Here is a 72,089-nt window from a genome sequence, read left to right as displayed (position 1 = left end):
CAGAAATCATTCTTCAAGTCAAAGAAAAGGGCATCTTACAAATCAAAGTCCAATATCTATTGGCACCTCCACATGGTCCTTAACACTAAGGGGATTCTCCCTGGTGTTTACCTCACTAATGCCTTTATTTGGCACTCTGCATATAGTATTCACTGCATATAGCATTGCATCCTCAAAAGCGTAGCATATCCATTACAGTGGATCATTACGCCATTAAACTCAAAACATGCATACAAAGCATAAGCCAGATAATACAAATCCGCACCCAGTCAAGACAATAATACATCCCCACACAAAGGGTTGTCTTTACAAATTCTGATTGATATCTGCTATTACATTTCAAATCTCTTCCAACCGCGGTGCCGATGCGAGGTATCTTCAATCTCTGATGAGTGTCTGACACAATGTCTCCTTTTGTCCCTCGATGTCGAGTCGATGTTGAGTCATAGGTCGCACGAGATCTTTTCCTTTCAGTTTTGAAGTTCGTACGAGATCTTCTCCCGATGTTGAGTCATAGGTCGCACGAGATCTTTTCCTTTCAGTTTTGAAGTTCGTACGAGATCTTCTCCCGATGTTGAGTCTTAGGTCGCACGAGATCTTCTCCCGATGTTGAGTCATAGGTCGCACGAGATCTTTTCCTTTCAGTTTTGAAGTTCGTACGAGATCTTCTCCCGATGTTGAGTCATAGGTCGCACGAGATCTTTTCCTTCCAGTTTTGAAGTTCGTACGAGATCTTCTCCCGATGTTGAGTCATAGGTCGCACGAGATCTTTTCCTTTCAGTTTTGAAGGTCGTACGAGGTCTTCTCCCGATGTTGAGTCATAGGTCGCACGAGATCTTTTCCTTCCAGTTTTGAAGTTCGTACGAGATCTTCTCCCGATGTTGAGTCATAGGTCGCACGAGATCTTTTCCTTTCAGTTTTGAAGATCGTACGAGGTTTTCTCCCGATGTTGAGTCGTAGATCGCACGAGATCTTTTCCTTTCAGTTTTGAAGATCGTACGAGGTCTTCTCCCGATGTCGAGTCTTAGGTCGCACGAGATCCTTTTCTGTTTTGGTCCTGAAGGTCGCACGAGATATTTTCTTTCCTCTTTTGTTGTCGAGTCGATGTTGAGTCGTGGATCGCACGAGATCTATTTCTTTTCAGTCATTGTTTCATGAAACATTTCTTTTGGGAACCGTGTCGGCACCGCTACCACGTTATAAGCTATCTCCATTCAAACCCATTACCCACTGTAATTTCTTCCACCAGAAAAACAAAAAGAGAATTCTCTTTCCCCAGCAGATATCAAAATAAAAATAAGGATAACACTTACACCATCTTTTCTTCAGGACAAAATTCAGGTCTTGATATTTAATCTTCTTCTACCTTGAATGTTCGAAAGGCTAACGCCAATCTCACCTTCAGGTTTAAGACGATTAAATAGGGGCAGCTGTCATACCCCAAATTTGTCCTACCCCTTTATTTCTAACTGGTTCAAACACTGCATTCATCTGCATACTCCCATTAGGTCATGTACATAACTCATGCATCCATTAATCAATAACTGGGCATTTGGATCAAGTATCATTGAAATTAATGTTTCTAATCCCTCGTGTTTGAGCTTGACAACATTCCAACTAGGGATCTTATGAATTAGGGATTTGCCTCCTGACTAATCCTCCTCAAGAGTTCAATGGTTTGGACTTGGATAAGACATCCATTGAGTGCATTTCTCATCAACTAAGAGCGTGGTTGAAAGCTTAAGTTCGACTCATTGATTCATTCTTTATCAAATTACAATGTATGCATTTACCATGATTTCAATTGAGAATTCGGTAAGTTGAGTTTTGTTGATTCTCGATGTTTCGAGTTCCCTTCATCAATAAGCGCCTCAAAGCTTCATGTCAAGAATATCTTCGCGAATATGGCGTTCTATGCTACAATTCTCATCTTCTACTAGGATTCCGTCGAGGTATTATTGTTGTGGTGGTGTGAAATACCAATACAATGACGCACGAGAGTGACTCATTTGTTTATTCTGACCAATACAATTTTTGGTTTTCACCAAATACTGGTAACTTCAATTGCAAGATAACTCGGATTTTGGGAATTAAAGTTAGGGAATCAAGGTTTGTCTCGAAAATGGAGGTTCACGAAGTCTTCTTAAGATATGAGTGGGTCGGATTTTATTACTTTCAAGTTCATGTGCAAGATCCATTTCAAGATTAGCATCATTCATCTTTTCAAAATACAAAATTCAAATCAAGCCCATTCATGGTTCAAAGTCGATTCCATTATGCGAAAGTTCAAGTCCATTACATCACTAATTCAAAGCATTTCAATATCATCATTCATTACATTGTACATATCCAAAGGTCAAACGTCCATACATTTTAAACCCAAGATGCAATTACATCATTACAATACTCACATGACATACAATTGTTATTGAAAAATACAAAGTTCGGTTACTAATCCTATTGCTATCCTTTGATCAATTCTCGGAAATCATCTTCATCCATTTTGTTCTTCATGACCTCATCTCCTGCTCCAACCATTATAACAATGACCTCCATCAAGTCATGGCTTGGAATCTGCTGTAAACTTTATGCCACCATGGATGTCACCATCATGTAAAAATGACCTCAAGCAAGAGAAATTGCCAATGCCTTAACCAAAAATGCTGACACAAGGACCCTGCATATTCAGAACAACAGATCCACAATCTGCATCAATACAAACCAGTGAACCATAACTAAACAGCAGCTTCAAAAAAACAAACCGAATTGGTTCGGCATCACAATAAAACCAGATGAACCGGTTTACCTCAATATCTCAGCCTAACAGAATCAGAAGAAGAAAATAACAGAAAAGCTCACCGATAACAAAAAATCAGTTACAAACGGATAACAAAAAAAGATCAGAAAAAGAAGGAGGGAATCGGTTCAGAAATTGAAAACTCACCTCTAACCAAAACGTAACAAACTTTTCTCCAAGACTCTCTTCAATCTTGTTCACCATTTTCATCATCTTCGGTTCTCACTCTCCCTCCTTCAACATACTTCATTCTTCAACTCATCCATTCTTCACTCCTCCGTAATTCTTCAATCTTCCCTTCAATCACCAATTCACCGATCTTCAATCACAGAGAAAAACCTCAGAAACTGCATCTTCACATATTCAATCCTTCACACATCTGCATCGCATCTCCAAAAACCTCGTCATCTTCATCTTCCATTCTGCAGAGGAGCGACTCACGATCCTTAAGCAACTCAATTCTTCCATCAACGTTTGATTCAACGCAAGGCAACAACATCATCATCATCTCCATCTCTCTGCATCGCGTAGCGACAACAACAATGCTTCATTGTTGATAGCACACCAGTTCAGAAACAAAAAAGAAACGATACAAATCAAGAAGAGGAAAGGTTCGAATTAGAAGAAAAAGAAGAAATAAGAAGGGGAAGAATTGGCAGAAAGCGATAACACCAGGATCCATTACCTGAAGAACATCCTCTCCGGTTATCGTTGTTCATCTTCAAGATCGCGGTTGCGTGTTAGGTTTCCGATTGAGCTCAGATATAGGAATTTCTAGGCTGAAGCAGTGATAGCAGAGCGCGAAGTGAAAGAGATGAAATCGGAGATGGAAGCTTGAGACGGAGAAGCTCCGATTGGGAGTGAATTTGAGCCACCGCGCCGTCTCTATTTTCACCGTCGCACACTCGTGAGAAAGGGGAGGAACAAGTCCGAGAGTCACAATAGGTAACCCTAATCCCCTTTTGATTTTCCTGATTGAGTTAATACATTAATTTGCATAATGTTTTTAATTAAGTATAACCTGAGTATTATGTGAATGATTAACATTGGAAACAAAACAAAATTCTGGTAATTGATTGTTAATTAGGGATAACTGGATTAACATAAATCAATGAATCACCATGGGCCTTTTTTTACTGAAGAAAATCTATAAAATCAGACCTTGGGCCTCACACGAAAATGCTGAGCACACCCTCTCCTAAGCTCAATCACCACCATTTTTTTAGGCTGAAGAAAAACTGTACAAAAAACCATCCCTGGGCCGAAATGCTAGTCTCACCCCATTTGTTGGGCCCAAGCATCCATTAAGGCAGAGTTTAGTTTAAGCCTTTTTACTAATACACACCCCTGGCTGGCAGATTTGATTTTCGTTTTCAATTGTTTTGTTTCTCTAATTTTTGATCACTAAATCTTTTTTTCATGCAATAAAAAATAACTAAAAATATGTTTTAGATAGTTTTATGTGTGTACATAATTGTGATATTTTTTGTATATTTTTAGAAATTGTTTTGCCATCTTCAATAAATCATTTACGTTGGTATGTTCATGTTTCTTTTGGTTTTGATAGATTTTGCAAATTAATTTTGTTTAACACCTTAGGATCAGAATTTAACCACCGTTTTTTGTATAGTTTCAGTAGGCTAATCCACGATAATGTGTATAAAAAATGAATTCCTAATTCTTTGTTTTGATTGGTATTTGGTTAGCTTTGTTTAACTCGATTAACATGCGTTTCCATTAGACAATTGTGACGTTTGTGCTCTCAATTTGAAATGCATTCATGCAATAATGTTGGTTCCTTTTTGTACATATAATTAGGGATGTTTAGAGGTCCTAAAACCTGGAATTGAAATTTTAAATCATGTTTTCCTATTTTACTTGATTTTCCTTTATCATATGTAAATAACTTGTTTTTAATTGACGATCGCACCGTAACTTGTACAAATGACCCGTAATTTTGTGTGAAACCTTCTTGGCATGATTTTGTGATTGTTTAGGCATCTAGTAAAGGCTATTTGCTACTGACTTGTACCATTTGATTGCATGTTCTTAACTTCATTCACAATTTGAAGCCGTTTAGCTAGTATTAACCTAGTGTTGTCTAGTTTTGGTTAGGATTTTGTATTGCTTCATGCTAATTGACTAATATAGATTAACGTAGGATATTAGAACTAAATGATAGAGTTTGCTACTGACTTTAAGCCTATTTCATATGTTCACTTGTCTTTGTTTTGATTAATTGATGTTTGTCCGCTAATCGGTAAGTAACGAGGCATGCGATGCTTTGACGACTTCTTGTGGATGTTTTTGTAGGATACCGTGACGCTTTTGTATTTGATTTGGGACATTCAATCCCTTGCTTTGCTACTGACTTGGAGCTTCTCTCTCTCATTTCCATGCTTAGCTTCTCATTTCTTGCTTTGATGTTGCTTATTCCTTACTATTGCTTGCCATGTTCCCTTAGACTCTTCCTCCTTTGTTAAGAGGAATTGAGATAGGATAGTTATCCTCGACCTTAGGGCCATTTGTAGATTAGAATAACATAGATTAGAATGGTAGATCTAGTTCCCTTTTGCATTCTTTTTCTTTTTCAACTCTTTAAAATACTTAATAAAAGGAAGATGCGAATCACAATAAGAAAGTGATAGAGAAATGAGTGGGATTCATTCCCTAATCTATTTCTCAATCACTTAGTGGCATAGAAACGAGTGGGATTCATTCCCTAATTTGTTTCTCGGTCGCTACTTAATGGGAGAGAAACGAGTGGGATTCATTCCCTAATCTGTTTCTCAAACATTAATTAATGGGAGAGAAATGAGTGAGATTCATTCTCTAATCTGTTTCTCAAACATTACATAATGGGATGGAAGTGAGTGGGATTCATTCCCTAATCTGCTTCTCGATCATTATACATTTTATGTGATTCGAATCGTGAAGTAAATTCCCTTAAAAAATACACAACCAAAAACACTTTAAAACATCTAACAATGGTTCAGACTAAAGCAAAGTAGAGAAAGTGGTGAGTGGCCCGGTATTGGGAACTGTTCATCACTCATCTACCCTAAAAGACACAAACCAATCATTTCTTTTGCCTAAGGGCACCGTTATCTCCGCTACATTGCATCCTAGGCGATCCCTTATGCAAGAGCGCGAGCGTTAACGCCGCCCAACTAAAAAACACAAAAACAAACAGAAAATCGTTAGCCGAGCTACGGTAACTCTGATTCCTGAAAAGGATACGTAGGCAGCGGGGTAGGGCCCGTGCGAGTACAATTCTTTCTTTTCCCTACATTTTGCATTCAGTCGCATTTAGACATAGACATAGTACACACCCTTTAGATAGAAACAAACATAGGTGGATACCATCGAGTACGATGGGCGCGAGGGGTGCTAGTACCTTCCCCTTGCGTAACCGACTCCCGTTCCTAGATTCTCTGGTCGCAAGACCCTGTTCCTTCCCCTTGTTAGGTTTTCTGATATTCCTTTCCCTTATGGGATAAATATATTGGTGGCGACTCTGTTCATTTTTCGCGAGCGTGCGACAAGATGGCACACGGAGACGTCATCATTTCATCTACCACATGGTGAAATGTTAATCACATTGGAAAATATTTCATGTTTGCTACATCTTCCTATTAGGGGGAAACTTTTAAACCATGGTAAGATTAATATAGATGACATACTATCTTAGAGTTGACCCAGAGGTTGCCATGAAGGAGTTTGAAGTCACTTGAGGGTCTCATCCTAGGTTTCACTTCCTGGAGAAGGTGTTATAGTTGAGCTACTTAGAGCAGAGTAGGCTACTGGTGATGATAAATAGGTAGCGCATTATAGAGCGTATGCTATGAGATCATACTTGTTGTATTTGTTTTGCACTCTCGTTTTTATGGAGAAGAGTGTCACTTATGTGGATGTCACCTACCTATGACACTTCGATGACTTTGAGCGGATCCATGAGTACAGCTAGGGGCCGCTTGTTTGGTCCATTTGTATTCTAAGTTATCCGAAGGCTGTATGTAGAAGACAAAATAGATGACAGGAAGCATCACACTATCGAAGGTAATATTTCTTGGCCTTTTAGTATTTGTGAGTCATTTTCATTACATTATTGCTACGCAGTTTCTAACTAATGATTCATGTGTTCCAACACTTTTCAGGTTTGGATCCTCCAACACTTCCCACGCATTTTCGATTGGTCTTGTATACCGATTTATACTGAGGATATGCCACATGCTTATGCATTCCCCCCACTCATAGGGAACCAGGCGACAAAGTCATTCAAACTGTATCTTGACTGTTTGGTAGCAGAGGATAAACACTTCCATTCTTATGTCGGTCGTCGTGAGACGCGTTCCTTTGACGACATAGTCTTATACTCGGGATGGTTGGCTTGCAATTCACGTATAATATTTCCTCATCTAGATGAGCGTGTCATGTGTCAGTTTGGCAACACGAAGTACATTCGCAAAGACTCTTATTTGTCTGCTCTTCCCACTATGTCACGCAAAGACATGTATGGTATGTTTGATGATTATCTTAATCAGTTGGTACCGGGGGAGGCACGTAATATCATAGTTGAGAGTGACTAGAGCTACTTAGACGATTACATATGGTGGTTCTTCAGGGTGTCACATCCTTATATGGTACAAGATGCTCTAGGAGATCCACCGATGCTAGTTCATCAGGAGATACTAGTGGAGGAGTAGGTTAGGGCATATCATGTTGTTGATGTGTTGCCAAGATGTCGCCGTATCGTGAAGATTGGTTAGATAGGTATTGACAGAGGACTCTTTTTGGATGGCTTTGAGGCGAGGGACATTGTAGATGTCATGATGGCAGAGACACGAGAGGCACTCCAGTATAGGATGCAACGTAAAAACAGGGGTCCTGAGGTCGAGTCTGTCATATGCAGTAGTTTATAGTATTTGTATTCTATATTTATTCTTGATTGTATTTTATTTGGACTTATTTTGACTTCGTTGTGTACTCCGGATTTATTACTTTATACATGTCATTTTTTGCATATCGGTTGTATTATCTAATCCATAATAGTATACTTTCACTATATCGTCAATTTCATTTGAGCATCACTAAAATAAATTTAAAATTTACTTTCTGGTATGATTACGAAGATGAATCTTTGGATTCTATTTGGTGTGAATACGGAGATGCATCTCTGGAACCATTAATGAAAAAGGGCCATTTTAGAGAATGATGAATGGGGTATATATTGAATTATCCCGGAGATGTATCTCCAAGATAAGTTTTGAAAAATGTATTGGGTATGACGTAGTTTTAACATTTTGGCTGAAGAAAAAAATGCATCTAGAGATGTATCTCCGGAATCTGAGGGTAAAATTTGGATTTCCTTAGAGTAAGTTAGGATGATGTAACTGAGAATATTTAAGGAATTCAAAATTCTAAGCAATTCAAATGATTCACTTGAAATCTAATCATTTTTAAATTCTTTTGTTTGGATGAAGTATTAAAATGATTCATTGTTAAATTTTTGGTGTCCTTTTCATAAATTTTAAAATTTTTGGACCAAATTTAAAATATGAAAAATAAGGACCCATTTGCAATTTTTGAAAAATTGAAAATTATTAGGAACTTATTTGCAATTTTTTTTGAAAATTTTGAGGGTGAATTTGAAATTTTCATAAAAATATGAAGACCATCTTGCAAAATTTGAAAAATTAATAATATACAATTTAACATTCTCATTATATAGAGTGAATGAACAATTCAAATTCTTTACTTTTTAGTGTCATTTGAAATTCTTTAAAATTAACTTGAATAAAATACTTCACAAATTTACATCATTTTAACTATTCTCCATATTTTTCATTCAAACAATAGATTTTAATCAAATCATTTTAAATTTTCACAAAAAATATATTTTCCCTCATTAAAATACTTTATTCAAATACATTCTAGGATGTTTTCAATCATATAGGATGTATTAATAAAAAAAAATCTATTATAGAAACCTTTTTTTTTATATATAATTTATTGGGAATGAGAAATTAATAATTAATTATGTTTGATTCAAATTTTAGGAGGAAAAGGGAGTGGAACAAAATCCCTCCAAAATATTTTTTTTTTGCATTCCTCTAAATTGGGGGAATTTGAAAGGGCAAGAGAATTTGAGTTTTGATATTTAAAATATTATCATTATATTTATTAAAATATCTTCAGTTTAATTCTAATATTATAAAATTATTCCTTTTTCCATGATATTGTTTTTTTTCTATATGATTTTTTTTCAATTGTTTTCATCAATTTATTATAATTGTTTCTCCACCTTCAAATTATTTTTAAATTTTTATACTTAATATAAAATCATAATCATTGCATATATAATTTCGTCAAGGACATTGGAGAAACATATAAGGGTGCAATGTAGCAATACCATTTATCGATGTGTCCAGCTCCAATTGATCACACCTGAACCTACACCACCACTACCTACCCACTCCGACCTCCATGTAAACACCCAACTCACCAAATTCTTACCCCCTTTTCAAAAACCCAACTCACCTTCCAACCATAAAGGCCAGTAGACCATAAAATCAACCTTAACACCATGCTAACCCTGTCAATGTCAGGCCCTATCGGTATCCTCACTTCCAGAAGGAAAAAAAAGAATCCAAACCCAAATCAAGGAGATGTTTTTCAATGGCATAATCCAACCCAATTGAAGTGCATTTTCTTCTTTGGTGCTCTTTGTTCGTAAGAAGGAAGGCGCATAACGATTTTGCATGGCCTATCAGGCCCTGAACTCCATTACTAGCAAATACAAGCTCCTTATTTCGGTTATTGATGAGCTCTATGACACTCATTGGTTTTCCAAGTTGGAGTTGCGCTCCTGTTATCCTTATATTCGGATGGCAAAAGGTGAGATTCACAAGATGACATTTCGTACCCACCAAGGTCACTGTGAATTCCTAGTAATATCGTTTGGTCTATGTAACACCCTTTCCACTTTTCAATCCACCATGAAGTTTACATTTGAACCATATATGAGGCGTTTTGTGATTGTGTTTTTCGATGACATTTTGGTTTATAACCTCAAAATAGAGACTCACTTGCAACACTTAGAGATTGTTTTTTTAGTACTTGCTTGGTAATGAATTCTTCTTAAAGTAATCTAAGTGTTTATTTGCTCAAAATTCCATTGAATAACTTGGTCATTCCATGGGAGTTGGTCCGAACCGAACAAAAAATAGTGTCATGATTAATAGGCCACCACCTAAAAATGTGAAGCAATTAGGCGGATTCTTAGGTCTTAACGGATTCTACAGAAATTTTGTTCAAAATTATTCGACAATGGCTACTCATCTTGTTACAGCTCTGCCAAAACGCAATGCTTTTGATTGGATTGATGCAGCTCAGACAACAACGTTTCATTTATTGAAAATTGCCATGTCTGAAGCACTAGTTTTGGGTTTACACAACTACATGAGCTAATGATACATGTCATACAAACACCGAAACAACAATTCTACTTGGCTAAGTTGTTGGGTTATTCGTATGGAATGTTGTTCGTTAAGGGGGAGTTGTTTGTGCCTTCCACCTCACCCCTTAAACGTACTCTCTTGAAGGAATTCCACTCACCAATCATTGGAGGACATAGTGGGATCCATCGCGTGTTTGGACGACTCAAAAAGAACGTGTTTTGGCAGGGTATGTGTCAAGATGTTGTGCAATTTGTGGAAGTCTGGTTCATTTGTCAGCAGACTAAACCGAAGAATCGTTCCTTTTGGTTTACTGCACCCATGGCCTATTTCGGATAAGGCATAGGAAGATATCTCTCTTTATTTCATCATAGGACTCCCTTCATTCCAAATTCCCTTCATTCCAAACACACTGTTGAAACTGGATTTTTTGTGTAATAATGAATAGAAAAATACACACACACACACACACACACACACATATATATATATATATATATATATATATGTCTCAGCCCCTAATCAATCCCACTAGTTAGGGGAAGATTTGATACAATAATATCTTAAATAATATTCTAATTGATACTATTAATAAAAGTAATAGATACTGAATAATAATAAATAATATCTCAACACTCCCCATTAAGGTGGTGCGTATACATGATAAGCATCCATCTTGTCACATATGTATGTAATTCGAGGTCTTCGAAGATATTTTGCAAAGAGGTTAGCAAGTTAATCCTTGGAATTAACAAAGGAGGTTCTGATGGTCCCAGTGGTAATCTTATCTCTAAGAAAGTGACATTCGAGTTCTATATGCTTTGTCTTTTCATGAAAAACTGGATTGGAGGAGAGGTGTAAAGCTGATTGGTTGTCACATACAAGTTCCATCGTGCCGACTTCACAAAAATGAAGTTCCTGTAGTAAATGATTTAACCTTAAGAGCTTACATGTGGCATGTGCCATGGCTCGATACTCATCTTCTGTACTTGATCGAGCAATGACTGTTTGCTTTTTGCTTTTCCATGAGATCAAATTTCCACCAATAAAAACACAATAACCCGATGTAAAGCATCTATCACTTGCATCTCCTGCCTAATCACAAAAAAAAAACCCTTTTCCAGGTGATCCTTTGATATACCTAAGGATTCGAATAAATGCATTCCAATGGATATCACAAGGAGAATTCAAGAACTGGCTTACTACACTGACTGGAAAAGATATATCAGATCTAGTCAAGATAAGATAGTTCAACTTTCCTACAAGTCTCCGATATCTTCCTGGATCAGTGTATGGCTCCCCCTGATTCGGAAGAAGCTTAACATTAGGATCCATAGGAGTGTCAACCGGTTTGCAATCTGTAAGACATGTATCTTCCAAAATATCAAGAGCATACTTCCTTTGAGAGATAACAATACCCGACTTTGATTGAGCTACCTCAATTCCTAGAAAGTAACGAAGAGGACCTAAATCCTTAGACTAAAAATTCTGAAATAAGTGTTGTTTTAAAGACTTGATACCCTCAAAATCATTACCTGTAGTTACAATGCCATCCACATACACCATTGGATAAATATATTTATTGGAGGAGCATTTGGTGAAAACAAAATGATCTGATTCACACCGGTTTATCCTAAATTGTTACAACAGTTTACTAAATCTTCCAAACCATGCCTGAGGTGATTGTTTCAAGCCATACAAAGACTTGTGTAATTTACATACCCGATTATACTCCCCCTGAGCAACAAACCCAGGAGGTTGCTCCATGTAAATCTCCTCTTCCAAGTCACCATGCAAGAATACGTTCTTGATATCCAATTGACATAAAGGCCATTGTTTCATGGCAACCATGGATAGAAAGAGGCGAACAAATGCCATCTTCGTAACAATAGAGAAAGTATCACTATAATCTTGACCGGGGACTTGAGCGTATCCTTTTGCCACTAAGCGAGCTTTCAATCGATCTATTTGCCCATCAGGACTTACCTTAACATTAAATATCCACATACAACCAACAACAAATTTTCCAGGTGGGAAAGGAACAAGCTCCTAAGTATGATTAGATTCTAAAGCTGACATTTCATCAAGTATTTCCTGTTTCCACCCTAGATGGATAAAGCTTCCTGAATATTTTTAGGAATAGAAACATATGCAAGTGCAGTAAAAAAAGCATAATAGGTAGGAGATAATCGATGATAAGACACACAACTATAAAAAGGGTAAGGGTTATAGGTTGAACGATTACCTTTACGGATGGCAATGGGCAAGTCAGGAGACCGAGCCAGAGCATGGGTATAGGCGCTTGGAATAGAAGCGGAATCATGTGGCCTCAACCTTCTTTCATAGGTAATGCCATATTGGTTCAACGGTGGAGGAGACTCACCTGCCACAACGGGTGGACTAGACACTAAAGGACTGGACTCACGTGACTCAAAATGGGGAATAGGAAAAACTTGATCTAAATTAGTTTCAGGGACACCTTAGTTGGGAATGTATGGTACATCCTCAAAGAATGTGACATCTGCAGACGTGTAGAAACGATGTGTAGAAGGAGAGTAACATCGATATCCCTTTTGAATGCGGGAGTAGCCCAGGAAAACACATTTGATAGCACGAGCAGTCATTTTATCATTACTTGGGGACAAATCATGAACAAAGCAAGTACATCCAAAGACACAAGGTGGAACAACATATAAGGGAGCTGCAGGATGCACTAGGGAATGAGGAACCTGATCATTTAACATAGAGGATGGCATCCGATTAATTAAATACCCGACACTAAGAACAACATCACCCCAAAACTTTGGGGGTACATTGGCATTTAGCAAAAGGGTACGAGCAGTGTCAACAATGTGTCTATATTTTCTTTCAGCAACACCATTTTGTTGAGGCGTATGGGGACAACTCGATTGATGAACAATGCCTTAGGAGTGCATGAAAGAGTTGAAACGATCAGAAAAATATTATTTTGCATTGTCATTGCGTAAAATGAGAATTGTTTTGCCAAACCGTATCGAGATTTCAGAACAAAAATTCTTAGAAATATTGAACAACTTTGAACGATCTTTCATTAAAAACATCCAAGTACATCTTGAAAAATCATCAATAAAAGTAACATAATACCTATAACCTAGGACAGAAGGAATCCGACTCGGACCCCACACATCGGAATGAACAACGTCAAAAAGAGACAAAGCTCTGTTATTAATGCGACTGGAAAAGACACTCTAACATGTTTTCCTAACTGACACGACTCACATTGTAAGGACTCTAAATGAGGAAGACCAGGCACCATTTTTTAGTTTTGATATTCTCGGATGACCTAAGCGACGATGTAGAATAGTTGGATATTCAATAGTAGCACACATAACGGAAGTGGGCAGTTGAAGATAGTAAAGACCACTAGATTCAATTCTGAATCCAATCGTTTGTCCCGTACTCCGGTCTTGTATCAAAAAGGAATCAGAATTAAATGTTATGACACAATTGAAAGAACTGGTTAATTTTCTTATAGAAATCAAATTGAAAGGACAATTAGGTATCAATAAGATAGAACTCAAAGAGAGTGAGGGGATAGGTGATACTCGTCCAACACCAGTTGCCTCAACTTTTGATCCATCCGTAACAGTAATATAATGTGGATAGCTAGGTGGTGATAATTCAGAGAAAAGTGAGGCATTACCGGTCACATGGTCTGAAGCACTAGAATCCATAACCCATCCAATAGGAGTAGCATGAGAAAGGCAAACCATAGAATTACCAGTATGAGCAATAGTAGCCGAGGAGGTGGCTTGTTGTGCTTCCTTCAATCGTAAATACTCCTTATACTCGTCGGCAGAGAAAGTAGTTTCGAGTTCACTCTTTGAGTCATGGTTTGTAGTGGTTTGAACAACATTAGCAGTTTTGTTCGGGCAGCCATGTAAGTCAAAGCACCGATCTGAGTGTGCCCATCTTTTTTACAATGGCTGCAATGGAAGTTACCTCTACCTTCTCTGCCACGTCCTCGACCACGTCTACCACGTCCTCCATAATTAAAGTTGGAAACAAAAGCAAATGACTTGGGAGTAGAATGAGTGTCATCACTTGGTACAGATACTCGGATGAGACGATCTATTAGTTCTTCTACTGTAGGGATGGTAGTATTTGTCAACACCTGGTCTTTTACCGAACTATATTCTTTAGAGAGGCCATGAAGAACAAACACCATGAACATATTATCAAGCTTGCCCAAGATCTTCGTAATATCATCACTAACCAACATAAGTTTGAGGCCATCAATAGTAGATTGAGCACGAGTAAGATATTCTGATAAGTCTTGATCATTCATTTGAAGAGTAGCCAAGTTGCGGAGCGACGCATACATTATTTGAATATCGTTGGCATAAAGGTTTTTAGCCTTATGCTAAACCTCATAACATGACCTATACGCACGAAAGTGTGCCATCATATTTGGTTCAATAGAATTTCACAATAATGATACAAGTTGATAATCAGCGGCTTTCCAATCATCTTTGATCTCTTCATCAATCTCTTAAACATTTTTAGTAAGATGATCTGACAGACGTTGTCCTAAAAACTACAACTCAACCGAAGCATACCAATTCAAATAATTCTTATTACCATTTAATTTAGTTGTGGTAATAACAGGTGTTCCTTGAAACGCAAATGAAATAAAGCCCTTTTTAGGAGGATTCTCCTTAACAACTTTAGTCATGATTTCAACACCCACAAATGATTAACTCTAGATTGCAGAAATAACACACAATCGACGAAATAACAACGCACCAATACTTCAAAAGTAGAGAACCGACCAAAATGAACTTTAAACGTGATACCCACAAACTAAAGTGGTCCCACTGGATTCAGGGGACAAAACCGATTCAGATGCACAAAACACCGACAGAAACGGGTAGTTGGAGAGTGGCGCGTGGAGCAGACGCGCCGACGAGTGGCGCGCGTGGGCGTTACGTGTACCATCGCGTGGAGGGTGGGATGTTGGCGCAATTTTATCAGGGTGTATGATAATGAGGAAAACAATACACACACACATATACGCGCGCGCGCGCGCACACACACACACACACAGATATATATATATATATATATATATATATATATATATATATATATATATATATATATACATCTCAGCCCCCTAATCAATCCCACTAATTAGGGGAAGATTTGATACAATAATATCCTAATTGATACTATTAATAAAAGTAATAGATACAAAATAATAATAAATAATATCTCAACACACACATTGTTATTTTAGGTATTGTCGATCGACTATCCAAAGTTCACACTTTGGATCTATGCCAACATTGTTATTTTATCTATACTGGAAAAATCTAATTTGTATTTTTCGAAAAAAAAACTATTTAATTTTCGAAAAGGTAAATTTATTATATTTTTTCGACAAAAAATCTATTTTTTCCCGAAAAAGTCGACTTTTTATATTTTCGAAATGATCGGTTTTTTTGAAATTTCTAAAAAGTAAAGTGAGTTTTTAATTCGGTAAAAAACATATTTTTTATTTTTCAAAATAAAATTAATTTTCAAACTATTTAGTTTCAAACAAATTATATTTTTAGGGCCCTTACTTAGACCCCATAAAAAACAAAAATATGACGGGGCTTTGAAATATGGGGCCAAAAAAAATTCTCTTTTTGCAAAGGGCATAAAAAAAGGGGTCATATAGGGGCCTAATTGTTAGGGCTTTGCAATTTAGAACTTTTTTTACTCCTCTATAAATAACCTCATGCATCCTTAGCATGTTTTTTTTGGAAGAAGTCAAAAATGCAATAAATATAAATAGCACAAGAAGTGTTGTGAGAATACATAGTCAAACCAATGTTTTAAAACCCGAATTGACCCGGCCGGTTGAACCGGTTCAACCTTGAACCGTTGTCTAATCCGGTTCGGTTTGGACCAATAAATGGTTAGGTATATAAAATTAGGATAAAATTGCTTCAAGCGCAAAATAACAGTAAAATCGGGACCGGTTTTGATGAACCAGACGGTTCAAAAAATCAAAGATAATTTTTTATGTTTTACTTCATTTTATTTCTTTGTTTAAATCTAAAAAAATAATTATAGCAAACATTTAAAATTGTATAGATGGAAAACAAAGAATAAAATTGAAGGACACAAGACAATTGTAAATGTAATAGAAAGAGAAGAAATAATGTAATGTATGTGGACACAGGATAACCGATGTTGGTATGTAAAGAGATGTAAAAAATTATATTGATGAATAACTTATGGCTTTGAGTTAAACAATTAGGACAAATATATACATATTGATCCTTAACTAATTTTATGATTTGTTATTAGGTCTTACATACCATTCTTCTTATTTTGTAAGCTTGTTTATTAGTATCGTATTTATTTGAGAATTTTATTTTACAAATTATGATATAAATCAATTTTATTAGGATATTTAATAATATAATATATTTATTAATTTTTTTAGTTTAAATTTAATATACGGTTCAATCACGGTTGAACCGGTTGAACCGATTGAACCATGACCCACATGTTTTAACGGTTCTTTCTCCGGTTTGGTTTTTAAAACATTGAGTCAAACCAAACAATGGCAACATAAGAGCAGTCAAACCCCAAACAAAACAAAGAAGACTACTATATGCTATAATGACTACTATATGCTATAATGACTACTATATGCTATAATCAAGCATTTAGTCAAAAATTGGTCTAACTACTATAAATGATTAAATGCTCTTCTTTCCTTAAAATTTATTTACGGACAACAAGGTCATTGGTCCAAATTTGCTACTTTTCTAATGTCATTCGACAAGTGTTCCAATGCGTCCGAATTATTTTATTCTTTTTCCCTCCAACATAGTAAGGATTTCTTTCGTTTTTGGCTTTTAAAAAAACAACGCTTTCTTTCGTTCAGAAAACATTGTCCAACGTTTTTCTCTCCGCTCCGTTTCCTCAGCTAAACACTTTCATCTTCATCTTGCTCCCAGGTGACTTTCATACTCATCTCTCTTTTCATCAAGTTTCCTCATTTATATTTGCATCTATGTTTCTTTTCATGCTCTGTTTCTTAAATGATTTGTCAAACTTTCGCCTCTTCATGCTCTATTAATGTTTCATTTATTTACGCCTATGTTAATGTTTTATTAAGCATGATACATAGATTCCAAGTTGCACCTCTTTTAATGAAAGTATGATATTGTGTTTTCATGCCTTTTTAAAGTTGTGTTATTATTTTTTTAACATGTGTTATAAGTTGTGTTATTATTTGTGTTTGAATTTTGAGCTCTTGTTTCTGTTGAAAAATTATTCTCCATTATTAAGGTTTTCTTCATAAAAATGATAATTTTACCTCTTTTTGTGAGGCTATTACATTTGCTTTCAAACTATGCTAAATTTACATTTTGATTATACAAATTGCTCATAGTTCCTTTTATTCATATTATATTCAAAACACTTCATGAGCTTAAACTGAATTGATTCTTGGATAAAAATGGATGGGAATAGCTCTCTTCAAATAACAAAGACTGCTTCTAGGGCTTATGATGATGTTGGACGTGTCAAAAGAACAGGTAAAAACACTTGTCTATAGTATCATAAGATTCATATATGTATAAAGACCGCTCTAATTGATTACTGATGTTGTTTTTGTATTTTGCAAGAAATGTGAAAGTGTTGTGGCTCATATAATCACAGTTGTTATTTGCTCTGGTGTTTTGTCCTTGACGTGGAGTATTTCTGAATTAGGATGGATTAGAGGGTCACTTGCTCTACTTTGTTGCGCAACAGCTACAAGCATTTCCTCATCCCTGTGACAAGGAAAAGAAACTACTCTTACATCGATGTTGTATGAGTCAATCTTGGTAATAACACTTGACAACATATATACACTTTTCAATTTTCATGAACTACCATAACAATTACAACTTCTAATTGAGTTTAATAATGATTTAGGTACGAAAAGAACATATGTGGCTGATTTGCTTCAATTCTTGGTCTTGTATGGGATTTCGGTTGCCTATGTAATGACCGCAACAACCAGTTTGAGGTACTTTGATAGGATCGTGGAGTTAGATTAGGGAATTTAAATATTTTACTTGAAAAATGAATTTATGGTGAAGTTTTATTTGTATCATTATTGGGCTTTTATTTGTATTTGGGTATTTTAGTTAATGACCCATTAGTATCATTAGAGCTGTCAATTTTAAGGGCTAGGGCCTAATATTTAAGACCAAATTTTTAAATATAAATGAGCCCCAGAATAAGAAGGACCTTAAAATAAAGACACTTAAATTTTAAGTAAGGCCTCAAGCCCAAACTTTTTCACAAAACATTTTTCATAGAAAATTAATTAAATTTTTTTAGTAAAAAATTTGACTTTGTTATTTTTGAAAATAAACCGATTTATTTTTTATTTTCGAAAAAAATCGACTTTTTTAAATTTTTGAAAAAATTCGATTTTTTATACTTTCGAAAAAGACGGTTTTTTCTCAGAAAAGTCGACTTTTGAGATTTTTGGCAAAGAATCAATTTTTTTCGGAAAAATCAACTTTTTATATTTTCGATAAAAAATTGAGTTTTCACAGTAAATTCGATTTTTTATATTTTCGACAAAAAAAAAATTCTCAGAGAAGTCAATTTTTTATATTTTCGACAAAAATAATTTTTTAACTGGTAAATCGACTTCTTGTGTTTTCGACAAAAAAACAATTTTTTTTTTCGGAAAAGTTGATTTTTTATATTTTCGGAAAAATCGAATTTTTGTTTTTGACAAAAATTTGCTTATTTTATCGAACAAATCAACTTTGTATTTTTTGAAAAAAAATGCGATTTAATTTTTGAAATGGTCAATTTTTTTATATTTTTTCCGAAAAAGTCGACTTTTTATATTTTCGAAATGATCATTTTTTTTGAAATTTCTAAAAAGTAAAGTGAGTTTTTAATTCGGTAAAAAATATATTTTTTATTTTTCAAAATAAAATTAATTTTCAAACTATTTAGTTTCAAACAAATTATATTTATGGGGCCCTTACTTAGACCCCATAAAAAACAAAAATATGACGGGACTTTGAAATATGGGGACAAAACAATTCTCTTTTCGTAAAGGGCCTAGGAAAAAGGGGCCATATAGGGGCATAATTGTTAGGGTTTTGCAATTTAGGAATTTTTTGACTCCTCTATAAATAACCTCAATCATCCTTAGCATCTTGTTTTTTTTTGGAAGAAATAAAAAATGCAATAAATATAAATTGCACCAGAAGTGCTGTGAGAATACATAGTCAAATCAAATAAAGGCAACATTAGAGCAGCCAAACCCCAGACAAAACAAAGCAGACTACTATATGCTATAATCAAGCTTTTACTCATATATTGGCCTAACTACCATAAATGCTCTTCTTTCCTTAAAAAATTTCATATTTTCGATAAAAAATCAATTTTTCACAGAAAAGTCGATTATTTATATTTTCGACAAAAAAAAAAATTCTAAGAGAAGTCATTTTTTTTTGACAAAAAATTGATTTTTTTTAGAAAAAATGACTTTTTATATTTTCGAAAGAAATTGTTTTTTTAACCGGAAAATCGGCTTCTAGTGTTTTCGACAAAAAAACAAATTTATTTTCAGAAAAGCCGATTTTTCATATTTTTGGAAAAATCGAATTTTTGTGTTTTTGACAAAAAATTTGCTTTTTTTATCGAAAAAATGGTCTCTGTATTTTTCAAAAAAAAATCGATTTAATTTTCGAAAAGGTCAATTTTTTTATATTTCTTCGACAAAAAAATATGTTTTTTTTCGAAAAAGTCGACTTTTTATATTTTCAAAATAATCGATTTTTTTTTTAATTTCTAAAAAATAAAGTGAGGTTTTTAATTTTGTAAAAAATATTTTTTATTTTTCAAAAGGCCTAAGAAAAAGGGGCCATATATGGGCCTAATTGTTAGGGCTTTGCAATTTAGGACTTTTTTTACTCCTCTATAAATAATCTCATCCATCCTTAGCATCTTGTTTTTTTTTTTTTAAGAAGTCAAAAATGCAATAAATATAAATAGCACAAGAAGTGTTGTGAGAATACATAATCAAACCAAATAAAGGCAACATAAGAGGAGCCAAACCTCAAACAAAACAAAGCAGACTACTATATGCTATAATGACTACTATATGCTATAATCTAGCCTTTACTAAAAAATTGACCTAACTACCATAAATGCTCTTATTTCCTTAAAATTTATTTACACTATGGACAACAAGGTCATTGATCCAAATTTGTTACTTTTCTGATATCATTCGACAAGTGTTCCAATGCGTCCGAATTATTTTATTCTTTTCCCCTCTAATATAGCAAGGCTTTCTTTCGTTTTTGGCTTTTAAAAAAAACTAGGTTTTCTTTCGTTCAGAAAACATTGTCCAACGTTTTTCTCTCCGCTCTGTTTCCTCTGCTCAACACTTTCATCTTCATCTTGCTCCCAGGTAACTTTCATCCTCATCTCTCTTTTCATCAAGTTTCCTCATTTATATTTGCATCTATGTTTCTTTTCATGCTTTGTTTCTCAAATAATTTGTCAAACTTTCGCCTCTTCATGCTCTATTAATGTTTCATTTATTTACGCCTCTGTTAATGTTTTATTAAGCATGATACATAGATTCCAAGCTGCACCTCTTTTAATGAAAGTATGATACTGAGTTTTCATGCCTTTTTAAAGTTGTCTTATTATTTTTGAAGTTGTCTTATTATTTTTTAACATGTGTTATAAATTGTGTTATTATTTGTGTTATGACTTTTGAACTCTTGTTTCTGTTGAAAAATTGTTCTCCATTATTAAGGTTTTCTTCATAAAAATGATAATTTTACCTCTTTTTGTGAGGCTATTACATTTCCTTTCAAACTATGCTAAATTTACATTTCGATTATACAAATTGCTCATAGTTCCTTTTATTCATATTATATGCAGAACACTTCATGAGCTTAAACTGAATTGATTCTTAGATAAAAATGGATGGGAATAACTCTCTTCAAATAACAAGCACTGCTTCTGGGGCTTATGATGATGATGGACATGCCAAAAGAACAAGTAAAAACACTTGTCTATAGTATCATAAGATTCATATATGTATAAAGTCTGCTCCAATTGAATACTGATGTTTTTTTTTTGTATTCTGCAGGAAATATGAAAAGTGTTGTGGCTCATATAATCACAGTTGTTATTTGCTCTGGTGTTTTGTTTTGGCGTGGAGTATTTCTAAATAAGGATGGATTGGAGGGCCACTTGCTTTACTTTGTTGCGCAACAGCTACATCCATTTCTTCATCCATGTTATCCGATTGCTATAGAAATCCCGATCCTGTGACCGAGAAAAGAAACTACTCTTACATCGATGTTGTATGAGTCAATCTTGGTAATAACACTAGACAACATAGATACACTTTTCAATTTTCATGAACTACCATAACAATTACAACTTCTAATTGAGTTTAATGCTGATTCAGGTAGGAAAAGAACATATGTGGATGGTTTGCTTCAATTCTTTGTCTTGTATGGGACTTCGGTTGCCTATGTAATGATCGCAGCAACCAGTTTGAGGTACTTTGATAGGATTGTGGAGTTAAATTAGAGAATTTAGATATTTTACTTGAAAGATGAATTTAAGTTGAAGTTTTATTTGTATTATTATTGGGTTTTTATTTGTATTTGGGCATTTTAGTTAATGGCTCATTAGTATAGAGCTGTCAATTTAAAGGGTTGAGGCCTAATATTTAAGGTCCTTAAAATATAAGGAGCCTAAATTTTTAAATATAAATGAGCCCCAAAATAAGGACACTTAAATTTTAAGTAAGGCCTCAAGGCCCAAACTTTTTCACAAATTTTTTTTCAAAAATTAACTTTTTTATTTTTGAAAAAATCCATTTTATATTTATTTTAAAAAAAATTGACTTTTTTAATTTTTGAAAAAAATCGATGTTTTATACTTTCGAAAAAATTGATTTTTTAAATCAATTTTTTTCGGAAAAATCGACTTTTTATATTTTCGATAAAAAATTGATTTTTCGCAGAAAAGAAGATTTTCAATATTTTCGACAAAAAAGCAAAATTTTCTCAGAGAAGTCAAATTTTTATATTTTCGACAAAAAATTGATTTTTTTTTGGAAAAATTTGACTTTTATTATTTTCGGAAAACATCGATATCTTTGGAAAAATCTACTTTTTATTTTTTCAAAAGAAATCATTTTTTTAATCGAAAAATCGACTTCTTGTATTTTTGACAAAAAATCGCTTTTCTTACCGGAAAAATCGTCTGTGTTTTTCGAAAAAAAATCGATTTAATTTTCGAAAAGGTCGATTTTTAATCTTTTTTTCGACAAAAAACCTGTTCTATTTTAAAAAGTCGACTTTAAAAATTTTCGAATTAATCGATTTTTTTAAAATTTCTAAAAAATAAAGTGAGTTTCAAAATAAAATTAATTTTCAAACTATTTAATTTTAAACAAATTATGTTTTGTTAAACCCCATAAAAGATAAAAATATGATAAGACTTTGAAATATGGGGGGAAAAAATTCTCTTTTTGTAAAGGGCCTAAAGAAAGGGGCCATATAGGGGACCCTAATTATTAGGGCTCTGTAAGTTAGGACTTTTTTACTCCTCTCTTCGGAGGAATGTACTCTTTTAGATTCTTCCTAGATTGTACTTAGGGGTGGCAAAACGGGCCGGCGCCCGTCGGGCCGCCCGCGCACCCGCCAAAAAATGGCGGGTTGGGTTGGGATTTTAAGCTCGCCGCTCGCCAAAGTCCGCCCCGCCAAAACCCGCCGCCCGCCATACCCTCCCCGCCAAAGCCCGCCGCTCGCCAAAACCCGCTCCTCTTCCAAAACTCACTCTTTATTTAGTTAATTCTAGTAATTGCAATTCTTGATGGTTTATTTTATACATTTATTTATAAATATATGTAATATTTTTTTGAGTAAATTTGTTAAAAAATTACTTTTATAAAAAAATGTTTTAAAAAATAAGTGAAAAGTTTAATTAAAAGGTAAAAAAAAGCCTATTAATCTATTAAAAAAATATAAATAAAAATAGGCGGGTAAGCCCGCCGCCCGCCAACCCGCCATCTTGGCGGGGCGGGCATGACTTTTATACCCATTTTACTTGGCGGGCATGCCCGCCCCGCTCATTTTTAGGCGGGCATAAGGCGGGGCCGGCGGCGGGCGGGGCGGGCGGCCCGTTTTGCCACCCCTAATTGTACTATATCTGTATGGATGACAGAATGAATAAAGCACATAATGATATTGCGAAATTAGTACTGTTAGCCATAGCATAGTTGTTATTAGTTGTTTCCCCCAACTCCTTCATACCCCACACATTACATTCATTTCAAGAAATCAATGCCATTAATCCTGTTCTAACTTCTCATTCTGCACCATAATTGCTTTTAAAATAAAATAAAATAAAAACCGTAAAACATGACTAAGAAATAAGAGTAGGTCAAGGAGTGAAAGAGACACTGATACATATATCTACAACATACGTTACAACAAGTTAAGGAAACATGAAACAAAACAAGAGTTACATTGAACAATATCATGCTGTGTTCACTTTTATTATTTTCCCAAAATTTCAACCTTTCAACTTTTGAGCTGCTGCAAGTTCAACAGACAGGATAAACGATGACTTTCCTGCTTCTTTTAAATAACGAACATCTCCATTCATAAGTTTTAACAACTTCCTACTGATGTGTAGGCTAATACCCTCCTCTGATTCTAGCACATTGTTTCCAAACATCTGGTTCAGCGCCGCTTCTGGCACGCCACTGCCACCATGTGTTATGCTACACAAATCACAAACAAAACGAAGCTAAGATCGTTACCCGAGGCTTAAATCACCTAATAGGCTAATACTGTAAATAAATGTGTAAGTATGAAACAGTTACCTGAGCTCCAAGTTAACAAGATGGACAGATTTCCCCAACTGTTCTTTTGTTAAGGAGGCTGCTATAACAACTTGGCCTCCATTTGGTGTGGAATTGATGGAAATTAGTAAAAAGTCAGCTAAGACCTGCTGAAGCCTAAGACTATCACCATACAAGGTTTCCTTCGCAATATGCTCCGCAACATCATTGGCTATTCGGATACCCTTTGTGTTACTCCTATTCATGACTTGACTAAGAGAGGTAACTAGTACCTCATGTAAAGTGAATTCAGCCATCTCAAGATCCAAGTACCTGTTAAACATACATGCCGAGTCAAATAATGTCATAAAAATTTCACAGATGAATGTGAGCAAGGGTAAAAAATATTAGAAAAACAATATATTTACGGATATCATACCCATCAATGATACCGTCGAGATCAGAGTCATCAAGAATTTTGCTAAGCTGGCGCTGGCACTGAGAACTAGTGTTCACTATTCGTTTTTGTTCCGTTTCCAAGTCAGTACCCTCCAGCATTTTACTGGAAAACACGATCCCAGCCAATGGATTCCTGATCTGTCTTTTCATGTAAGTTAGTACTTTCAGTCTCTTGAGAGCAGTTTGTTCGGATAGGCGCTGAATATGTAAGGCTTGTTGCAGCTCAGGGCTAGCTAACTGCAAGAAACAGAAGACTCCGGTAACTAGGCCCTCTGCGTCGATTTTCTTACTCACTGAAAGTAGGCACTCTACATACTTGCCTTTCCGAGAGAAGAAACCAAAAGCGACCTTTTCTGTTTCCAAACCGGTCATGGCTTTATTAAGTACAATGCCGAAATTAACAAAAGCTTCTTGATTCTTTAGACGACAACAAGACATTTGAGTTCCGAAAACCTCTCCTAGAAGCATTTTATCCATCACCTCCTCGCGCTTCCATCCAGTTAACTTAATCATAGCTGCATTCCACTCACAACACCAGCCAAATTCATCTGTGCCGAATATAGGAGGGATTAATTGATTTGGATTCTGCACAATTGCTTTGTAATCGCCTTCAATTCGGGTGAATTTGTCCATGACAGTCTTCTGAGCGGTTATATCTTGGGCCACAAAACAAACCCCGACTACATTTTCACGAAGATCCCTGCTTGCACACGCATTAACTATCAAACTAATAGGACCGGATTCCACCTGATCCCCATGTGTTTTTATCTCGAATTGGACATTTTTCTCTTCTTCGCCTGATTACGTTATAAGATAACAGAATCAACAGTTAGAGTCCTTAGACTTGAAAAATAAAGAAAAAAACAGTCTTAAGTAAGGATAATAAGATGGAAAAGGAAAAAGACATACCCTGCAGTGCCAAGTTGAGCATTTTCTTGACTATATCAGTTGAAGAATCCTCAACCAAGGTGAGTAAATGTTTTCCAATAGCTTCGCCAACTGGAAGACCTGTCAACTCGGCGATTTTTATATTCCATCCGTTGACCGTCCCATCAACATCCACTGCCAAAATAGGCACTGTTGCTGTTTCAATTAATCTAACCATCTCACTTGTCACTGCTTCCAATTCTTGCATCCCTTCAATCTTCAAATCATTTAGTCTTGTATTGATTGCCTTTGTGTTCATATCTATAATATCTGTGTCTTTGGACGCATTTCTCAGTATTAACTGCAACGAATGAATAGCATCCATTTCAAAGTCTTTCCATGGTACACTTCTAGCCTTCACAACTTCAAGGAAAGCCTTGAATGATGATCTTGGATGCATCTTCCTACCATCGTCCTGTTCGCCCGGTTCATGCTTTGCACCTCCCCATCGGATTTCTGCAGCAGTGTGAGACCTAAACCAGAAAACTATGTCTTTTGAAGTTATTCTAACAGCTGCCATTCCACATACAGTATCACTAAGAGAAAGAGCCCCTGGAAACCCTGCGTCCGACAAGCTATCTGTACTCAAACCCGTCGAATCTGTATGATACTCAGACATCCATAATGCTATCTCTCGTATTTGAGATTCAGTCGGTGCCGCTCCTAATATCCATAACTTGTTTCTGTACAAGAGTGCAGCCCCATCACATTTCACTAGATCCATTATATTAGGGCTTTGTGATACAATACCTAAGGGTGCATCTCGCATCAACATATCACACAACAGCGTCTGTGTGCGCAGGATATTCTTCTCAAGAATCTGATATTCTAACTCTATTTCTTTGTTCACATGGATGGCAAACACTTGAGCCAGAAACTCACAAGCATACCTTAGAGGAAAGGGAACAAACCTTGGAGTAGTGTTATGACAAACTACCAAACCCCAAAGTCTCTTTTTCTTTTGTGGGAGAACTGCGTCAGCGCTATCTCCGTCTTCATCGCTGTCATTGACGACTACTGCCATAACCAACGAAGCAATTGAATCCATATTAGCCATGTACTGCAAATGGCAACTATGTGGAGCTCTTAAGGTCGAACCACACAGAGTCAAATCAAATGGGAGTTTTTCGTCTTGAAGAACCTTCACATGTTTTGCATGACAATCAACTATCATACGGACCTTGTTCTTCATAAATAGAAACCGCGCAGCCTGGGGAATATCTGTTGCCGGATAGTGCAGACCTAGATATGGCTCTAGGCCTGGCTTTGCTATCTCAGCAATCACCTCCCCGTGATCATCCTCATGAAATTTATAAGCCATCACCCTGTCATAACCCGTTAGTTCAAAAACTTCTTGAACCATGGTATCACAAAGCCTCTCCATGCTGCCACTAGCCAAAGATTGCAATCTTGTAATTGCTTTAGCAGCAAGTTTGTAAGATTGCAAGGCACCCGCAGCAGTCATTGGAACTTCATAAGGCTTCACTGGCTCAAAATCAATGATCAAACTGCCAGTAACCCGATGAATGATCGCGTAAAACGGCTTCCCAGAAGTCTTGCAATGAACAAGAATCGGGTTAAGAAGTGAAACCTCCGCAAACCCTAGCGCCTTCTGCAAGGCAGAAGCACTCGGCGCAGTGAAGATAGTCCTTATATCAGTTCCAATTCCAAGGGCAGGATGATCACCAACGCTGGGAACAGCATGACTCACCATAGTCAGCATCTCAGGCGCATTCTCACTATACGCAACAACCTTGCAAGTTTTCTCGTCTAAAGCCAGCAAGCACCCAAAAGGCTGGATCTGCTTACCTCTCTGTATATGATTGAGGTAAGCTGTTGTTACCTTGTTCGACCTCGGTTGTTGATCTCCATCCACCGAGCCAGACACACGCACCGAGCTCGAGTAGTCAAACGAACTACCCGACTCCTCAAAATTTGCATGAAGCTTCGCATCTACAGTCGTCTGAGCTATAATCCTAGCACTATTTCTTGACCTCCCTGAATTGTTCGACGATTGGCTCGGCCTCGTGGTTGACATTTTAACACAAACTACATTAACAACAATAAAAAAAACAAGGTAACTAACTCAATCAAAACCATATACCATGATGTTACAAAACTATTAAACTCTATTACCATTCATCAATATGACAAAATTATTAAAGTCTTAAACAAATAAACTAGTCACAATCTATGAATTAAAACCCAATCATAGTAGACAATCAAATCAACAACCCTCACACATCATGAAACATGAGAGAGTATCTGATGTACCTGTACAACTACCAACTGAATTGACTTACATGACTATATAAACACAAGCAAAATAGTAACTTACCTTGAAAGGGAAAAACTTGGTTGTTGAGAAAGTTCAAGTTCAAGTTCAATTTCAAGAAAGAAAGGTGTTACAGGTAAGGGTTAAAATAACTATTTGTGAGAGACCAGCATACCATACCCTGCACCAGCAGCAGGAACAACAGTAAAGAAGATGGTGAATCTGGATCACCGGCCTTGTTTGTCTCCTACCAAGATGGAGCCCTCAGTCCACAACTGGAAGCTGAGTATTATTATTCAACACAGAATTGTGACTGAGAACAGAAGGGACCGCCATCATATGCTAAAAAGATATATGAATTTTATAGTGTTCCCATGTGAAGGTGTGGGAGAAAGAAAGGAATGAAATGAATAAAGATAAATAAAAGAAAAGAATATTATAAAAAAATCAAATCATCATCCAATCCAATCCAACTCTTAGATAGATTCATTCAGCAACAGCATCTACTTGGTGCTGCTGTTTTTTAATATTATATTTATATTTAAATTAAAAAATAACTAATTTGGGCAAGTGGGTTTGGCTTTGTTCCTAAAATAGATAAGAGAAAAAGGACAGTTGAATGATGAATTATAAAACAGACACATAATTAAACAGAAAACATGTTATTGTCTTTTTTTTCTTCTTCAACTTCACTTCCCATGTCGGCTCTTAATTTTAATTTAGTTTAATAATGGGGATAATTATTGAGTCTTAATTCAATAATTAAACATAAATAGTACTAAATGCTAAGTATAGAACAGGGGTGGAAAGAAAGTGGTGACGTGGAGGAATTTGATTGGATGGGTGTCCAAGACCCATGCGTTGGATAATGAGAAAGGAGTGAGTTATGGGTGTCACGTGCGAGGGATGCGGAAAGTTTTTATGTGATGCCATGTCATCGTATGGTTGATTTTGATTGGTGGAGAGTTTTTCGTTCTCGATTTCACATCTTTTAGATCACAGCTCATGTCTGACGATAAATATTGTATTAACAAATGAGCCCATGCCTCGTACGTACCACTGGCATGTAACCTTACTGACTCACAGGGAAACACAGACACTTGTTAGTGTTACCATGCTATACCAGATTTATACTACATTATATTTACTTGGTTTCCTATCCACTATGGTTTCTTCCTATTTTATCGGTTAATATTTTATAGGAATCACATTTATTCAATTATCACTTTAGTTTTAAAATTTAAACTATTATATCTTTGCTAGGAGTCATATTTAATTGGAGAATCTCTAACCCCGTTTCTTGGGTCTCTTATATATCATGTGCATTGTTAAAATCGTCACATGTTTTCTTAGATGTATTTTTAGAAGTATTTTTTATTTATTTTAAAGTTCATTTGATCCGTAGGTATATCTATGAAAGACTTCCAGCGATGCATCTACGGAAGCATTTGATCTTATATTCGCGTCAGACTCTTCTCCTCCCTCATTCTTCACTTTTTATCTTCTTCACACTCTCAAACTCTCTCAACTTCAAAAATCAAAATCCACCAAAGTTGTTTTTTTCTCCAAACTTCGGCTCTAAATGTGTGCATCAACGATCGACACATTCCAACAACTTCAAAACTCAATTTAATCGGTAAGTTTTTGAGATTTTGAGTTATATTAGAGTATTTCCTGTAATAGAGTTTGAATACACTTTTAGGTGTAGAAATCATTAGTTAGTTTTAGAAACATAGTTTAGAGACAATGTATGTATTTTTTATGTGTAAAACGGACGGTCAAGCAACCAAAATGTGGGAATTTTTAGTGGCTGGAACAGTGACTTATGCCACTGTTGCATTTTTAGAGTTTCAGAGCATTTCGTAGGTGCATCTACAAAACAAATAGAATGTTAGGTAGTCCGTAGATGCACCTACGAAACCATCCCAGTTTTTTTGAAATGATGGGTGCTTCCGTAGCCACATCTACGAAATATTTCCATATTTGCACCTACGGAGGTAAATTTGTTTTTTTATTTTCTTTTAATAACTAAATTGTATCTAGCTCGATTTTATTTGTAATACAATGCAGGGCCGACCAATTAGATAAACTTATACGTGGAAGGGTTGCACAGCATGCCTCCGTACGACGTGCACGGATGGAGGTAGTTTCACAAGTGACAGATGGATCCGCCGTTCCAGTAGATGTACCTAATACATCCTTTCCAGTAGAGATACCTGGTACATCCGTTCCAACAGATGTACTTGATACATCTGTTTCCGTAGATGGGCCTTCCACATCTACTACTTCATCCCGGAGGCCTCGTGATGATGGTGAGGATTCCTCACAGACGCCCTCCGCTCACAGACGTCGTCGGGTCACTTCTTCTACTCTTGTGCCACCTCCAACCGATGTTGGATCTTCTGAGCCAACTCCTGATGGTATTGATCCATTACACGAGGAGGCTGATGCGCTCGTGGGTTACCTAGGGGGTCCTTCAAATTTTCCCTATTGACAGGGTATGCAAATCATACAGCCAGACATGTCTGGGACTAAGAGGTAAAATTTCTTAGACTTATTACTTATTACTTTTTTGTCCTCAGTGAAAATTTATTATTTCTAATTTTGCTAATTATTAACAGTGTTTTCTTTGGAAAATTTCAGGATAGGGATCTCCAGAAGTTCTACAACCACGGTCGGCACACACAGTAGTGATGTCTGTGATTTTATTGATGCCTGTATTTTGATTATATTTTTGTACTTTGTTTTGATTATGTATTTGACACTATTTGGATGATTTATACGATGTATTCTTTTGGTGAACTATATTCCATTGCCTTTAAATTGCACTAGTTTGATGTACTATAATTTGATGTTCCATTTTTGTTAAAAATATTGGAGTTTAGGAGTGAAATGTAGTTGATTTGAAAATATAACAGATGGTTCCATAGGTACAATTACGGAACACTTTATTTTAAACACGTTCCGTAGATACATCTACGGAAGATTTCATGAATTTGAATTCCTTAGAATTTTTCTAATGTGCACTATGTTTTATATGCTTTCGTAGATGTACCTCGTAAAAAAAACTATTTTTAAAAAAAAAAAAAGTGTTTCCTTATGTGTATCTACAGAAGTAGGGGACATAATTGAAATTTCGTCACGTGGATAAGAGGTTGAAGAGATGTATTAAGATATTCTCAAAATTATATTAATATATTTAAAAATATTTGTTATAAGTAGATTCACCCAAATAATATTTATTTAGAGAAGAATAAATGTTAATATATAATTTATAATAGCCTTAATCTCAAAAATTAAAAATGTGTTTAATTTCACATTAAAAAATTAAATCACTTTACAATCACATCTCAATGTAAAAAGAAATTAAAGGTAGCGAATGCAGTGACAATATAACATAGTTTTACATTATGATTCAATTTAAATTTATCAATTTATTATGTTGTTAACGTAACTTTAAAAGATAAATATGATTTAACGAAATATATATTAATATTAATTAATTGATCGTGAAAAATTATTTTATAATATAGATGCATATTTTTTCTCATGTAAAAAAATATGAGAATAATGAAACAACTATTTAAAATTTTCGAGTCAGTGTGATTTTTCAATTTGATTTTGATCAAATTGATGGAGATCAAAAACACATTTTTTATTTTTTTAAAGACTACATTCTATTTTTTTCACCATTAGTATTTGATTTATTGAACCGTCTAATTGGGTTCAGGTCAACCGACCTCCAATCTCCTCTCGATTATAGTTGCGGAGGATTAAACCGTGATTTCTCTACCAAATTTAGTGTAATCACCATTGAATCAACTAATCTATAACAATATATAAAAGTAAAATATAGTTTTGGTGTAGCCTATTTTCCTTCCAATTATACCCTTTTCATTTTTTTAAACTCCAACCTCTTTACTAACTATTATATGGCAGTTTTTATTCTTTTCATTCTATTTTTTAAAATTATTTTATAAATAATTAAATCAAAATAATAAATCAAAACATAAAAAATATTGTTTATATTTTTATCCGCTATATACCAAAGAAACTGGAAAGACGGGCACGTGAGTGCCTGTCTGGACGCTAGTAATTGATAATGACATTCCATTTCCATTTTTAAATGGAGGAATAATTTTTTTTACATCAAAATTTTGATGTTCGAATTTCATATTTTAATGTTTTTCTGTATAACTTTTTTAAATTTATTAATTTAATAAAAAAAAGTAAGTGAGATATTATGTGGTGAAACTCATAACTCTATACCTAAATATTAAATATTTTCATTGGAAATGATCTCTCATCTCAAACATTCTTTCAACCACTCTTTTCTTAATAAATGAAAATAAACGACCACAAACATGTTCTATCATATCATTCAATTCAACTCTCTTTTTATTTTCATATTACATTCTACTAGTTATCACACAACGTTAAAAGTTGTTAGCTGGAAGTAGTAAACAGTGCATAGGTACTTATTGAAAAAACGACCGAAGATAACATGAATGAGAAAATATAAGTTTGAACTCTCTCAATTGAAAGAAAAAAAAACAAAATATCAATATTTTCAATTGTTACAGTCAACGAGACACTGATGTAACACATTACTACTACTAGTAAGTAGTAACGTATGTCCAAATCAGCTTAGGTAGACATGACAATAAAACCCAGACCCGCGGGTACCCATCCGAATCCGCTCCGAAGTTGACGGGAAAAACCCGCTTTGAATGAGTTTCGGTTCGGGTTTGGGTTTTCCCTGATTATAAAATATGGAGACGGGTTGGGTAATGGGGACACTAGTACCTACCCCAAACCGTCCCCAAACCCACCCCGTTTATTTTATCATGTACATTATTATTTATATTTCATAATTTATATAAAAAAAATATGCGGTTGATGTTTTGATAATTTGATTTGTATTTATTATTTTAAATGTTTGAAGTGTGTATGAAAATTTTTGAGATTGTTTTTTCTTTTGTTATTTATAATGTAATTTGATTTTTGATAAAGTAAATTTTTTTATTAAAAAAAACTGATTTTACGAAATAGATGGTGGCGGGACGGGGATACCCGAACTTAACCCGAACCCGTTTGGGACGGGTTTGGGTTTCAATTCTCCATCCCCGTTTGGGTTTGGGGCGGGTAACGGAGATTGATTGGAGTTTTAGGTTTGGGTTTGGGAAACGTAAAAACCGTCCCCGACACGCCCCGTTGCCATGTCTAAGCTTAGGTGAATGAGACAAATGAACCAAATTGATCAACATTGTATAAAGACAAATACTACTTTTAAAATGTTAATAAAACAACAATTGAACTGATCAAGGAGCAATTGATAATTTTGAGTATTAATCATAATTAATTAAGTATTCAGAAATCTCTAGACGTCTCGAGTAGATCACGGTCCCCTACAATGTAAGTTTGTCTTCGTGTGTATGTGGATGGGGGTTCACTAGTTACTTTCAAATTGAGCATAACTAGTCTAACTCATCATTACTCATTTGAAATTTCACAACTTTTCATAGAATTATAAAATTAACTAATTTTGATAAAATAAATTACTCCCTCCGTTTTTTATTATAAGTCGTTTTAGACTTTTCACACAGTTTAAGAAAAATAGTTTAAGAAAAATAATAGTTATTGTATGAAAATGAGAAATTATGAAGGTTTTTACAAAATTATCCTTCATTTATGACATGTTGAAGATAAATTTATATAATTGAAATGAGATAGAATAATAAATATTTAAGGATATAATAGGAAAAATAACATTAATTATTCATTGGAATTGTAAAACGACTTATATTTAAATACAATTTTTTCCAAAACGAGAGTGTGTTTGGATTGACGGTGGACAAAATTGATTCTAGTAGAATTGAGTTTGGTAGAGTTGATTCTATCAGAATTGAGTTTAGCAGAATTGATTTATGTTTGGATACATTTATGTAAAAGTGAGTTGAATAATAAATTTCAGTGTAAAAAACATCCAGAATCAATTCTAGAAGCAGAAGCTACAAATTCTAGCTTCAAGTAGAATCAATTCTGGAGACAGAATCAATTCTACTTTTGCCTAAACAAACATCTCAAAATCAATTCTACATTTGTAGAAGTGCTTTTGGCCCTTCTAAAAGCCAAACCAAACATGCTATTATAATAAAAAACGGAGGGAGTATTAAAATAACGGAAAAGCTAACATGTGCTCTAAGGACACAAATTAATGAGATATTTATAGAAATTATTTCTTGAAACTTGTGCATTCAATGTATCAAAACTTTAAATATAACTTTATTGCATTTAATTATATTTAACTTTTTCTAATTATAATATACTTAACACGTGCCCTACGCTTAAAATAATTCACCGTTGAACTGTGTGACATTAACATTGATTGAACTATTGAACTGTGTGACATTAACATTTAACAAGTGGTAGGTGGATTTGTTTTGCCTATCAATTTAGACTAATTAAATACAAATGAATAAATTGACGATTTTTTTTAAAAAATATTTTAAAAACTTTGACATGAATTACATATTTATAATTAAACATATCAATAAAAATATTTAATAAAATAAAATTAATTTTATTATTCTCATATATTAAAAATAATAAAGGAATAACAAAAAAATATTTTGAGAAAATTTTAGTTCACTAAATATGAATTTATTTATTTCTGGAGCTAAAAAGTTCCTATTTATATAAAACTTATATTGATGGTAAAGAACAATATAAATACATAATCATAACAACTAACATCCAACTGATCCATAAGTTATTGATGGTAAGGAAGATGTGACAATCTTTGTAAAGAAATTTAGAGAGGGAGGATAAAATTCCTTAAAATTATTGGATTTTGAAATTTTTTTGAAAATGTTTAAGAGATTGAAAAATACTTTTAAATATCTTAAAATTATGTGATTTATCTATAGCTGAGAAAAAAAAAAGGTTTTAAATTAGAAACTTGAGTGACTATTTTTCTAAATTTTTTTTTTTATAATTTCTTGTAACAATTATATGAAGTATATTGACTAGAAGAGTTTCTATTTTTAAGAGTAGATCCAATTAGACAAACAAGTTCTTTCTATTCTCATCTTTTATTTTCTACTTTTTTGCTATGAATTTTCTTACATATCATTTTGTTATTTGAGATTATTTATTTTAATTGGAATTGTTGTTTGCCCCACATATATTTACCATCCTTAAAATTAATATTATTATTATTATTATTATTATTATTATTATTTTGTTATTTGAGATTATTTATTTTAATTGGAATTGTTGTTTGCCCCACATATATTTACCATCCTCAAAATTATTATTATTATTATTATTATTATTATTATTATTATTATTATTATTATTATTATTATTATTATTATTATTATTATTATTATTATTATTATTATTATGTGTGCGTGTGTGGTCTAGCGGTGAATCGCTTGGGTCTTGAGAGTGTGTTCCTCTCAAGGTCTCAGGCGCTAGATACAAATTGCTTATTATTATTATTATTATTAGAGTAATTATTATTATTATTATTATTTTATTACTATTATTATTAGAGTAATGTTATTTAGTACGAAGGAAATTGGAGAAGAAATGTAAGAATGAACACATATCACTATATTATAGGAAAATTTTTAATTTATTTTTAATTTAATTTCTTTTTTAATAGAAATCATGGGGTGTGGTGGTGATAATAAATGATTGAGATTTATTCTTGCCTTTCTTATTTTTATGTTTTCTTAAATTAGCATTTTCCTTTATGTATTAATAACATTCAATTTTGTTACTAAATGTCATATAGGTTCAATCAGAGGTCAGCTTTATCCACCCGCTATATTATCTCTATTTCATTCCCATCCCAATCAACAAGAATCAAAGCATGATATTTATAGTACTCTAATTTTGTCCGCTTAACTAGTGTCCTCAGGACAATTGTTAAGCATTTCAAAATAATAAAATTATTTTGATAATCTGCGTATTTAATATCTCAAAAATTGAAATATTAAATTTTCTATAAAATATTTTCTTTTTTTAGAATGCTTAACCATTGCCCTGAGGGCACTGGTTAGCAAGACTCTTAAAAATTTCGTAAGAGATATGTCTAGTCTACATATAATTTTTTTTTTGTTTGACACATTTTTTACTTTTGACGAGAAATCTCAAGAATAATCAAATTGAAATTTATTCATTTACCCCATTTTTTGAGATTAAATTTTTAAATAAAAATGATGATAATCTTAATTTAATTGTAATTTATCATTATTGTTATTTTCAATTTATCTTATAAGAAAAATTTAAAAAATATAAAATTTCTTTATATTTTAATTTGATTCATAGTTATTTATTATTGTTTCAATTAATCTAAAAAAATATTTCATTCCAATCTTTGATAACAAAAACAAAAAAAAAGTTACAAATCTTGATATTTTTCTAGTTTTAATATATATATATATATATATATATATATATATATATATATATATATATATATATATATATATATATATATATATATATATATATATATATATATATATATATATATATATATATATATATATATATATATAAAAGAAACATATTTATTATTATTATAATTATTATTATTATAATTATTATTATTTGTATTCTTCAATTTTTCGTGTTTTTCAAAGTTCACTTTCTGAGTTGTAAGCTTCTAGTATGTTTATCCTTCGATGTTAGTTATTTTTATGTACAATATTTCCTAACGTTTTGACAATTTCCATATGTAGATTCAATGAAGTGTGAGGAAATAATTCATTAAATAAAGAGGGGAGCCCGAGCTTTCCCAACGATTATCGACCCTTCGAATGTTCTAAGATTGACCATCGTCCCCACTCTCTGGTTGGAGTAATAGGGAGATTAATTCGGTCCTCTCAGCAGGATTCACCACGGTCTCGAGGCAAAATTGCTCCAGTGCTTAATCTGGTGTTGATATTATTTAAGTTACGAAAGGGTGTTATGCATTTTAGGAATTCTAGCTCATGTCCCCTTGTCTCGGTCGGGACCCCGTACTCCAAAGGAGCATCGAGCGTCTACTTCAAAAGAAGATTGCTATTACCTTGCTAGCATGTCTGATGGAGTTCTCGAGGAAGAAATTTTAACCCTGACGTACTACCCCTGACGAGCTACAACTTGTTTTGGCCATTTGTATAGTCGGTCATATGGATTTTATTTTGGTATACCGGCTTTGTAAAGAGGTACAACTATTGTAGGATAGTGTTTGTGATATGATGCTTCAGTGTGGTACATACATGCATGAAGTAAATAAGGCTTTTATTTCTCTTACCGAGATGAGTGATGCCTCGATTGATTTCAACCTCCATGCCTCTTTAGTTGATCAGGTAAAGTTACTAGTGGGAGAGGTGGAAAGGAAAGATAAATCTCTGGCTTCTGCTCAAGCTTTGCTATCTGTTATAAAGGTATCCCTTACAACCGCTATAGGGGATCTCGAGAATTTAAACCTTGAGAATATCTCTTTGGCTAAAAAAACTAGATAAAGCAATTGACGTCATCCTTGCGTCTATCTTCGACTCTTTTGATTATGCTTTGTTGCAAGTGGAGAAGTTTTACTCTCATTTGCGTATTTCTAGGGAGAAAGTACGACCAAATCATATAGTTGAAGATGGAAAAATTGTCTCGCTCAAAAATTAGCCATGCCTTACTCCTTTTTTTAATGTTTCTAATTGGTTTGTTTATGTAAATGTAACACCGTCCATTAGAAAATGTGTGTATAAGAATTTGATATTTGGATATAGATGTTACGTGATTAAGGTGTGCGGGTTAAACTCGTGTATATTGCTTCAGGTGTTGCTTTAACTTTATAAGATTTACGCTCTAAGTTTATTGGATGTCTCTAGAGTCATGCCCCACAAAGGGTTAATACCCCTTACCCAACCCAGTGTAAACCTATTCCGAGGTTGACGTGTGGTTGACCCACCACAGCCTTTAGAGTGGCTAAATACCAAGAAGGGGTGAGCCGATTATTGCCAATTTAATGATTGTACCACTTTCTCTATGTGTGTGCTTTACATTATGGAATTTTAATTGTTGTAGTCGTACGCCTATGGCATTTATAACAACACTCTTGAGTCTTTATGATGGAGCTTCGATCTTCCTTGTCATGCCCCTGACTCTTCATTACCTTTCATAGTCACAAAGAAAAAAGATATTTCAGAAGGATATTCTTATTTCTTCAAATGAATATATCGCGATACATTGTGATGGTGTAATTTTCTTTGCATAAAACTATTAACATAATAAGGTGGGTATGTCACCGCTTATTCACCCTGCCACTTATAGTTTGCTAGAATTAGACACCCTTTCTCTTCTGGATGGCGTAACTATTTTACATGTGGAGAGACAAATATTAATATCCCTTAGTTGTCTGGTGAGGAAAGCCATACTGATCTCCATGGCCTTGCACTTCCCTTCCTTTTGGTCTTGCTTCAAGATCTGATAGATTCTCTTAGCTATAACAAGGGTGGAATTTATCGTGATTAGTTCATATGGAGGTTGTGGAACTTCAGCTTGAGGCGAGTAGGGGATGCTACATCGTCTAAGGAAACCAGAGGGTTTGGCGATGATACAGTTGTAGATGCCTTTGCAGGTAATATTAACCCATATTTTGTGAGTTAATACATACCTTAATCTTTGTCTTTATTAGGTTTTAATTTGCTTTTTAATTGTTATTCCATTGCATTTTATTTATTTTTACAAGTTTAGCTTAGAGCATAATAGGTGCTCCCTTTTGTTGTTTTAATGTATTTTTGCTTAATTTAAGGTTAACTTTCTCGAGCAGAATCATGACTGTAGTCGTCTGTGACGAATAACATAAGTTGAAGAGAGAAGATGGACTTGAAAAAAGGGAAATTAATAGTGAAATCAGCTTGATTCTATGGCCAACGTGGAAGGAAGAAATCATTAGAATGAATCTTTTCTGAGTTGAAAAGAGAAAACATTTGAATTCAAAGATAAGGCTTGATGGAACTAGAAGACAAAAGAAGATACCATAGTACACTGTGCAGTCTGTTGCACTGTCTGCAGCCTGCCACAGAATGCTTTGTCCCCCACATGCCTTATATCAGATTCCTTGTTGACTAAGCATAAGAAATATGGTGATGGGTTTGATGTGATTTTCTCATTTTAAGCCCATGATCTAATGCAAGAAACCCTAGCTCAAGTCTATAAATAGGACCTAGATGAAATTGAAAATGAGTTTAGCATTCTAAGAGAAAATACAGAAGATACAAAGTGTGAGGAAGTAGGGAGTTGATAGAGTTTTCTTCTTCTCACCCAATCCAGTACCTACTGATGAGCGCTGGCGCAACTAGAAGCGTCTCTTGAAGATTATCCGTCTTAAGGAGCTTCTAAGTTCCTCTTAGGCTTAGATCTCTTTTTCATATTTTGTTTAGAGATGTTGCTTCTGAGAATCATGCTTGTAGTTTTTACTTAGCTCATCATGAGCTAAACCTTTTGTAGTTGAGCAATGTGAAGTTAAAATTAAGTTGTTTTATGTTACATGTTTTATGGTTTAGTGACTTGTTTTATTATATGTTAACTTATTATAAATCTTTTTCTTTGTCTGGCCAACTTAGGAATAGATAACAACTTCTTATTGTGAGAGATCCAACAATAAGTAATTTTCTTAATAAAAATGGTTGAATAAGTAGGATAGAGATATTCACTTACCTAGCTTTCTTAGAGATAAAAAGCTACAACTATCGAGGATTTCAGAATACAAAAAGACACATATTAGGGTTATAAGTGAGACTTAGAGATTTGTTCCCTCTCCATTTATTTGCATGCTTTGATGTTGTAGAGATGCACCACAAGACCACTCTGACCTCACATGTCACGACACTACTCATCATCACACATATTTACTTCTAAAATATAAATGGATCAAAGCTCAACTCAATAACTCTTAACATATTTCCAATCCTTCTCACTTCACTTTTGATACTTGTTTTAAGTGAAACTGAACTTGTTAGCATCAATATTATTGTTTTCTCTGCTCATACTTAAATCAAAAGAATATAGTTTATACAAATATCAAATATAAGTAACAGCACTCCCTCTGGGTACGATACTGTTATACTTATTCCATGTGTTACCGCTTATTTGCCCTTCCTCTTGCAGTTTGTTAAAATTAGACACCCTTTCTCGTCTGGATGGCGTAACTATTTTACCTGTGGAGAGATAAATATTCATATCCCGTAGTTTTCTGGTGAGGGAAGCCATATTAATCTCCATGTCTTCGCATTCCCCTTCCTTTTGATCTTGCTGCAAGACTTGGTAGATTCTATTAGCTCCAACAAGGGTGGAATTTACCGTGATTAGTTCATCGTGGAGGTTGTGGAACTTCAGCTTGAGATGAATCGGGGATGCTACATCGTCTAAGGATACCATAAAAGGATTTGGTGATGATACAGTTGTAGATGCCTTTGCAGGTAACCCCTAAAAACTACGAGTCGACAGTCCTAACATCCTTCCCCTTCCCCACGACAATCATCATTGAAGGCCTAAAAATTGGATCCCTCATACGACCATAAATTTTCTTTCTTTAGGTCCATTTTCTAAAAACGATTTGAGTACATTATGTCACAAGAGCTGCCACCATCAATCAATATTCGGTAAACGTCAATGTGACTGACCATGATTGCTATGACTAAAAGGAAGATATAATTCTATATTCCCGACCTTTTCACTATCCTAGAAACTGAGCATCGGCCTTTCTAGGCCCTTGATTGAGGTCTTTCCGCCTTTATTATTGACGACCATTAGCTCTACAATACGCCTCTTCATCGTCCCCTTAGACGAGGCATTTTTGTTTGGGGCGCCTCCAGTGATAGCCGCAATATGCTCGTGCTTCCCTTTATGTGTCTCTTCTTTCTTGCTGCTTTCTTCTTTGCCCGATGTCACGTTATTTACAGTATTGGCTAGGAATTTCTCTTTAAGGATTCATCCTGATCTCTCTTTCCGTCTTTGGTGTATATAAACAGATGACTCCTCTTTATCAAATCCTTGATGGCATCCTTCAATTGGATGCCGTTTTTGGAGGTATGTTCATAAATTTTTGGAAACGAAAATACTTTAATTTATCGGTCTGGGAAGACTCCTTGACCTAGAAAGGATTCTTTATCTTGGTTTTGGGAAAATCAATGTTATCATATTGTTTATAGATTTTCTCCCAAGAGGTGTTGAGGGGAGTGTACTTGTTAAACCGACAACGGGTCCCACAATCGCTTTCTTCTCTACATCGATCGGACTTCTTCCTCGATGACCGATCGAAGCCTATTTTTTTTGGATACCTAGTTATCTCCTCGTGAAATAATTTTCTCTTCATAATTAATAAAGGTGTGAGCCTTATTCAATAGCTCTTACAAACTAAGAGCCTCCTTACACCCTAGTTTCTCTTTGAATGAGCTATCTAGCTTCAAGCCATTTTCAAAAATATAACATTTTAGGATCTTGTTGTAGCCTCCCACTTCTACTTTCATAAAGTGATCAATATATGACTTTAAACTATCCTTTTCTCCCTATGTAATCTTACTGAGTGTGGATATTGTTGTAGGTTGCCTCTTACGGATGGTGAAGCAAACAATGATGTTTTCACACCAGTTGATCCATGAATTAATGCACTTGCTAGTAAGAGATTTGAACTAGATTATAGTCGATCGAGTTAGAGTTAATGCAAAGATTTTACACTTCTGCATCATCAACGTGTTAGTAATCTAGATGATCGTCAACATGTTGCTCATGTTCAACAAGATCTCTCTATCCTTCATAACCATTTAGCTTCTCAGGCTTCTTCAATGATTTTGATATCTGACTTTCCATGATACGCGTAGAAAGAGGATGCTTATTTCAGTTTTTAACCAAAGGATTCTTCATTTGTTCTTCTTCCTTCTTAGCGCGTCAGACCTCGGGGGAGGGGGTGTGACTACCTCTACATCCTTCAAGAGCAAAAGCGAGAGTCTGATCTGGATTTGAAATTGTGGACCGCATCACCTGATGCGGCCGCAATATTGCGTTTGCGGTTAGTAACGCATCGGCAACGGAACAGAATAGTTAATAATGCATTATAACGGTGTTTTGACCGCAACGGACCGCATCGAACCACAACGGTCAAATGTTCCACGTTCAGTTCAGATTCATTTTCAATAAAGCTAAAGCAGAAGAATCTTACACATAACAGAGCAGAAGAATCTTACACATAACAGATAATCTCATAATACACAAGCAAGCAAAAGAATCTTACACATAACAGAGAATCTCGTACACAAGCAGAAAATTTTCAGAGTTTAGACATTAGAATAAGAATCTTATGATCAATTTAGAGTTTACCTTCACTTTATGTCTCTTTTCTACTGCTCTGAGAGTCCAAATGCATGTAAAACTTGTATTTAACTTACTTTTGCTTCATTGAGTTTTAATACTTAATCAGAATTTCTCTCTATTTCGCTGGGTGTTTAAATCTGATGCAAGTTTCTTCCTCTCCTTTCCAGCTTCATTCATACTGCTGGCAGTGTTGGGTATGTAATTTTCTGCCTCATTTCACTAATTATTTCAGAAGTATTATAATGCTTTTAGAAATGAAGAGAGATTTGAAGAATGATTTTACATCTTTGAAGTTAAATGGCTTGTTTTTAGTAACTGTGTTGTTGTTCTTCTTCACCGCAATGTATTGTTCTTCACCGCCATTTATTAGCTTGTTGTGATTCATTTATGCACTTGAACATGTGATTCACTTATGCACTTGGAAGTGGAACATGTGATAATGGTAAAGCCACGTTTCATGCAGTGGCATATGAATAAAATATAAAATGTTTTTTTAGTTAACTTAATTAGCTAAAATTTTGGGAGCAAATCTATAGAGGGAAAATAAATTTTAGGTTAAAAATTTGGTAGGTAAAAAATAAATCAAAGTAAAATAAATAATTTTGTGATGTAAGGATAATTAATTTAATTTTACATTTATTTAATTATGCTAGTGTTTAAAAATTATTTTATATTTTTGAACAACAATTTTTATTTATGTTAGTTAATTAATTAAATTTGTAAGAAAATGATTTATTTAATAATTTTAATTTTTTTAAAGAATTTATAATTTTTGTGTCTTTTTTTAAGATAAATATTTAATCTTTTTGAAAAATACTTTTTATTTATTTAAATTAAATAATTAAAATTTAAAGATAGTGTATTTTATTTAAATTTTATATTTATAACTAATTATTTATATATTCAATTAATAGGTATCATTGAATAATGCCTCCACGAGAACAATTTCCTACAAAAGGTTTGGATGATGCTCCAAGTGATGATATTGGATGGTATTTTGGAACTCCAGAACCCGGAAGTCGCAACAATCTTCACGCAAACTTTGTAATATAGTAATAAAAGGTGGCATTACAAGATTGAAGCAACATATAGCACACATGAAAGGACAGGTTGCGACTTGTGGTTGAGTAACGACTATGGTTAGAGAAAATATGATGAAAATTTTAATTGATTCTAAAGCAAAGAGAAATGATTCTAAGAGAAGGAAAGAAGAATTTTAAGAACGTTTAAGAGGAGATGGTGAAGATACAGATGAAGATGTGAATACTCTTGTTGATAATCAATTAAGATATGCAACACAAGAAAGCATCGAGAATGGGAAAATATGCAACAATTCAAAACAGAAACAAGAGCTTCTAAAAATGTATATGAACATGGTGGAAGCTCTCGTGTAAGTGTTAGTGGAGGTAAAAAGTATGAAGCAAAAGTATTGATCTTGTTAGGAGCAAAAGTATGAAGCAACCAAGAGCTGGTAAAGGCTTTTTGAAGACTTGGAGAAAAAGGCTTGGAGAGGATGTAAGTAAATTTATAATTTACGAGCGTTTGCCTATGAATTTATCTAACTCTCCATGGTTGCATAATTTGAATTATACTGCTTCTGAGGTGGGAAAAGCCAAGTGCCCAACTCCTTATGAAATCTCAAATGTTTATTTGGAAGCTAAATATAAGAAAATGTTGGAGTGGACAAATGGTATGAAAAAAATTTGGCAAGAAAGAGGAACAACAATAATGTGTGATGGTTGGACAGATAATATCAACCATACTCATATTATGAATTTCTTGGTATATTGTCATAAGGGTACTATTTTTTGGAAATCTGTCGATGCTTCTGATGTTGATAGTAGAAACACTGACTACTACTTTCAATTGTTGCATAAAGTTGTGGAAGAAGTGGGAGAAGAGTGTGTAGTTCAAGTGGTAACAGACAATTAAGCCGCATTAAAAGCAGCTAGTCAAAAGCTAATGGAGAAGAGGCCACATTTATATTGGTCTTCTTGTGCAGCTCATTGTTTAGATCTTTGCTTAGAGGATATAGGAAAAAAGAAAAGCATACACAATTTATTAAGTGAAGCAAAAATGGTGACAACATTCATCTATAATCACACGTATATTGTGAGTCTCATGAAAAAATATACTGGTGGTAGAGATATTGTTCGTCCTGGTGTTACCCGATTTGCAACACAATTTCTACAACTTCAAGAAATTGTAAGACAAAAGCAAGGTCTTGAAACCATGTTCAGTTCTGAAGAATTTAGAAAAAAAGTATGGTAAAGAAAAGAAAGTACCGGAATATGAAGCAAGAAAAATTGTTATGAGTAGGGACTTTTGGAGTAAGGCTAATGACATATTGAAAGTATTTGAGCCAATTGTAAAAGTCTTGAGACTAGTTGATGGTGATGAGAAACCAACAATGGGTTTCATATATGAAGCCATTGGTCGAGCAAAACAAGCCATTCAACAAAATTCTCGTTATCATTCCAAATATAATGATATCATTGACAAGCGTTGGACATTCATGCACTCTGACCTTCATTCTGCTGGTATGTCAATATATTTTATAATTTTAATTTGGTCATGAAATTTAAATGTGAAATATCATATCCTCAATAATTGATTTTGATTTCTAGGTTATTTTCTTAATCCACAATTTCAATATGGAATCGAACATGGAATAGCTGTGTATAAAGAAACATTTAATGGAACAAAAAGTGTAATCATGAAGCTAGAAAGAAACATGGATGATCAAATCAAATCTCTAAACCAAGTAAGTAATGGATATTATATTTTCATATGATAAATTATTTATTGAAAAAATTGGTTATGTATTGATATGTTTTGTTATATTACCTAGCTAACACTTTTTAGAGAAAAGAGTGAAACATTTGGTACGCCTATAGCTCAAAAATCTTGGTCTAAGATGGATGCAGGTAAAATACAATTTTTTTATAACTTTTATATATAAAATTTAATTTTTAATTTAACCAATAATTTTCTTTTTTTTTCTTCTTTAAAAGCTCAATGGTGGGAATACCATGGTTCATGCGCTCCTGAACTTCAATGTTTGCCTATGAAAGTTGTCAGTCAAACAATCTCTGCGACAAACTGTGAGAGGAATTGGAGTACATTTAGCTATATCCACACAAAGACAAGAAATAGATTGAAGTACAAAAAATTGCATAAGCTTTTCCTCACACATTACAACATGAAATTGAGAATGAGAGATAAATTAAGGAAGAGTCAAGAAGAAATAGAAGCAAATTTGATCCGATAAATCTTGACAATATATTTCAAGAAGATTCATTATCTCATTGGATAGAAGAGAGGGAAAATCCAATATTGGATGGAGTTCAAAATGCAGAATGGTTGCCGATAGTTGATATAGATGATGAAAATGTTGATGATAATAATGAATCTAATGAAAGTGGTGGTGGTTTAAGTCCACCAAGCGGTAATAGTGGTGATGGAGGTGGTAATGAAGTGGCTAACGAGGGTGAAGGAGGAAGTGGAGGCGGTGAAGATAAAGGAGAAGATGATGATCAATTAGAACTTGATCCATATCATGAAATACCACTAGGTTATAGGCGTTATAGGAACTTGAATGATATGGTTCAAGCTGATAACTCACTACTTGAGACAAGAGAAAATGTGTCACAATCTGGAAGAAAGGGGAAAAGAAAACAAAATGTTCCACTTGAAGATTCTTCCTCTTCTAGTATTGCTAATAGTTTTAGTGATTTTGGGATTGACGATTCTTCACAAGGTAATCAACAATCTTATCCACCTGTTTACCAGTATCCATATTTCAACTCTTATAACCAATATCCTATTGATCAAGTTTCTCCGTACTACCAACAATCAATTAATGATCATAATCCTTATCTTCAACAATCAAATGGTGATGTTTTTGGTTATGTCTTTGGACAAGAAGCTACACGATATGATAGTGAGAGTGAAAGTACAAGTTATGCTCATTCACGGCATTCCACTATGTGGTAGAAAGAGTCATGTAAGTTATATTTCAAACATTTGAATTTATATTTAGTTAACTATATGTGATGAAAAGTCTTAATATTAGTTGCAATTTAAACGTACTAATTAGGAGTTTCATCATCGTCATCTTTTCTTTTCTTTTTTGCAGTGAAGACATCTTTGTGGGACAAAATGATGTTGTTTTTCACAACCAAGATTGCAACATAGGACATTAGTCCTTTTATTTTAAATAAATTGTAACTTATTTGTATTATGTACTTGAAAAATTACTTTCGATGTTTGTTTAAATAACTTACAAGATTATTTGTGATAATATTTGTTTAATTATAATTCAACTTAAATTATACATAAATACTATACAATAGCCTAAAAATGAATTGAAACTATTACAACATTATAAATACAAGAAACATAAATAGTTATAATAATTTTATATATTTTTTATATTTTGTGCGTGTATAAAATAATTTCACGCCGCAACAGCCGCAATGCGCAACACAGCGACCGCATTGACCGCAACCGCAACATCCGCAACCGCAATTTAAAACCATGAGTCTGATGTCTCTAGATTCTTCGATGGCTTAAAGGTCTTGGAGTCTCATTCCACTAAAATTCAGCTGCCTCATGGATGACAGTATGACTCCTTTAGGAAATGACCTCAAGCCCCATGTTGCCTTTCAAATTTGCATTATGCAAGCTTTCCTTAAGACGAAGTAATCTTTCATGCACTTTTTGCAAATTCTATTACAGAACCATGTTGTGAACACTATTTAGCAGTTCATTAGCGCATTCCACGCCAAGGTTGGCTTGCAATAGTTTGAAACAAGGTAATGCTTCCGGCCTAGGTACCATCAGCGATGCTGGAGGCCTGAGCGATGGTTGGCCTCGTTGAAATTGTGGAGTAGATCTTAAGAATGAGAGAGATCGAAATACTCCTTGAGAAGTTATAGGTTGAAAGAGATCTTGATTCGAAGATGCGAGTGGAGAATTTATGAGGACTCGATTGCTATCGTTATGCGAAAGAGGTGGTGGATCTCATACAGCTTGAGCAAATGTTGCAACTTTTCTTTGTGTAGCAGAGCAAGTAACTGTGGAACTTGCCATTCCTGGTGAATCTAGATGGAGATATGAGAAGCGGTGTTAATTTTCGATTATAACCACTTGTTAGTCTATTGGCATGGAGTGTGAAGATCTGTTCGATTGCTCTTGGAATGAGATCGCCTACATTCTTTATTAGAATAACATACTTGTACCATTCGTGATGGGGTGGATCGTTCAACTCTCTGGATCATAATTACTGGACCCTCTAGCTAACCTAAAATAGGGCCTAAACCATGCCATGTTATTTTGATTTTTACAACCCCATTTATTTTACTTATGTTGTTTCTTTTACTTATTTCATTATTGTTTCTATTTTTTGCATTTTTCTTATAGCTTGGGACCAATGTCATACTATTCTATTTTTCTCATCATACCTCCCTTATTTCACTTGTTTATTTAATTTTTTTTATTATTATTTCAATTTTTTATGTTTATTTAGGCTTTGTCATTTAAATCTTAATTAGGGAAACGTTAGAAGTAACTTAGCATTGTTGTGTTTGAATATAGGAGATAAGATGTATGTATATATTGGTGTGTATTTGTAATAAAAAATATCATAAACTCAACTTATTATCTAACATCATGGATCATCTCCTTCACCAAAAGCAAGTGTAATTAAATTAATGGTATTAAGAAAAATGATAAAAAGAAGAAGAGAGAGAAAATATTAGAAAAAGATAGAGAGAAAAGTGTGAAGGAGATAGTTGAAGAAAATAAATTGAAGGAGAGATTCAAATCCACTATCTAATGCTATAAAATTAAACTAATAATTTTTTAAAGTAAAAACTAGATTAAAAAAGGACTAATTAAATGTAATTTTTTTTCCGAGTGTTCGGACATAAGTCCTACCATTTGCTTGTTCGAACACTCGTGTTTCTTTAAAAAAAAAACTTAACTTAATCGTTTTGAGTTCATTATTTTATTGAATTAAAAATAATTAATTGGATATATATCGCTTTTATTCGTAAGTGTTCAGAAACAATTTGTATAACTTATTTATTCTAAGATTTGTCTTACTACTGCATCATAGTTTTATGCAAAGAATTGTAAAGATGCAGGTTTTGTGAACTAAATGCGAAAGTCATCATAGACTCTAACCATTCTTACTTCCATGAAAGTAAATTCCATTTAAAATCAAGAAATATGGGGCACCCAAAATATTACCACGTTGATTTTTAGTGTTACATAATTTTGTTAAAAGAATTTTTATAAAGAAACTTTTTATAAAAGTTTCAAATGAAGATTTTGTTTAAATAATTATTATTAAAATGTGATTTTAGGTATTTATCGTAAAAAAAATTGAATATCATAATTTCAAAAAATCACTTAATTTTGAAGTTATTTCAAATAGATTTTCATAAAAATCATTTTTAAAATACAATTTTTCGAAAAAATTGCAATTTTGACTAAGTTTTGGTATTCAATAATGTATGTTTATGTTATAGGATGTCAAAATTAGTGTTTCATTTTAGAAAAAACGAATATAAAAAAGCTTGTAATATTTTGAAAAACGATTTTCAAAAAATCTATTTTAAAAAATATAAAGAAAAAATCATTTTTTTAAAGCTGAAACAAGCAGACTCTCTAAGGGATAGGGCGGCGTCAAGGGTAGTAATTTTGGACTTAGAGTTTGGTTGTGAAGTGGTGGTATCAGTGTGGTGAGATGGAAGAGACTGGAAAATCACCGGCTTCAATAATCATCGATTTTATAAAACAAAGTTTATTTTTTTAAATCATTGAATAATTAATATAAATGGACAATATGTATACAAGATACATTGCATATTCTATTAACCTAAAAAACAATTTATTTTCTTCTTATAAATAAGATTAGAGAGAGGAAAAATACTTGTATAATAAAACTGTATTTCTATAATTATTATTATTGAATCGTAGTTACTTTGCTATTCTTATTGTTGCTAGACAGGAACATAACCCTTCACTTTAGGATCGGCATGATAAAATCGCAGTCCATGCTACTTTGTTACGACGTCTTGGTTCGAGCTTATCCTCTATTGGCTCTTGTTGAGTTGTGTTCTCTTTGATGGACTTTATGCCATTCCAATTTTTCACCAATTGTGAATAGACCCAGCATCTAACAACACCTCCTTTTTACCAAAGCTATCACTTTAGCTTGTACAATTTTTTTTTGTTGGTGGTATTCTAGAGGTGGTATGTGATAAATTATGGTGTTGCAGGATTCTGCAGAGGAAAACTGGATTTAGTCACTTTTTGCACTATATTTCCACTGGTGGAAGATATGCTTTAAAACTGCACATGACACTTTTCTCACTATACTTCCACTGGTGGAAGATATGCTTTAAAACTGCTATTTTATTGAATTCACCACCAACTGCTTTATCTTTCTTAGCATTACAAAGCATTTATATAGGCTTGAATCAAAACTGACATAGAATACAATAAGATGATAATTAAGATGAGGACTCTTAGTTCTCTCAATCTTAATGTTATAACTCTAACATAACCCCAAATAAAGACAATAATTAGAATTTGATGGTTGCAATTCTCTTATAATTCTTACTAAAGCCAGTGGTGGTTACAACACATTAATTTTAACACTCCCCTTTAATGTGTTGCTCTTTAACTCCCATTGCTTCTCTAAGTTGTTGAAATCTTCCTCTTGGTAGTGCTTTAGTAAAAATGTCTGCAAGCTGCTCTTGTGAACTGCAGAACACTAATTGCACATCGCCATCTTCAATCACACTTTGAATGAAGTCGTACTTTATATTAATATGTCTTGTTCGACAGTGGAAAACAGGATTCTTCGCCATGGCTATTGCTGATTTATTATCACAGTGAAGCAACAAACTTTCTTCTTGCTTTTCTCCGATATCTTCAAGTATTCTTCTCAACCACAATGATTGTTGTGTAGCCAAACCAACTGCCAAATATTCTGCTTCAGCTGAAGACTGCGCTACAGTGTCTTGTTTCTTTGAACACCAAGAAATTACTCTTGATCCCAGGCTGAACACATAACCAGAAGTGCTTTTCATGTCATCAACACTTCCGGCCCAATCACTGCCACAGTAACCATTAGATTCAAGTTTAAAATTCTTTTCAAACCTGATTCCATGCTCCATGGTTTCCATGACATACCTTAGAACTCTTTTTGCTGCTCCAAGGTGCAAGTGACTCGGTTTACTCATGAACCTTGAGAGCAAACTAGCAGCAAACATTAAATCGGGTCGTGTAACTGTTAGATAAAACAAACTGTTAGAACAAGATTTGTTCTGATCAATATTCTTAGTTTTGATGATAACAATGTATATGAATTTTGTATGAGATAATGTGGTACTCTAATACTATGCAATTTCCATTTCAGGAATTATATAAAGAGTATGCACAAAATCAGCGCAAGAAGCACTGACTCAGAAGGTTCAGCATGCAACATCAGAACATGGTCTAGCAAGACATCAGAAGATGGTCAAGCAGAATCAGAACATGGTCTATGGAAGCATCAGAAGGACTTGAGATCAGAAGCAGAAGCACTGAAGTTCTCATGGTATCACGCTAAGAAGCATTTCAAGGTCAGAAGACAAGAAGATGCTCTGCACCAAGCTGTTTGACTCTGATGATATTCAAACGTTGTTTACACAAACATCAGATCAGAAGCAAGTACAAGATGGCAGGCTACGCTGACTGACAAAAGGAACGTTAGTAGCTATTAAAGGCAACGTCAGTAGACACAGCGAAAGCAAGGCTCGAGGTAGTTGACAAAAAAGTGAAACATTAAATGCAATGCTGTACGGATTACGCAAAGCATTAAATGCTCCCAACGGTCATCTTCTCAAATGTCTATAAATAGAAGTTCTGATGAGAAGCTGAATACAACACTTGCGCAAATATACAGAAACGCTGTCAAATTCAAAAAGCTCTCAAACTTCATCTTCAACCTCACTACTTTGCTGTTGTAATATATTAGTGAGATTAAGCTTAAACTTAAGAGAAAATCACAGTTGTGATAATAGCTTTATAAGAAGCATTGTAACTCTTAAAAGAATTTGTTTACATTTATTTGTAAGAACTAGAGTGATCAGGTTGTTGATCAGAATACTCTAGAAAGTCTTAGAGGGTATCTAAGCAGTTTGTTCCTAGAGTGATCAGGTTGTGATCAGTATACTCTAGAAGACTTAGAAGTTGTCTAAGTGGAAAACCATTGTAATCTTGTGTGATTAATGGATTAAATCCTCAGGTGAGATAAATCACTCCAAGGGGGTGGACTGGAGTAGTTTAGTTAACAACGAACCAGGATAAAAATCATTGTGCAAATAGTTTTTATCTTACAAGTTTTAAAGCTACACTTATTCAAACCCCCCCTTTCTAAGTGTTTTTCTATCCTTCACAAACTTCCAACCAAACTTCTATACATGCTTGCATCTACTAATCTTCCACCATCTTCCTTCTTTAATTTTTAATTCACCACTAAAGGAATATCAACAGGTTTGCAGCCATTCATGCCAAACTTTTTCAAAATCTTTTCAGCATATCTCCTTTGACAAATAATAACTCCATATTCATCTTGGTAAACCTCAATACCAAGAAAATGATGCAGCAAGCCAAGATCACTCATCTCATATTTTTTCATCATTTTTATTTTAAAATTTTCAACCATTTTCTTGTTGTTACCCGTATACACCAAATCATCAACATAAAGGGCAACAAGAAGGATATCATCTTTACCTTGATGCTTCACATACAAGGTATGCTCACTCTGACGTCTTTGAAATCCTTGTTGAATGAAGTAGCTGTCAATTTCACTATACCATGCTCTAGGGGCTTGTTTCAACCCATAGAGAGCTTTCTTCAACTTGTAAACTTTTTCTTCTTGGCCTTTAGTCACAAAGCCTTGAGGTTGCTGCACATATACCTCTTCTTTTAATTCTCCATTCAGGAAAGCTGACTTCACATCAAGTTGGTACAGGTTCCACCCTTTCTGAGCTGCTAATGCAATAACTGTTCGTACAGTATCCAATCTTGCAACTGGGGCAAAAGTTTCACTATAGTCAATTCCAGGCTATTGTGCATAGCCTTTTACTACCAATCTAGCCTTGGCTCTTTGAATTGACCCATCTGGATTATGCTTTAATTTGTACACCCACTTTACTCCAATAGCTTCTTTGTCATTTGGCTTTTCAACTAGCTGCCATGTTTTGTTTTTCTCAATGGCATTTATCTCTTCTTGCATCGCATTCCTCCAAACATCTTCTTTGATTGCTTCATCAAAATTTTCTAGTTCCACAACACAATAGTTGCATCTTGCATAAACATCACTCAAATCCTTCAATTTTATTGGAGTTGAGCTGGGAGATGATGAACTTGAACTTGGTGAACTTGGAGAGGATGCGGAACTTGGTGTACATGGAGCTGGTTGCTCATTCTCAGCTGCTGAATTTTGTTGTTGTAATATGATTGCAGGGATTGTTTTCTCCTTCATTTTGTCTTCTTCCCAATTCCAAGAAGCATTCTCATCAAATATAACATCCCAACTAATGATCACCTTGTTTGTCTTCAAGTTGTAAAGTCTATAGCCCTTTGACATGGAACTATAGCCAATAAAGACACATCTTTCACTTGTTTCTTCTAGCTTTGTCCTCTTTTGTTTTAGAATTTGAGCATAGCAAACACATCCAAAAAATTTAAGATGGTTCACCGACGGTGTTCTTCCACTCCAGGCTTCAAATGGAGTCTTTTTCCACACGGCCTTTGTTGGACACATGTTCATCAAATACACAGCAGTGTTAACGACTTGGGCCAAAAGGTTTTAGGTAAACCTTTCTCAAGTAGCATAGATTTCACCATCTCCATCACAGTTTGATTCTTTCTTTCAGACACACCATTTTGCTGAGGTGTATAGCCAACAGTGAGCTGTCTTTCAACACCTTCATCTTCACAAAATTTGTGAAATTCATTTGAGGTGTACTCCTTCCCTCGATCACTTCTCAGCATCTTTATAAATCAGCCACTTTGTTTTCAACTAATGCTTTAAATTTCTTAAAGATTACAAACACTTCAGATTTTTGTCTCATGAAATATACCCAAGTCATGCGGGTAAAGTCTTCAATAAACAAGATAAAGTACCTGTTTTTGCCATGAGACAAAGTATTCATAGGGCCATACACATCTGTGTGTACAAGTTCCAACACTTGTTTGGCTCTCCATGCGCCTTCCTTTGGAAATGGTTGCCGGTGGTGTTTTCCAAGGACACATCCTTCACACACACCAGATTTTTCTTCGATTCTTGGCAGCCCATACACCATCTTCTTTTGATAGAGTAACTTTTCCTGTGCCATAAACACGAGTCATTCTCTTCTCTGGCCATCATGCTTACATTTTTCTCATAGTTGAAAGATAGTGGAAAGCTCCTGTTGCTAGTCATCTTCACAACGGTAACACTTCTTCTTTCTGAGTCAAAAATTCTGCACTCTCTATTCTCAAAGTTTAGAGAATAGCCGTGCTCCAGAAGTTGTCCAATGCTAAGCAAATTTTCGTCTAATTCTGGCACATAAAGCGTGTCATGTATGACTTTGCTTCCTTGCTTTGTGGTGACTCCAATGCTTCCTTTCCCTTTCACTTCGACATGTTCTCCATTGCCCAATTTAACTTTTGAGCCAAATGAAGAATCAATATTTATAAATGCTTCCTTCTGTCCGGTCATATGGTTGCTACAGCCGCTGTCCAAATAGCAAACATTTTTACCTTCTTCATGCAATGCTTTTTGACAAGCAAATTTTTTTTTCCTTCATCAGATTCTCCTTCTGCGTACGAAGCATGTTGCTGATTTGCAAGACGACCATCCTTTTGAAGGTGCCCGAATCTCTTGCAATTGTGACATTGTGGTTTGCCTTTGTTCCAAAAGTCCTTCTCGTCATGAGTGCCGCTGTTACAAATTTTGCACCATTTGTTTGATGCTTTATTCCATCTTCCGCCATTTGTGCCTCTTCCAGATCTGCCACGTGAGTTTCGACCTCTGCCTCTTCCAAATCTGCCACCTCTAGAAAACTCACCTCTAGTTTGTATTTGGGGCTTATTTTCACCATTGTTGGGCTGAATGTTGAGTTTAGATTGAAAGGCACTCTCAATTGATTTTTCAGAATGTCGTAACATCCTTTACTCGTAGGATCTCAAAGACCCCATCAACCCTTGAACAGTCAAGGTTGATAGATCCTTGGTTTCTTCTATCACACCCACCATTGGGTCAAATCTTGCTGTCAAACTAATCAGAATTTTGTCAACAATTCTGCGATCTTCTATCGTATCACCATGCGACTTCATCTGATTCACCAACTCGGAGAGTCTGTTGAAGTATTCGTTCAGGCTTTCGTTCTCCTTCATCCTTTCATTTTCATAATCTCTCTTAAGAGATTGAAGCTTCACAGTTCGCACCTTTGAGTCTCCTTCGAACTCTTGTTGTAGGATACTCCAGGCTTCTTTCGATGTTTTAGCTCTCATAATCCTTGGGAAAATGGATAGAAAGAATCCTCTTTGAATCATTCCGAGAACTCCAGCATTTGTGATCTTCTTCTTCTTCAACTCTTCAAGCCGTTAGCTTGATTCTTCAGCTTTTTCTTTTGATTTTTCAGCCTCTGTTGGTGTCGGTTCTTCATACCCATTTTTGACATACTCTAGAACATCCAAAGATGTGAATAGAGTCTCCATTTTAACAGCCCAAAAATCATAGTTCTCTCCTTCAAATAGAGGAACTATGACATTGCTGTAAGTTGCAAAAGGGTTGTTTGTGGAAGCCATAACTTTTGTTGTTTTTGCTGCAGCTGCAAGAATCTGCAGCTCTGATACCACTCTGTTGGTGGTATTCTAGAGGTGGTATGTGATAAATTATGGTGTTGCAGGATTCTGCAGAGGAAAACTGGATTTAGTCACTTTTTGCACTATACTTCCACTGGTGGAAGATATGCTTTAAAACTGCACAGGACACTTTTCTCACTATACTTCCACTGGTGGAAGATATGCTTTAAAACTGCTATTTTATTGAATTCACCACCAACTGCTTTATCTTTCTTAGCATGACAAAGCATTTATATATAGGCTTGAATCAAAACTGACATAGAATACAATAAGATGACAATTAAGATGAGGACTCTTGGTTCTCTCAATCTTAATGTTACAACTCTAACATAACTCTAAATAAAGACAATAATTAGAATTTGATGGTTGCAATTCTCTCATAATTCTTACTAAAGTCAGTGGTGGTTACAACACATTAATTTTAACATTTTTTTAACAACATAGGATATATATATATATATATATATATATATATATATATATATATATATATATATATATATATATATATATATATATATATTATTAACTTAGGTAATAGTTAGTATTCTTAGATAGATAATGAGGTAGATAATTGATTAGGCACAATTAACATCTAAATCTCCTGTTTGTAGATGAATATATTCTTATTTATCCAACTCAAAAATTAAGTGAAATTCTTTTTAGTGTAAAACACTTTGGAAACTATGCACAAGATAATAAAAATCCTCATATTTAATGAACTGTCTTATGTGAATCTAACGGCCAGGGAATTTGATTTAGTTTAACAGCCAAGCATGCTAAAAAATAGTCTTTTGTGAACGTACGTTTAGAAAATTTGTTATTGGACCTTTAACAAAAAAGTGCTAGTAATTATTGCTACCTACTTAAAAGATAATGTAGAATAGGAATGGAATCTAAACTTAACCCCCGTGCATGATTTCTAATGAGTACAACTTCAGTTGGCAAAATATAAGAATTTACAACTTGATTATGATTGAAACATCGCTGTAAAGGAACGAACATTTGTAGGAACAATCACTGCTTTTGTGTGGACCCTTTCAACAGCTACTACATTTCCAACTATTCCTATTAATTACTCGTGGAAATTTCCTCGATACTTCTCTCTTTAAAAAAATGCGACAACTCATACAACTCAACATATATATAGGTGCAAACTAAGCTAAGGATTGTAATCAAAGCAAGAGAAATGAGGAGGGCGTGCAGGAAACTATTGAGGTCAGTGCCATGCACGAGCAGGAGAAGTGAATCTAGGATGGAGATGGAGGAAATTCTAAGGGCTAAGCTTTCTACTATCAATGAAGAGCCAGAAATGTGTGAAGAGAATCTAGCATCACCAAGACACATGAGGATTGCTAAGAAGCAAGGGAAGAAGAATAAAGCCGGACGTTGTTTAGTACCTCATGTTAATCTTAAGCAGTCTTATGTTTTGTTTATTAATGGGTTTGTTTCAAAAAGTAACTTTGCTGGGTTTCTTCAACGCTAACTTCAACCTTCTTACTTTCCCTCAATAGATGTTTCTTGTCAAAACCAGAAGATCAAGATGCTAGCTGATTCCTAGTTGGGCTAATTTCAACTCATATTTATGATGCAATGGTGTGTGTAATCTTTAACTATTTTAAGCATGTATGTATGTAGTGTGTCTATAGTGTTCATGTATTTCCTTCCCTTATTTTATGGGGTTAAATGCAATTCACCCCGCTGCTATTAGGGCGAGATTCGGTTTTGCCCCTCTGAAGTTTTTTTTTTTTTTTGATCCGCCCCCTATAAAACAAAGATTTTGTTTCCAACTACGTGGCTTCTGAGAATTGCTGATATGGCATTGTTGTTTTATCTTTCTTGTTAAAACATAAAATTATGTTCCAAAAATTGATTCCAGTGGGAATTGAACCCAGGATCACCATGTTGTTCATAAGCATCCATCCACTCGGCCATCAACTTTTTGTTGATTTTATTTATCTCAAAATCAATTAGTATCATAATTAATTAATCATAATAAGTTAAAAAAATCCTCAAATCTGCATCTTCTTCCCAAGCATTAACAATTACATGTGTGCCAGCTGCAATGTCATACCCATCTAATTTGATATCTTCCTTACATCTCCGAGGGACTAAGGGAATCAGTAAATGGAGGCGAAGTGTTCAGATACCATGGAGACTATAGTAGGCTCGGGGGCGAGCGTCAAGGCCATTGAAGTAATGTATCTCATAGTAGACTCTATTTTCCCCTATAATATCATATAGGGAAGACCCGCCCTAAACTTGTTGGGGGCGTCATGTCCACTTGACATCTAAGAAATACCCCTTGCCTAATAGGCGTGTGGATATCGTCAAGGGAGACCATGTAGTCACCCAAGAATATTACCTAAATATCCTGGCAGTAGTAAGGGAACCCTTCACCCTGGTTGCAACTACTCCACCTAAAATGGATGAATCCTGAGACCCAAAATTGGGAGTAGAGACTGAAAGACTCACCCTAACCGAAGATCTGAAAGAGGTCTAGATCACGCCTCTGCCACATCAGATTACCAAGTTAGGCACCTCGTTGTACGAATTTGAAGAGCAAGACTTGATCTCTATGCTTAAAAAGAACATCGACCTATTCAATTGGGCTCCTTCGCATATGCCTGACATTGACACCAGAGTAGTATGTCGTTGACTCGTCATAGATCCCTCAGTCAAACCAGTATACTAGAGAAAACATAAGGCGGGCGAGGTAAAGAGAGCTTCCATTGATAAATAAGTTCAAAAGCTAACAAACGTAAGTTTTATAATGAAGAACAAATACCCTTCGGGGCTAGCTAATATGGATTTTGTAAGGAAGGCATCAAACAACAACGTATGTGCGTCGACTTCACCGTTCTCAATGTTGAATGCCCTAAAGATCCTTATCCCCTTGCTAATATAGATCTCCTGATTGATGGGTCCTCAGGATAAATAAACGTTAAGTTTCATGGACGCCTATTTGGGGTACAACCAGATCAAAATGGATCCCATAGATTCCTCTAAGATGGCGTTCATATCCAATCACAAAAATTATTACTACAATGTCGTTTGAGCTCAAGAACACTGGTGCCACCTACCAACGACACATGGATGCGGTATTCGCAAGGCAAATAGGACGCAATGTGGAGTTTACATTGATTACATGATCGTGAAGATGGTAGAAGAGGGAAACCACACATCAGACTTGGAAGATATCGTGAGACCCTTCAGGGATTACAACATGTGCCTTAATCCATCCAAGTGCGCATTTGGTGTACAAGCGGGAAAGTTCTTGAGTTTCATGCTCACCAAATGGGGCATAGAGGCAAATTCAGAAAAATATCAAGCCTTCTTAGACATGAGAAGTCCCTCCAATGTCAAGGAGGTTCAACAACTAACTAGGCACTTAGCTGCCCTTTCTCGTTTTCTTTATTGTGTAGGTGACAAGCCTTTCCACTTTTTTCCACGATGAATAAGAAATAGAGGTTTGAGTGGACTAAAGAATGTGAGCAGGATTTCTCTAGGGTGAAGGCATTCTTAGAATCACCGCCCATTTTGATGCGCCCCACATCAGGTTCTCCATTATATCCCTACTTTTTTGTCACTAATCAAGCATTGAGCTCAATATTGGTCCAAGAAACAAATAAGGTAGATTTTCCTGTCTAATTTGCAAGCAAGGTGTTCATGGGCACAGTGGTTCGTTATCAAAAGATAAAAAGACTAGAAATGATAGTTGTGATAATCGCGAGAAAGCTTAGGCCTTATTTTCAAGGACATCAAATATTGGTCAAGACATACTATCTCGTGCTCCATGTTCTGAAGAAGCCAAATCTAGTTGGAAGAATGGTATCATGGGCATTCGAGCTATCTGAATATGACATTCAATACATTCCTAAGTGAAACAAGTAATCACTGGTATTGGTGAATTTTTTGGTTGAGTTCATCATGTCCATCGCCAGGAGGTTTCCCCCACCTGAATCCTATAAGTAGATAGAGTCTATAACATCAAAGGAAGCGGCACCAGGATTGTATTATAAGGAACAAAGGATTTTCTAATCGAGCAATCGTTAAATTTTGAATTCAAGGCTAGTAATCATCAAGCTAAATATAAAGCCCTCTTCCATCTCGAGAAAGTTGTTGGAGCATTGCATAATCCAAATGATATCCTTTTCAAGAGCTATTGCAATTTGATTATAGCATGAATAACCATAAAAAAACGATAAAATTATTTTCCAGTCAATCTATCCTGCATTTGATCAATGAAAGGGATACGAGAATGATCTTTCCTTATGGCCTTGTTTAGCTTCCTATAATCCATGCAAATCTTTCAACCATTGGCAACACTTGCATGGATCAACTCATTATATTCATTTATTACTATTGCCATGCCACCCTTCTTAGAAACACATTGAATGGGGCTCATCCACACACCGTTACAAATAAGGTAGATAATTCCAACATCTAACTATTTGTTTATTTCTTTCTTTACCACCTCCTTCATGATAGGGTTCAGTCTTCTTTGGATTTTCACACTATTCTTTTCATTCTCTTCAAATAGTATTCTATTCATACACATAGTAGGACTAATCCCCTTAATATCATCTATTTTCCAAGCTATTTCTTTCTTGTGTCTTTTCAAAAGTGCTAGAAGTTGATACCTTTGCCCTTCATACAGTTCAGTTACAAAGATCACTAGAAGCTTATATCTTGCCTCTAGGTAAGCATATTGCAAGTGTGAAGGTACTTGTTTCAATTCCAATTCTGGACGCTTCTCTATTGATGGGACATTGATTAACAATTCATCAGTAATCTCAAGGGTTTCTAAATTTTTTTCCTTCTTTCAAATTGGGGGTAAAGGTCCACTTATAACACCTTATTTCCTTTATTCGTGCTTTTCTTTCTCACCCAGTTTTGCTGCTAATTCATCTTTACTCTTAATGAACTGCTTGTCAACAAAACAATCTTAATTAGAGATGAATCAACAATCGACTATGTCTTCATTAGGGTATTTTAACGCATTTAACACATTAAAAACCACTTGTTACCCATTGACTCTCGCGGTAAGTTCTCCCTTTTCCACATCTATCAAAGTTCTTCCAATTGCGAGGAATGGTCTTCCCAAGAAGACGGGTGTGTCATCATAAACACTAAAGTTCATAATGATGAAACCAGTTGAAAGAAGAACTTGTCAACTCTTACTAATACATCTTCGATCTTTCCTTAAGGGTAGAAAATGCTTCTGTCAGCTAACTCAAGTGTGATTCTTGTTGATCTTGCAACACCAACTCCTAGTTTCTTGAATATGGATAGTGGCATTAAATTAATGATTGCTCCAAGGTCATATAATGCTCTGCTAGAAAATGGCTCTCCTATGTTACAAGGTATGGTGAAACTTCATGGGTCTTTTAACTTGGGTGGTAATTTTACTTGCATCAACTTACTACATTCCTGAGTTAGTGCCACAATTTGGAAATTCCCCCTCTCTTTTCCTTTTTGTCAAGATATCTTTCATGAACTTTGAATAGTTTATCATTTTTTGAATAGCTTCAATAAAAGGTATGTTGATATGAAGTTGCTTCAAGATTTCCTTAAACATGCTAAATTGTTGTTCTTCCTTAGCCTTCTTGATTCTTTATGGAAAAGATGGTGGTGGGCCCTCTTGTATAAATTTTTGTGCTAAATTGGATTATGGCAATTCATGTGTAATCGTTGCTTCAACATGTGTCGTGTCAGAGGTTTTCTTAGTGGGTTGATTTGGCTGCAATTCTCCTTTCATTGAGTTATCCAATGGTTTGGTTAATAAGGGGGTGTATACCTCTTCTTCTCCTGACTTTTTAGAAGTATTTAGATTTATCCCTTCCATTTCTTGACTTTGTAGACTTGGTCCTCCATACTCCTCGCCACTTTTCAATGAAATGAATTTGCATGTTTCAATACTCTTGGTACCAGAAGTTAATGCATGTGTTTTAGAAAAGCTTAGGAGTGCTCTCATAGTTCTTCCAATCAATGTAGATGCAATATGTCCAACCTAATTCTCTAGCTAGGTTTTTTTATGCTGACACCATTGAGATTGAAATTGATTCTTTATCTCCGGGATAAATGATTTTAAAATAGCTTCTAACTGGTTATTTCTTTATGGATCCATTGTATGATTTGGTGCAAAAAAATGGTGGAATTTATGGTGCTTGGGTCTTTAATTGATTTTGGTTGTTGCTCCATGAGATATTAAGGTGATTATGCCATTCATGGTTGTATGTGTTGCTATAGGGATTGTTGTGCCTCTTGTTTCCCACATAGTTCATTGAAACTAGGTTTGTTGAACACTCCTTAAATAGATGTGATCCTCCATGATTCACACATGCAACATTAGTGGCATCATTCATAACTTTGTTTGACTCGGCTACTGGTGTGTCAGAAGTTTTCATCGGATTCTTCATCATTTGGTGAATTTTGGCCATTTGAGACCCAAGAGTCGTGGTCTTAGTGACTTCCTGCACATCAACTGACTTTTTTGAATTAACAATAACAACTTTCCTTAAAACTTACCATTGATACGTGTTGGCAGTAATACTCTCAATCAAATTATACACTTCCTCATAACATTTTGACAATAATGCTCCACTAGATGATGCATCCAGCATGTTCCTTAATAATGGAACTAGGCCATTGTAAAATGTTTCTAGTTGAATACAAATTAGAATTCCATGGTGTGGACATTGTCTTATTAATTCTATAAATATTTCCTAAGAATGGATTAGTAACGACATTATTTAAAAATCTTTCATATTTAAACTACATAATCGATTATGTGATGTGCGTAATAGAATATGAGCTTTAAAAATACCATGAATTATTTCCTTATTTGAACCATATTTTCTACTACAAAGGAAGGTGCTCCCTCACTTTCAAACACACAAAAATTCAGAATTTAATCATCCTTTTCTCATTCTCACCTCTCTCTCTCTCTCTCTCTCTCACGCGCGCGCGCACATACACACAGACACTAAAAGTTGCCTTAGTGACTTTGTAGTAAAATACACTTATGATGTTTTAGCTGTACTAGTTTAAATATTTTGTCAAGAATGTGATTCTCTTCTTTGGTTGTTGAGATTATCTTGATAAAACCTCTATTTGGTTTTTGAGATCTCCTAGTTAAAATATCGTTCTTGGTTCGCACTACTACAAAAAATACATTTCACCTTGGACGCGAAATGCAGTTAACCTCGGCTAATGAAGCGGGGTAATGATGGGCATCATAAAAGATGTCACTTTACCCCTCGAGTTTTGAAACACTCGGGGATAAAGTTATCAGCACATGGGTTCGAACCCCATCATCTACACTTTAATTATTTTTAAAACTAATGCATCACCCATCTCAGTTTATAAATAAAATCAAGGGATAAAATAAATTGTTTTATTTTTTAAAAACTTGTTACATTGTTTACACATAATATTAATAAATTAGTTTGTGTACAAACTACACTGTTTATCTAGAATATTACATTGTTTACACAAAATATTAAAGTAAAAATTAATTTGTCAGTGAATGTAAAATGTTGGATTCTCGAATCATTAAAATTTGGGGAAAATCAAATGTTGAGTGCCAGGATATTTTCAATTGTTTTTATTTGCATTTGTTTCTGATATAAAACTAAAAAACGTTAGATAAATAAATGATTTTCTACTCAAAAAAATATTTAAGAACACAAACCATAAACTCAGATAATTTTCATCTCTTGCAATTCATCATAGAGAACATTTCATGGCAAATGTTTTTACATGAAAGAGAACAAGATGTATAGTGGTGGATATAGATAGTTTCAAGCGCTTCATGATGTTTCATTGTCAATTTTTTATATTTATAATGCTTTTATAACGGAAGTTTTTATGTTTCATCCAGATCACTAATGATAGTGTCTTGAGCGTTAATACTCATTAAATAGACAACAAAGATTGTTTAAGGACGGTGAATATCCTCAATAAACACGCTTAATTATTCCGTGAGTTGTGGCAAAAACTGAGCTTGCTCTTCTCTATGTCAAACCATCTTCAGCTATATACTCCCTTGATTTCGCAGGTATAAATTCATTCATTTCTAGCTTATTTTGAGTAACTTACTTATTAAATACTGTTATTAATTGTTGTGATGTTTTAATTATAGCGTATATATTTTTCAGTGAAACAATTGATGCTTTGGAAAGATATAGTACACAGTTAGCTAAATTAGTGATGAGAAGAGCTGAAACTATTTGCAGAAACTTTGATGCTACTAATGTATTGCTTTGCTCATTTCACGGTCTATTTTTTTATTCGATTTTTCGATGTTTTTCTTAGTTGGTGGAGCATGAATTTTGGATCTAATTTGCAGATAAATATTGAGAAAGTAGTTGGCACTGGAGAAGCCAAGAGTGTTATAAGCAACGCAGTGAAGAAACAAGAGGTTGACACCTTAGTTGGAAGTGTGAGTGATTACTGTGTCAAGAATGCAAAATGTTCTGTTGTCATTGTGAAGCAGCCATAGTTCATGACTGAATTTGTTTTTTTTTTCATCTTAAGGAAACTTAAATTGCTTTGTAATTTTAAAAATTGTGTAATTATCTTGTACTTTATTTGGTGAATAATATAGAAGTAGTCCCTTGTTATGTTTTCCAAGTTTGTTTGTTGAAGTTCATAAATGGTAGTAAGAAACTATTTTCTCCCAACAACAAAATAATTGCTTTGCTGAGTCTCCATATTGGACTAAAGTGCAATGTTTGAAATCACTAAATGACATGCCAATAGTATCAAAGAGAAGCTTAGTATGGCTGTGACAAAAGGAAAGGCTTTGGTACAACAGCGAGATTCACTAATTGAATTGCAGGAGAAATCAACTTCACTAGACGTTGCTGAACTTACTAAAGAAGAGTTCAAAAAGCATCATTTATGTCACCTGCATCAACCAAACAGCATCATTATCACCACTCTGCATTCCCTTAAATGTTCAAAAATTATTCCACAAACCAAATTACAGTGATTTTCACAAAGATTGTAGTATTGAAAATTACAGGTCTCTGTTTTGTTTCAGTTGTCTACATAGGTTGGTGAAGTTCAACTCCACATGAGTGCTTCTCTTTCCATTAACTAGGCTTATCTATGCAAATACATTGTGTCAATAATATGCAGAAATGCAAAATTGATGGGCGGTGGGATTTAGCACTCTCATGATTAATCTCAACTAGGACGGTCCATGGTATGGTTTACTGTAAAAATCAAACCGAACGGAATTATAATAAAAATTGACTTGAACTGAACCGAATCACTTCAATTTACTTAGAACCAAATCGAATTTTAATAATTAGTTTGGTATATCGTTTTGAAATTTCGAACCGTACCGAAACATTTATTAAAGAATCGAATCATTAAACTTTTTAATTAAAACTTGTTTTTTTACATTTTTCATTTTCAATTTCGGTTATAGTTTCAATTCAGTTCAGTTATAATTTTGGTTCGATTCTAAAATTATTTGTACAATATAGGGGTGATCGTATCCGAACCAATCCAAAAGCAAAACCGCAAATCGAACCAATCCAAACCGAAACCGCAAAAAACCGCATTTGGTTTGGATGATTTTGGATGATTTTTGGACTAAACCGCGCGGTTCGGTTTGGTTTGCGGTTTTTATTTCACAAAACCGAACCAAACCGAACTGAACCGCATATTTAACTTAAGTTTTGAATTTTAATAATTAATTTATTATCTTTCCAAATCCAATTGCACACAACCACACCTCACGTTTTGAATTTTAATAATTAATTTATTAACTTAAGTTTTGGCATAATCCACTTAGTTTTTGTATTTTATTGAGCTACATATTTATGTAATTCTCTACTATCTAATATATATATATTTCATTTATAATGTATTTTTAGTTCTCTACTGTTCTTGTAATATAATTGTTCTTGTAATATAATTTCTTTTGTATGGTATAATATCAAATATTATATTGACATTGAATTACTTTCTTTTTTCCTTTTATTTTAGTACATTTTTATTTTATAGTGTAAACCGCGGTCCACCGAACCGATCTAACCGCATTAGTTTGGTTTGGTTTGGTTTGGATGACTTTTTAAAAATCAACCGAACCAAACCGAACCGCATGTATTTTTATCTCGCGGTTAGGATGACTTTTATGCTCAAAACCGAACCAAACCGCACCGCGAACACCCCTAGTACAATATGGTTTGGTTCATTAACCAAACATAACAGTTTAATTATTTTAACTTCAGTATGGTTCAGTTCGGCGATAAGTTTCGGTTCATAGTTTTTTTAACAACCCTAATCCTAGTTAAATATGTACAAGTACAAACCTCTCTGTTTTAGCTATACAAGCATGATGTCTTCAATTTCCAGTAAAGTAAAATTTATGACTGCTAAACATGTTTTTTTTTTTTTTAAGTAGTGAAGAGTGTATAGGTGCTAGGATTTCAATTAGTAAGATAGCGCTTTTACTTTTTTGTAGGGTGGTGGTGGTGAAGAGTGTACAGGTGCTAAATATGCAACTTACCTCTCCAAGCCACTTCAATTATTGATTTTCATAGTTCTTCGCTAAGATGCCATCTCTAAATAGCTTAAAACTTATATGTAAATTGTTTAAGCAAGTTTCCTATTTGATTATAAAATTAGTAATACATAATATTTATATAATAACCAGTTTTATAATATGCACTTAGTTAAACACTTTCTTGAATCAATGTGGTTGTTTGGTAACGACCCCTCAATCAATGGGCAATTGTTTTATCAAAAAATCAATATATTTTTATATTTTAATCTATACATAACACTAATATCAATATATTTTTATTTTTTATTTAATTATTGGCAATATTTTACAAATAATGGTGTCCCAATCAAAATAAAACGAACAAAACAAACAAAGTTCATAAAATTACAAATAATCGGATCAATGAAGTTTCAACAGTTGAAAGACATCCAATAAAAAGTAGACGTTCAATGTAGTTAAATAAATAGGATTTGTTTTTTTTTTTCGGGATCAAAATATATTAAGTATTGCTAATAATTAAAAAATTATAAGAAAATATATTGATAATTAATTAAAATTAAATAAATAAGAAAAATAAATATTATATAAATTTATAAATAATTTGAAATAAAAGTAATAAGTCCACGTAAGAAAAATAATATTATAATCACAATTAATTTGTATATTTATTTTTCCATTTTACAATTAGATATTCATTTCAAATTTCCATCATGTATAAATATATTATATATTTTATCAAATAAACTTTTTATTTTACGAGTCACTTTCAACCCATTTTTATTTTAATTATCAAAAGATAAAAATTTTATTTTTAAATATTAAATATTTATTTTTCTCTCAACTCACATATTTATTTTATATTTTAATACAATTGAATTTATATAATTATTGTTCATTTTAAAATTATTAACAAATTTTAAATTTAAATACAATTTATATTATATCAAATAAATTGTTTTGGGCGAACGCACATATATCAGACTAATTTGTCTTAAAAAATAATTTTTTTGAATTATCAGTATCTATACAATTTTTTTGAGAGTCCTTTACAATGATAAACATTAACTCTGTTGAGTTGTCAACGAGGTAGTGTTTAATATGTCATATCAACATTTTTAACACTATTAAATTATATAAACAAAAATATATGGATAAAGTTAAAATATTAAATAAAGACAGAGACGTGTTTAAAAATGATGAATTTAATAATTTATTCAATCATTAATCTATTTGTTAAGACTCAAGAGAAATGTTTTTTTATCGCTCATAGGGCATTTGAAGAAAATTTATTTGAATTTTAACCCAAAAAAATATCACTACACGTTTCTTCTTTCCATTAGCAAAGTCATTCGTGGAGCATTCGTTTTCTTGTTCTAGAAGCACGCAGATATATTAGTTAAAGAAGAAAACGCAATACACATGAGTAATTGATTTTCATTTATTTGCTGCTATGTCCAAAAAATTAATTGTTCCTATAGTCAACTTAATGCTAAGGTCATTAGCTCTATTTGTCAAAATATTGGTATAATTTATGTCATGGATGGATTTGGAAATATTGAAATATTAAAAATGCTTTCAAACGTGGGTTTTGTATTCATAAGCAAAATTATATTACAAGTTTTCAATCACATGAGGGTAGCTTTGATTCAATTCGACCACAACAATATACTCATCTCGTTTTCAAGAGGAGCTATACATTATAAAATTTAATAAATTAATTAAAGTCAAAAGGTGAAAGCTGTGGTTTAATCTCAAAACAGAAATTGACTAAAAGAAAATCTCAGAAAGAATGGAGATGAATATTGGTCAGTGGTCACATGAGTTTTTTCATAAGGGATCTGATCTGAATATAAAAATTGCTTCAATAAGTCAATCTCACATTTTAATAAGTGTTTGCTTCTAAGTGGTATTTTAAGATTTGGTTTGACCGAAAGCATATTCTGTTTATGACAAAATTACGACAGTCTAATATGAACCAAAAATATATTTCAATTAGCAGTATTATTCGAGCCAAGTCATTTTTTTGCAATTATTTTATTTTAAAATAAATTTTAAATTTAAACCAATCTATTTTAATATATAAAAATGAATTACCACCAATTTTCCTTAATTACCCTAATGACAAACAATTAAACATGGTTTTGCATACCCCTGAGCGTAATTTTACATTTAATCATGATTACATTCCAACCGTTTATTTAATGCAAAAGTTCAGTATTGGAATATGTAAAAACCTGCACAACTAATAATCATTACATTCCAACAACTAATTTAATGCAAATCTTTTTTATTGGAATATGGAAAATATGCACTACGTTCTATGCCACCCATCTAATTAATTTAATTTTTTTATTCGAATATTGCAGCAGCCAAATTAATTATTTCATTGGAATATCAAATAAACTAAATTTTTGGGTATCATTATTCTCCCTCTATATATTCCAAACAATATCAAATAAGCTATTGAGATTCACACGACAATAACAATATTTTCCTTCTCTCTTCCATTTTATCTCCATCCTCTCTCCTTGGCCGTCAAACCCTAAAATAAACGGCTTCCACCTTTAGATTCGCTTCACTCCCTCTTGGAAACCCATTTTTTCCCATCAACTTTTTAAACGTAGAAAAATTGAAACCCTTGCACTTCTTTCGTCCTCCTTGCTTTTTCCTTCATCATTGAAAGACAAATCTTTCATCTTCACTTCATCTTCCACTCTTCTTTTTTTTTTGTTTGAAAAAATTATCTCAATACGGTATGCTTCTTCCTTCATCTTACACTTTTTTGTTTTTCATCAATCATGGTATTTGATATCCTTTTCCAAAACTCACCAACCACATAAAAATCCTCAATAAGCAACAACACAACATAACTATAAGAAGAGTTTTCCAGCCGTAGAAGAGAGAATCAATGAACAAAAGTAAATAAGGAATCAAAATATAGTATCCGTCAAGCTTCGATTTTGTTACCAGAGAAATTATCATCTTCGTAGGTAACCTTTTTTTCTCCATTTTCAATGATGTTGATGTTGTAAAACGTTTTTTCCTTTTAATTGTTGTTTCTTGATGTTTATTCCGAGCGATTTTAGGATCTTAGGGTTTGTTTTCTTGAATCGATTTGTGCGTATGGTTTGTTGTCCATAAATTCTGGGATGAGATTCAGATTGGGGTTTGAGTTTGAGGGAATTTGTTTTTGGTATGTTTCAATTGTGTTTGGATGGAAACTGTTAGTTTGTTTTCATGGAGTTTGGTCATAAAAAGGGCATGAGTTTTTCTTTTCCATGGTTAAACAATTTGAGAGGTGATTGAAATGATGGAAAAAAATTCACGTGTTGGTTTAGTTTCTTTCATTTATTTTTTTTAATTTTAATTAATGGTAATACCAAATGTTCATATGCTATTGGTTGGTCAAAAAATCTTCATAAATTTTACTCAAGTTTTGTGAACTGAGTTTGGATCCAGTAATATATAATTTTGAATAATACAGTCACACTAATATGCTCATAAATGGCAAAAAAAAATAAAATGGCACAACTGTTAGTTTTATGTTACAGATGTTTTATGTCGTTTCTGATAAAAGTATTGAATCATTGTGATTGCTACAGTGCATGCCAATCTGCTTTACAAGGAAAGCGTGATCGTCATCGTGAATGTTCTTATTACAAGTTATCCATCATTATTCCAGCCTATAGGAATTAATACAGATATATGATTCTATGCATAGCCAACACAGATTCACATTATTATGCCGATTTTCAATGGTCTGTTAATAGTGGTGGAGCCTATACGAATTAATGCAGATGACTTTTTAAATCTTTTGCAAGTTGAAGGCAATTTTTGATTTCTATGATGTGATTATGAATATGATTATTAATATTTCATTACTACAAGTTAAACACCAACATCTTTTAATAAAAAATCCAATTACTCTAATAAAATAATTATTAAATCAATTAAATGATATTTAATATTTTAACTAACCTGATATAAATGAGATGGAATATATAATTGAAAATAAATAATGAGGTTTAAATATGTTTAATTGTATTACAATATGTTGTTTATATATAGATTATGAGACTTATAAATAAGTAAATAATTGATACTATACCCTACCATTTTGATGTTTTTTTTATTACATAATTTTGTATAATTATTCTATTGTTTTAAGGAATTTTTTCATTACCCTTAATCGTAATTACAATTTCTAAACGTAGATTTTATGAAAGGATTGTAGTAATATTTTTCTAACCTTAATATTAAAGACTCATTATTATAATAAAAATATATAATGGGTGGATATGAGATAATGGGAAATTATAATAAAAATATATAATGGGTGGATATGGAATAATGGGAAATGAGTCCCTGTAAAATAATTATTCTTTTAATTGGATGTAGTAATATTTTTTTAACCATCTATCAATTTGATTTATTTGTGATATTCTTTTAAAAAAATAATATATTAACTTCCATTACAAACACTATTAAAATATAATTAATATTATTAAAATTGTATTTTACCAAAATATTTTAATATTATATTTTGCGGTTTATATTATACACGTATGATTTTAATAAAGTGAGATAAGAGTCAAAATACATTGAATTTTAAATTTATCCTAATATATTAGTTAAGCTGAATCCGTTAGATAAGTTAACATATATAGATTGTTGTATAAATATTCATGGTGAAAAACTAAAGGACCCAATAGAGGTAGGTTTTAGTTGTAGGTAGTAATAATTAAACATCATTTTTATTTAGAGAGTTTAAAGAAAATGTCATTGAGAATATGTAGTTTTAGGTGAGTAATAATTAGTTGTCTTTTTTAACATTACAAAAAAGATTTTGTATAGAATTAAAAATTAAAAATTAAATGCATATAAAATCTTTCAATACGCATTATTGTATCTTCCACCTTGAAAATAGTTGAGATTAATTCTAATTTATATTCATTCCTTTAATATCCATAAAAAATTGATTAAATTAATTCTAATTTATATTCATTCCATTAAATATATCAAATACAAAAAAAGAGTTGGTATTGACCATTTTTCTATGAAACACAAAATTGTTATTCTTTGTATATTTTATAGTAGATTTATTAACTATTTTTAATTGTATGTTCATGTATGAGAATGTGAATATCGTCTGTCCATCATTCAATTAATATTATTATTATTATTATTATTAATGAAATATATTTTAAAAAAATCAAAATCAAAGGGAAGAATTCAATTAATATTATTATTATTATTATTAATGAAATATATTTTTAAAAAATCAAAATCAAAGGGAAGAAATTTAAAATGGAGATTCTATAGTGAGTGGATCATCTAAAATTTAAATTTAAATTTAATATATAATAATAATTTCTAATTAATAGGTTCCAAAATACAATCATTACCAATACAATAAATATTCGCCTATTTAGTATCTATTTTATTGTAAATTAGTCTCAATATATATTTCAACCTTTAAAAATGGAAAGTGTTGGTCTAAAAATAATAATTTATGTTCTAATAATACAAGATTATGAAGAAAATTATAACTTATTTTTTATTTGATAAATATTCTATTTTTGCTATTGGATTTGCAATTTGAATTAAATATTTTTGTTGTTTTTATTCCATTACATTATAATTTTATAGGCAACAATAATTTTCTTCTATAAAAAATTGTTTCAATCAATTAAGTATGATTTCTTTTATAAATTTTTTAAATAAAAATATCATATACCTGATAAAAAATGATATATATTATTATTACATGGTACAAATAAAAATAAAATTGACATGAAAAAATGTTATCATTTATTTATGATAAGATGTTAATATTTATTCTAAAAGTTGACACATATATTTGTTTTTATTAAAAAACATGAGAAAATTATGATTGATGAATAAACAATTTTTTTTATGAAAGACACAAATTTATTTCTTTTTTATATTTAAAACAAAAGGCCAAGATATCAACTATTATATATTTATTTACTATTTATAAAAATATTATATATAAGTAGTGTACATCCTCATATTTAATTCTTTAAAAAAACTTTTAATATATTTAATTGGAAAAAAATTGGTACATGAATTTCACGGGAGAGTTTAAAATTGGGATTGCAATTTTTTCACGTAAAATTTCAAAAGGAATGATAAGATTTCACGGGAGAGTTTCACTACGATTCTCTCCTATAAAAATTAAATATATGATTCACTGAAGTTCAATGGAGAGTTAAAAAAGATTAGGATTTGATTTAATTCATAAATTAAATATGATTTTTCAATTTATTTATTTCAATCTAAATAAAAAATTAACTACACACAAATAATTATAAAATGCATTAAATATACTTTCTTTGTTTTTCATGAAAAACACAATTTTAGTGCTAATAAGAATTCATCTTTAATTTTTCTTAACCATCATTGATTACAGTTCCAAATGATAACGAATAAAATATGTAGTATAAATTAGACAAGCATACTGT

The 72,089-nt window shown here is 33.5% G+C and overlaps 4 protein-coding genes across 7 annotated transcripts; 2 read left to right on the top strand and 2 right to left on the bottom strand.

The window, feature by feature from the left end:
• Nucleotides 1-23,738: 23,738 nt before the first annotated feature.
• Nucleotides 23,739-28,437, bottom strand: LOC131644003 (phytochrome A). 3 transcript variants are annotated; one of them, XM_058914376.1, is made up of 5 exons: nt 27,973-28,437; nt 25,505-27,571; nt 24,576-25,392; nt 24,179-24,469; nt 23,739-24,076 (listed from the first exon to the last, which is right to left on the bottom strand). In XM_058914376.1, exons 2-5 carry the CDS (start codon nt 27,558-27,560, stop codon nt 23,866-23,868), a joined length of 3,375 nt encoding a protein of 1,124 aa, XP_058770359.1. In that variant the 5' UTR covers nt 27,561-27,571; nt 27,973-28,437; the 3' UTR covers nt 23,739-23,865. The 3 variants fall into 3 exon arrangements, with proteins under 3 accessions (XP_058770359.1, XP_058770357.1, XP_058770358.1); XM_058914374.1 differs by having other exon boundaries at nt 27,861-28,436; XM_058914375.1 differs by having other exon boundaries at nt 27,978-28,436.
• A 416-nt stretch (nt 28,438-28,853) lies between these two features.
• On the top strand, nt 28,854-30,667 carry LOC131615626 (uncharacterized). 2 transcript variants are annotated; one of them, XM_058886776.1, is made up of 4 exons: nt 28,854-28,899; nt 29,203-29,433; nt 29,868-30,335; nt 30,441-30,666. In XM_058886776.1, exons 2-3 carry the CDS (start codon nt 29,228-29,230, stop codon nt 30,289-30,291), a joined length of 630 nt encoding a protein of 209 aa, XP_058742759.1. In that variant the 5' UTR covers nt 28,854-28,899; nt 29,203-29,227; the 3' UTR covers nt 30,292-30,335; nt 30,441-30,666. The 2 variants fall into 2 exon arrangements, with proteins under 2 accessions (XP_058742759.1, XP_058742751.1); XM_058886768.1 differs by having other exon boundaries at nt 28,861-29,433; nt 30,441-30,667.
• Nucleotides 30,668-53,379: 22,712 nt separating this feature from the next.
• On the bottom strand, nt 53,380-53,931 carry LOC131652681 (uncharacterized). The gene has a single exon (XM_058922626.1). It carries the CDS (start codon nt 53,929-53,931, stop codon nt 53,380-53,382), a length of 552 nt encoding a protein of 183 aa, XP_058778609.1.
• A 2,403-nt stretch (nt 53,932-56,334) lies between these two features.
• Nucleotides 56,335-63,585, top strand: LOC131652672 (uncharacterized). Its single transcript, XM_058922614.1, has 4 exons — nt 56,335-56,536; nt 63,070-63,141; nt 63,226-63,338; nt 63,433-63,585. The coding sequence occupies exons 1-4, from the start codon at nt 56,335-56,337 to the stop codon at nt 63,583-63,585; spliced, it is 540 nt and encodes a 179-aa protein (XP_058778597.1).
• The last annotated feature ends 8,504 nt before the right edge of the window (nt 63,586-72,089 follow it).

The sequence above is a fragment of the Vicia villosa genome, linkage group LG1 (genome assembly GCF_029867415.1).
Source record: "Vicia villosa cultivar HV-30 ecotype Madison, WI linkage group LG1, Vvil1.0, whole genome shotgun sequence".
In the NCBI taxonomy this organism is placed as follows: domain Eukaryota; kingdom Viridiplantae; phylum Streptophyta; class Magnoliopsida; order Fabales; family Fabaceae; genus Vicia; species Vicia villosa.
Note: the sequence above shows the minus strand (reverse complement) of the source record. Positions and strands in the feature narration are given on the sequence as shown.

Bases quoted from the DNA above. Each gene is read 5' to 3' on its own strand.
- LOC131644003 (XM_058914376.1), bottom strand. From the start codon at position 27,560: ATGTCAACCACGAGGCCGAGCCAATCGTCGAACAATTCAGGGAGGTCA. The intron at 25,393-25,504 runs GTATGTCTTTTT...TAACGTAATCAG, and splicing joins GCTCAACTTGGCACTGCAGG to GCGAAGAAGAGAAAAATGTC. The intron at 24,470-24,575 runs GTATGATATCCG...TATGTTTAACAG, and splicing joins CTCGACGGTATCATTGATGG to GTACTTGGATCTTGAGATGG.
- LOC131615626 (XM_058886768.1), top strand. From the start codon at position 29,228: ATGCATCTACGGAAGCATTTGATCTTATATTCGCGTCAGACTCTTCTC. The intron at 29,434-29,867 runs GTAAGTTTTTGA...AATACAATGCAG, and splicing joins TTCAAAACTCAATTTAATCG to GGCCGACCAATTAGATAAAC.
- LOC131652681 (XM_058922626.1), bottom strand. From the start codon at position 53,931: ATGACCGGACAGAAGGAAGCATTTATAAATATTGATTCTTCATTTGGC.
- LOC131652672 (XM_058922614.1), top strand. From the start codon at position 56,335: ATGGAGATGGAGGAAATTCTAAGGGCTAAGCTTTCTACTATCAATGAA. The intron at 56,537-63,069 runs GTAACTTTGCTG...TTATTCCGTGAG, and splicing joins TAATGGGTTTGTTTCAAAAA to TTGTGGCAAAAACTGAGCTT. The intron at 63,142-63,225 runs GTATAAATTCAT...TTTTAATTATAG, and splicing joins ATACTCCCTTGATTTCGCAG to CGTATATATTTTTCAGTGAA.